The sequence below is a fragment of the Medicago sativa genome, chromosome 6, assembly GCF_051527215.1.
Source record: "Medicago sativa cultivar Bolivia chromosome 6, Bolivia_mono, whole genome shotgun sequence".
NCBI lineage: Eukaryota > Viridiplantae > Streptophyta > Magnoliopsida > Fabales > Fabaceae > Medicago > Medicago sativa.
Window position 1 is genome coordinate 35029011 of NC_140754.1, and position 54436 is coordinate 35083446.

Here is a 54436-nt window from a genome sequence, read left to right on the forward strand (position 1 = left end):
ATTGTTATACCATACATACATGTTGTATTTCCTATCTCAACTTTCAATTCAATTCAATGTCTATGTCTCTTTCAATCTCAATTTTCAATTCAATGCCTATGCCTCTTTCAATCTCAATTTTCAATTCAATGTCTCTGATAATGCCTCTGTCCCTGTGAAAACTCCTGTGAAATTTCTGTGAGCCAACGTTACTTGGCCATGTTTCTACCTGCAAATTTGATGTCTATGTTAAAGTCTCTGTGAAAGTTTCTTCTGGGGCCAACGATAATGGTCATGTCTATCTTCAAGTCAAGTCAATGTCGATCTACTCTCAATTTGTATCTTGCTAAATCAAGCTTCCCATGTATCTTGCTATATGTTTTGTTATTGGTCAAGTGGCTAGTTCGATCCAAAGAACAGCTTGTACCTGCTTATATGTCTGTGTTTCCGGTCAAACGACAAGTTCGATCCAAAGAACAGTTTGTACCCGGCTTATGTTTTGTTATCGGTCAAACAGCAAGTTCGATCCAAAGAACAGTTTGTACTTGCCTGCATGTTGCGATATTGATCAAGTGACAAGTTCGATCCAAAGAACAGCTTGTATCTGCCTATATGTCTATGTTTCCGGTCAAGTGACAAGTTCGATCCAAAGAACAGCTTGTACCTGCCTTGTGCTTCTATCCCCAGTCAAGTAGCAAGTTCGATCCAAAGAACAGCTTGTACTCACCTTTTGTTTTTATTACTTGGTCAAGCGGCTAGTTCGATCCAAAGAACAGCTTGAACCTACCCGTTGTCCCCTGGTTTGTCTACCCTGTTAATGTCTACGTAGATCCCCAGTGATATGACATGCTCTGTAGACTCCAGTTGTTTGTCTTGCATTCATAATCAAAATGTTGCATGGCATTCATGTTTTTGCAAATGTGAGAGCGTATTTTTATGTCCAAAAACAGTGCAAATGTTAATATTTAAGTATCTTCGTCCCATCAAATCAAAGACTTTGTCTCTTGACCCTCCGGACGAAGAAACTTAAATAGGGGCAGCTGTTATACCCTAATTTTGGACCTAAAAATACTTGCTCAAAATGTTTTTTCATCTCTGATATGTGCCTTTGACTCTTGAGAGATTGCCAATTTGATATTGTTTTACCCAGATTTTTTACCATGCTTTATCTGCATATTTTCCTATCTTTGTTTTATTTTCAATTGTGACTTTGTCTATGTTTTCTTGCATTTCAAGCCATCCAAAAGGGTTTTCTTGCATTCCAACACATTTGAATTTGTCTCTGATCAATTGCATATTTCTCTGCATTTTATTTCAATGTTATTTGCAAAAATTCATGAAAAAGGGTATTTTAGTCATTTCCTGCATTCAAACTCATTTTAATCCCTGAAAATTGTCTCTGAGTCATTTCAATTTGTTTGTATAAATCCTTGTTTCAATTCCATGTTAAAATCCACTTCAAAAATTGCATTTGAGTCATTTTGAGTCAGTTTAGTCCCCAGGGGCATTTTGGTCATTTCACATGAAATTTTAACAGAGAGAGGTTACTTTAAAGTACCTCATTTTGTAGTTGGTTCATTTTAGTCCTTTTTGTGTTTTTTAATTGTTTCACTTTACGTTTTTTCCATTTTACCAATTTTATTCCAATTTTTATTATTATTTTCATCTTAGTCCTTCAAAATTTTAAAAAATTGCATTTTAGTCCTTCAAAATTTTAAAGTTGCATTTTAAAAGTTGCAGTCCAGTCCCTTGTTGTTTTAAAATTTGTTTTTGAATTCTTTTACTAAATTGCAGATTAGTCCTTTTAGTTGTTATTTTTGCAGAAAGGTCCTTAAGCCAAAATTAGTCCAAGGCAAGTCCAGAATACGTGGCAAGCACCCATTGGGTCTCAAGTACACATGTCAGCTATATAAAGGCCCAGTCATCACATTCCCCAGTCAAATTTCAACAACTCAGCAAATTGCAGAAACAGAAAGAGATTTTCTCTCTCTTGGCAGTTAGATCAAAATCTCAGAATTCACCAAGAACACAAAAGAACAATCACAAACCCTAACTTTTCCAGAACCACAAATTGAACCAAATTGAAGCGAATTTCGTGAAGTTCTCAGAGATTCAAATCTGAATCTTCATCATCGAACCAAAATCACTGCAATTCCAGCACAAATTCGTCACCGAAGTGACAAATTCATACGATCACAGTGTTCGAATTTGAGAAGAAGAGGAATCGAAGAAGAAGAATCAAACCGGTGAAGAGGAAGAAGAAGAACACCGATTTATTTTCGGTTCAACTATTTACCAGAAAGCTTTCTTGTGAATCTTTTGTTCGAATCTCTGAAGCTCGAAGAGGTAAACCTTCGAAATCACCGCTTATTTTCCAGCTTTCAATTGCATGAGTAGTGTTCTTCACTAATCGGTGTAGATCGAACAAATACGAAGGATCTCGCTTCAGAAAAATTATTGAAAGCTTCTGAAAAAAAACTTTGAAACCGAAGGATCTGAATGTAGATCTACACCGATCCAGTGAATATTAGGAAAAACGAGTTAGGTTTTAAAACTCAGGAAGAAAAGACGAACACACCGGTTAAAAGAGTTTTCAAAAACAATCAAGAATAGGATTCTGGCGCGGTGGTTCCGTCACCGGAAACCTAACCGTCGCCGGAATCTTCATCGGTGTTCTTCGTTTCTTCCAGAAAGCCTGAGGTTGAAGATGAAGATCATGAGGTGAGAAGAGAGAGCTTCTCTCTCTAAGGTTTAACCTAGAGAGAGAAACGAGTGAGGGAAGTGAAGAAAAAACCGGTGTGGTGTTTATATAGGCTGTGAACCGGACCCGTTCACATGAACCAGTCTGGTTCACTTGGTTCAGGTCCTTCCTTGCAATCTGGACCATTCATCTTGCCTGATGATGATGTGTAGGGCCTTGATTGTGTGTTACGGTGTGCTTAATCTGCCTTATGGTGTTCTGCTTGCTATAAACCGTTAGATCTAGGGTTTTGTGGGAGTTGGATCAATCCAACGCCTCTGAAGCGTTTGGATGATCCAGGTCCATCAATGTGCTCGGGCCTGGGCCTTTATTTCGCTGCAACTTCATTGTTTCCTGTTTTTTGCTATTCTAACACTGTGTTTTGATTTCTACACCACTGCCTTGCCTAAAAATTCTGGTAAAAATTCCTAAAAATATTTCTATGTGTTCTTGACAATTTTCTTGATATTTTTGTGATATTGTTACATGTTAAAACCTGATGGAGAATGTGTGTGGTATTTCTTGTTAATTGGTTACTTTTTTGTTAAAATTTGTGAAATTCTTGCATGTTCTTGATCCTAAAATCTTACTATGATACATTGATCCTTGATACGTGAATTTACAATGTGTATGCCTCTGATTTGGTGCTATTCTCTACTGTTTTGAGATTTGATTTGTTAGTTTCTTGTTTTACAAGTTATGTGAATATTCCTATGTGAAAATAAAGTGTGAAATATGCTTAAAATGTGTCATGATTTTTTGGATTGATATTGCTTTATAATTTTCTTGTCTTAGCTGAAATAAAACTCTTTGAAAATTGTCATGGCATGGAAATTATAGGCCTTATGTTTGTGTGAATTTTATGGCAAAGTTTAGCCACATTTCACCACTTTTTGTGCTAAGTTTTTGTCAAGTTTCATCACTTTACTATGCTATTTTACTTGCTTCTATTTCAATTCCTATTATTCCTTATGCCACTAACCATTTTATTTCATGTTTCATACATTCCATAAGCATCTCATCCTCCATCTTATGTTCTTTGGTTTTATTTCTTGCACTTTAATTTTCATGCCAAGACTTAGCATGTAAAAACTTAGGGATTTTTGTACTTTACTTTATGCTTTTAATTCCTTGCAAGACCATAGAATGTAAATTAGGGCCAATGTAAAAGGACAGTGGACTCTAATGATGTACACCGACACAAGCACCGACACATGCACACACATCACATGGATACTTTAGATGAATGTTTAGGGAATGTATGCTTTAGATGTATGCTTAGGAATCACGATACTTAGAAAAATTCTCTTTTCCAAAAAACATGAACAACTTCACTCAAATAATTTTCCAAAGAAACCTTGGGATCAAAATCCCATTGAATTTTCCCTTTATTTTCTTAAACAAAAAACCTTAATGAACTTTAATCATACTTAGACTTTTTTTTGCAAAGTAACTAATCACACCTCACATTTTCCAAATCTTATGCCCTTGAGGCCTCTCTCTTATTCTTTAAAATTCCATTTTCAAAATTAAAATCAACCAACAAAAACAAAAACATTTTTTGGAAGAGAACTACATGGAGTTTGATCCCTTAAAAGGGTATGTAGGCAAGAAGTCAAAACTTCTCCAAGTCCAATAAAACAAGAATTCAAACACATTCTTTTCCCTCCAATTCTTAACCTAGCAAACCCTTAGGTGTAGATAACATTTTCAAATAGCATTTAAAAATAAAGCGCGCGCGTAGAAAGTAAAGACGGTTCCTATAGGATACTATAGTCGTTATGGGTGCCTAACACCTTCCCGTAACGAAAACAACTCCTGGACCTCGATTCTCAAGGGTTTTTCTTATTTTTCCCTTCCCAAGAAAAAATGAGATATCAAAGGTTAAAAATGTTCAAACTTAATCAATGTTTGACACCCGAAAAACCAAGATAAAACAGCTGGCGACTTCACTGGGGAGATTCGAGAGTTACGCCTAGTCTTTATTTTCACGCTTGCGCTTTTGTTTTTACCTGTTTCCTTTACTTGTCTTCTTATGTGAATAAGTGTTTAAATTCTTGCAAAACGTGTGGGGGAGAGAATATTAAAGCCCTACACCCGGGCTGAGTGAACTTAGGATTTAGGGGGGATATAATCGACAATTCATTCCGAGGGTTGCCTCGCGTATTGGATTATGCGATCAATCCCACATAGCTAAGGCATTTTGGGGGTGATGTTGTCGGAGCGTGTTTTCGCGTTTAGGCACTTTGCTTCCAATTGTTCTGTGACGCTATGGACCGTAGATAACCGAACCCATCGATGGCCATTTTCTAGGATGTAGTGCGGAGGCTAAACCGAGTGTTGTCTCGAGTTTTAGTCGTCACGCGATACTACACTCGAGTTAGACCTTCTTACGGATAATCATGGAGCGAGTGTTTGTCTCGTGGCACCATGATATACGTCGGAGAGGTTGCGACTTGGGAACCTTTTGTAGAACCCGGTTACTATTATCCAAAACCCTAGTTTCACCGGACACCGTGTCCACCCATGACTCCTTGACTTTGAATCTCAACCCTCCATGTTTTCTCCGTACTTGAATGTGATCATGCATACATGCATACATGCATAAATCTTTTCCATACATTTATCGAAGGGCTTAGACAAATTGAATTTGTAAACATTGTAGGAATGGGGAAGACTAAGTCCTCCAAGTTCAAGGAAGTGGATTTGGCTAGTTTGAGAGATTTGGCACTCAAGATCAAGGATCCGACCGGTTTCTGACGTCGTTACGGGGATTTATTTACTCTTCTCCGAACTAATGTGGATGAGAAGCTGGTACACACTCTAGTGCAGTTTTATGATCGGGACTATCACCAGAAGCTGAAGATCAACTGGATTTGCAAAAGATTCAAGGATTGAAGAATCATCACTGCAAAAGCTGTCTATTGGATTCGAAAACACAACAAAAGATTAGTGGAATTTTGCAACGGTCATTTCAGAGGTGTTTGAATGCATGTTCTTGCAATTTTGGACGAAAGCGTTGACATTGTACTTTGTACGAACTGTACAACCACCTTATCCACTACTCTGTTTTGTGTCCACGCTACAAGACAAGAAAACAGCTCCAGAATAACAGCTTGCCTGCATAGATGTTCCTTTGGATAAGGAATGGATTTCAAATTGGTTCTTCATAGGACAACAACCAAATCAGGCAATAGATCATTGGTGAAAGATCAAGCTTCAACAACGACTCTTTGATGTGCTGGCAATTTCAGAACGTCTCTTTCACACCTCTATATAAAGGAGTGAAGAGTTAGAGTTTTGGTAATGCTGAACGAAAGACTCACAAAATTATTACAAGTGCCAAACCTCTGCTGAAATTGTTCTGCATTCACTTAGAATTTTTGTGTCTCAAAGTTTCTTTTTAGAAATTCTTAAGTCATTAAGTCTGTATCTGATTTGTATTGTGAGCACCTCTGATTGTATATCAAGTGTTCAACCTTAAACAATTTTCTGTGTAATTTTGTTTAGTTAGAAGTCTCTTGCAGTTGTGCTTGAGCAGGGAAGTCTCTTGATTGTGTTCTTGAGCATAGGAAGACTCTTGCAAAGTGTGCTTGAGCAAAGGAAGTCTCTTGCAGGTGTGCTTGAGCAATTGTAATCAGATATTACTCTTAATGAAATCTCCTTGGAAGTGCAAGGGGGACTGGACTACTTCCGGATTGTGGAAGGAACCAGTATAATTTCTTTGTTTCGTTCTTCTTCTCTCTCTCTGTTTTATTCCGCTGCGTGTAGATTCTGATTATCACTTCAGAAGCTGTTTCACTTAGCTTCTGATCAGTTTGTTCAGTTTTAGGAGAAACGAAGAATTTTTCCAAAAACACAATTCAACCCCCCCTTCTTGTGTTTTTCTCACCTTCAATTGGTATCTAGAGCCTTGGTCTGTTGTGTAACACTTAACCGTGCAACAGTCAAAGATCTGAGAAAAACATGTCTGGTCCTATTCCAACTCCTATTCCTGATGGAACTAGCTATAATAATGTCTCACATGATTATAGTGATGGTAAAAAATCCAGTGTTGGAAAGATTCCAAAATTCAATGGAGATGCTGAAGAATTTTCTTGGTGGAAAACCAACTTCTATAGTTATATCATGAGCTTAGATGAAGAACTATGGGATATTCTAGAAGATGGTGTTGGTGACCTAGTCCTTGATGAAGAAGGAGCTGCTGTGGATAGAAAGAAACATACTCCTGAGCTGAAGAAACTCTACAAGAAGCATCATATTATCAGAGGAGCCCTTGTCACTGCCATACCCAAAGCAGAGTACATGAAGATGAGTGACAAATCCACTGCTAAAGCTATGTTTTCTTCTCTCTGTTCAAACTACGAAGGCAGCAAGAAGGTCAAAGAAGCTAAAGCTCTCATGCTTGTACATCAGTACGAGTTATTCAAGATGAAGGATGATGAAACTATTGAGGAGATGTACTCAAGGTTTCAAACCTTAGTCTATGGGCTACAAATTCTAAAGAAGAGCTATGTTGCTTCTGACCATGTGAGCAAGATACTCAGAAGCTTGCCTGCAAGATGGAGACCAAAGGTGACTGCCATTGAGGAAGCTAAAGATTTAAACACTTTAAGTGTCGAAGATCTTGTTAGTTCTCTCAAAGTTCATGAGTTAAGTCTTAATGAACATGAGTCTACTAAGAAGAGTAAATCAATAGCTCTTCCATCCAAAGGCAAGTCATCAAGAGCTCTCAAAGTGGTTGAATCTGAAGAGGAAGAACAATCAAGTTCAGATTCTGAACCAGATGCTGCGGAAATGGCCATGCTCTCAAACAGACTTCAATATCTGGCCAAGAAGAACAGAAAGTTTCTAACCAAGAGGAGTAACTCCAGAAGCTCAAGGAAAGAAGATCAGAAGGGATGCTTCAACTGTAAGAAGCCTGGACACTTTATTGTTGAATGTCCTGATCTTCAGAAGGAGAAGTCAAAGGACAAGTCAAATAAGTCAACGTTCAAACCAAGCAAATTCAAGAAGCAGATCAAGCAGAGTTTAATGGCAACCTGGGATGATTTGGGAAGTGAATCTGGATCTGATAAAGAGGAAGCTGATGAAGATGCAAAGGTAGCAGTTGGGTTAGTTGCCACAGCAACTTCAGAAGCTGGATCAAAATCAGATTCTGAAGATGAAAATGAGGTATATTCTAAGATTCCCAGAGATGAACTTGTTGAGGCACTTAAGAACTTCTTACACATTTTGAAGTAAGAACCAATGAGTTGAAGGATTTAAAAGAAAAATATGTTGATTTGGTAAAAAAGCAAAAATCAACTCTATTGGATCTGAAAGCTTCTGAACAAGGACTTAGGGGCTTTGACTTCATGTGTAAAACTTATGAAGATCAGCTCAGGTTCTTATGTCAGAAGCTACAAGAAAAGTGTAATGAAAGACCTTTAAGCAACCATGAAATTGCTCTTAAAGATTTTATCATATCTGGCATTGACAGCAGCAGAGTGACTTCTATGATTTATAGCATTTACAAGAACAATGGCAGAGGAATTGGTTTTCCAGAAGTGAAACTTGAGAAAACCAATCTTAAATCTTGTTGTGAATGCATCAAGGAAGGTCTGAAAACCTTCTTTGTACCTGAAGGTGCTGAGTTGGAAACTGTTGTTCAATCAGAACCTGAAGCTTCTAGCTCTAAGGCTAAGATTACTTCAAAGCCAAAGAACTCTAAGCCAAAGGCTATGATCAAATCTGAATCCAAGACTTCAAAGATCAGGATCTTGAAAAGATCAGAACTTGTTCCTCAGAGTCTGGTCAAGCCAAAATCTGAGGTTCTGAAGTCTAAGTTTCAGAAGAAGACAGTTACTGCTTTTGAAGTACCAAAACCTAAGGTGATGGTTAATCAGAAGCAATCCAACTCACATCACAAGGTACAGGAAGTGAAGAGTAAAACCTCAAGTACTAACCTTTCAGGACCCATAGGACAATGCACTACCAGAAATCAGTCTTTTAGAGACTGAATATTCGGTCACTATATCATCAAAATCGGTCGCTAACAGACTTAGTGACCGAAAAAGTGACCAAAAAAAAGAGTTGCTAATATGCTGGTCGCTGATCCTTCGGGACCAAAATAGCGACTGGATTTCAGCGACTGAGTTTGCAACCGAACTTAGAGACCGAATTAGAGACGAAATCAGCGCTTCCCAAATCAGACACCGATTTTGTGGCTGACTTTAGTGACCTAATTAATGACCAAAATTTGTGACTGACTTTGTCACTGATGTAATGACTGACTTTGTGACTGACATTTACAACCAGAAGATCTATCAGTCACCAAATCGGTCTCTAATTCATTTTGTGCCAAAAAAAAAATATAAATTACCTCTTTATATATTAATATCATACATAACAAAATATATACATTACATTTGTACATTAAACTCAACCCAATAGTACGCACAATAAAATAAGCCTTAGCGTATATTACATTAACTAAGAAATTAACTTTATCGTATAAGATGACATGGTAAAATAGTGGCTTCCTGAATTATAAAAGAAAATAGAACCGAAGAATTTGTCTTGTATATGAATCTTTCAGCTTGTAAAAAATCAGTTTTGATCCCCACAAGTAGTGTGTCAAGATGAACAACTGTCAAACCTTCATGAATTAGGTTTCTACATGTTTTGCACAGGTACCAACCTAAATAATATAACAATTTATATATAAAACACCATACTTAGAGAAAGAAATCTATTCATTACAAAAGCAGGTTAATAGTGTAAAGAAGGATCAGAACTAATTCTTAGATTGAAATAAGCCAATTGTACAAGTATCTGTTGACATATGCAGAACTAATTCTTAGATTGAAATAAACCAATTCTACAAGTATCCATTGACATATGATATATATAATCAATGTTTCCAGTAGACATTCGATAACAGGTATGGAAAATAAGTTCACAAGAAAACATAAATTATCACACTTCTAAAATAATTGGGTCCTCTTAAAAAAAAAGAATCTAACCAGGTTTAAGAATCATACCCGTAGTTTAGACAAGTTATATTGTCCAGTTCTGAAATGAATTATGACCATAAGAGACTAGCAGAGGTCTGATTGAGAAGACATTTTGTGACATGGAACACCAGTCAATATCTGTCCATTTATATAGCAAATTAACACTTAGCACAATTGTTGCATTTCCAGGCATATTCTAATGGTAAAAAGAAACTCTTACTAACTTGTGAATGAATGTATTGAAAGAAGAACCTTGCCTGAGTATAGTCAGCAACATGTATATTTGATACCACTGATGGAAATCTCTTTTAAGTCCTTTTTGTTGTGAACTATTGTCCAAATAGTTTTACATCAAGCATCAATTAATATTACAAAGAAAACACCAAACAAAGAAACTGATACTAACAAGTTCTTGAAACATTCAAAGGCAGTGATTATAGAAACATGAGAAGATATGAAATCCAAGGAGCATACATGTAATTAACTCCAATATAAGCAACCAATGGCTAGAATTTATGCACATAAGAGATATGAAACTATCACACTCATGAGAAAACTTGAGGACCTTACCTTCAATTATTTTTTGGTGTTTTCCCTTTGCACACTGCAATCTCCGGAATATCTACATATAAAAAGAATTTGAATTGGTACTCTTTTTAACAAAAGAAATTGCACTAAACCCCAATCGGAGCACAAGTATACCCGAAATTGGAACTTAAATTACAGATCATGTATATTCAGGAGTGAAAATAGAAGCTACATTAAACAAGTATACTTAGATACCACCCCTTACTAAACCATACAACATCAAGTAAAGAGCCAGGGGACCAAAACAGCCCCCAACAACTTCAGAACCAATCATACCCCAAAACTCAAAGAAAAACTCAACAAAAATCCAAGAAACCAAAACGACCACCACCCTGATCAACACTGTCTGAACTAGTGCGAAATTAAGGACACTGAGCCACTCAAAGAAACTTAAATCAAGGCACATATCAGGGCAGAATTCTATTACAGAAGTGGGGGAACACATGCAGCAGAAAACCTGAAATCTACTCTAGAAAACAGCAGACAAAAACCAGTCCAACAAACGCAAAACTATATCAGTTACAAAAATATCCAACACAAGAAATATGTAATTAAATGAAGCCAAAATCAACAATTATTTCGCTTTTAATTTTCTCGTTCATTTAAGAAAATTGTTTTCTTGAATGAGTTTCATTAGTTAAAGTCAAATGTGAAAGTCTATTATTCGCACTTATATAGTTTTTAATTCTTTAGCTACTTCTAATTCCATTTATTCATCTTTTATTGGCATGCATTCAATGAAGATCAAATAAGTTCAACATTCTCCACATAGTGAGTCATTTAGTTATATTGGATTGCTTGTATAGAAGAAATTGATTATACAAATTAGAACTTCAAGAAGAACCACAAAATAAGTTCCTTACTGTCTGGCTTGCGATAGACGACGAAGAACAAAAGTCTCGCAGATGTTTGTACTTCACCCCTGAAATTGCCATTAATAAATTATCAAATGAATTTCTGGTCATTTTAAATCCTAGATGTAGTCTGATGTAGCCTTGCAAATTTGATAAATTCAATAAACGAATTTGGAAGAGGTGTGAATGAATGAAAGTGATGAACAGAACAGGCAAACACACACAATACATGAATCAATTGATAATTGAATATTGAATTACTAGGGTAGAGAGGGTGAAGTGTTTTTACCTGAGTTGGCGATATTATTTAACTTTGGGTTATGTCTGCTCAGTTGTAAAATAGAGCGGAGTGAGAGGGTGGTCGACGTGGTTCGAAATGAAACTCTGAAACGGTGGTCGCTAGGGTGATTTCAAGCAAGAAACGTATCAAACAATCATCAAATCTAAATTTTTATGGACCAAATCGACTAACACATGACACATTCGAGTACTAATCAAACTAACATGCCACGTTTGAGGACCAACATGACTAACAAAAGACATGTTTAGGCATGTTTTAGTAATTTTGATACTTCAAAACTAATGTGACATCCCCTTATATATTTAAGTGCCAAAACAATTATTTACACAATAAATTAACTTCAAAATCTCAAGTTTTACAGCCATAAACAACAATATACTTATTTTTTTTGACAAAAAAACAGCAATATACTTATATAAGGGACTTTGGGAACCAATTACATCTTTCAATTGAAAATCTCAAATGTGTTATTTAGAAACTAATCTTTACAGGCTCAGGTATAAACTACAACATACAACCCCCTTTCTTTTTCTTACACAATCAACTAACATTTTCCCCACAAAAATTAGGTAACCCACACACACGAATAAGTGTCAATTTAAAGAACCCTTTTTCATCATCAACCAAAGAACTCCAAAATTCAACAAAATCAAAGAATCAAACAGAAATTAACAACAAACCCATATTAAAATTCACCAAAAATAATTACAATCAGTAATAAAGTTAACAACTTTACAAAAAAACGAAAATACCATGGTCCAAACCAAAAGAGCCACTGCGTGTTCTCATGGATCTTGCGGTTCAACAACAAAGAAGCATCAGCATCGTTATTATCAAATAGAGAGTATAGGGTTGAAGTTGTGGAGGAGAAGAAAATATAAGAAGACAAGTAAGGTTTGAAAATTGAAAAGTACTAAGCTCTTTGGGAAGAAAGGCATAGCTCAGGTGAAGAGAGAATCGATGGTGGGTTTGGGTGAAGCGGAGAGGGAATTGAAAGTTTTAGGGTTTGGGGCGGAAGAGTGAAAGGGAAAGAAGGAATTTTTTATTTTAGGGAAAATAGTTAAAATAAGTGAGGGATATGTAGGCGTTAAAAAAATACTCATATATGTCTGGGGTATTTGGGGTACACAGTTCAAATCTCACCTGAAGCGCCTTTTTAATTTTTTTACATTTTGCTTTTTCCAAAAACCATCAGCTATTGATATTGCAGTCTCCAAATCAGAGGCTAAAGTTATCAGCGACTGCTTTAGACACATATTATATTTTGGTTATGATGGTCAACATTTCGGTCTCTAATTCAGTCACTGTGGTGACCGAAATATTTAGGTCTCTAAATCGGTCACTAAAAGCGAGTTTTCTTGTAGTGATGGGTACCTAAATCTGAAAATGTCAATGATGCAGGTATGTCTAAGAGCAGCACCAAAGTAAAAATCATGGTACCTAGACAGCGGTTGCTCAAGACACATGACAGGAGAAAAGTCCAGCTTCCTCAGCCTAACAATGAAGGAAGGAGGAAGTGTGAAATTTGGAGGCAACCAAACTAGCAAGATCATAGGTACAGGAACTATTGGTAATTCCTCTACCTCAATTAATAATGTATGGTTGATAGATGGTCTTGAACATAACCTTTTGAGCATTAGTCAATTTTGTGATAATGGTTATGATGTGCTTTTTGAGAAAACCAATTGTACTGTAATCAACAAGGAAGACAAATCCATTGTGTTCAAGGGAAAGAGAGTTGATAATGTCTACAAAATCAATTTTTCTGAACTGGTTGATCAGAAGGTGATTTGCCAAAAGGGGGAGTATATATGATAGTATTTAAAGGCTCTGAGCCCCATTAATGATATTTGAATTTTTTTGAAAAACTTATATCTTTTTGTCTTACCTAAAGAGAGGTGTATCAAAAAGGGGGAGTATCAAATTTTCAAATAAAATTAATTGAACCACTCTTCTCATCTATAACTCATTTCATTTTAAGCTCTGAGATTATTATTGCGTGCTAAATGAATTTAATTAACCTGGATAGAACTTAGGGGGAGCTTACAAACCTCACCTTAAAGAGTATCAGACTCAGGGGGAGTTTGAGCTTACAAACCTCAGATTCTGAGCTTACAAACCTCAGAACCCCAAAGTCAACTTGTTAATTAGATTAACAACAATTGATCAATTTTAAATACTATTGTTTGTCATCATCAAAAAGGGGGAGATTGTTGGAACACAATGTGTTTAACAATGAACCTTAAAGAGTTTTGATGATAACAAGGTATTAAAAATTGTAAATTGGACTAGCTAATATTTGTTCAAGTGTACAGGACTATAATTAAAAAGTTACATCATTTATTGGTTCTGAATGAGCAAATAAAGAGCAAAAGGAATCAACAAAATTGAAGCTTAGTGCTCCTGAAGGCAACTCGCTCCTGAAGAGAAAAAGCGCTCCTGAAGTAAAGCCGCTCCTGAAGTTAGTAAAGTGCTTCTGAAGAATAGTGCTCCTGAAGACAAGAGGTCCAGAAGCCACACTATCAGAAGCTGCGTTATCAGAAGCTGCATTATCAGAAGTTGTATCATCAGAAGCTGCGTCATCAGAAGCTGCCTCATCAGAAGTCATTTCACCAGAAGCTGAAGATCAACTGGATTTGCAAAAGATTCAAGGATTGAAGAATCATCACTGCAAAAGTTGTCTATTGGATTCGAAAACACAACAAAAGATTAGTGTAATTTTGCAACGGTCATTTCAAAGGTGTTTGAAGGCATGTACTTGCAATTTTGGACGAAAGCGTTGACATTGTACTTTGTACGAACTGTACAACCACCTTCTCCACTACTCTGTTTTGTGTCCACGCTACAAGACAAGAAAACAGCTCCAGAATAACAGCTTGCCTGCATAGATGTTCCTTTGGATAAGGAATGGATTTCAAATTGGTTCTTCATAGGACAACAACCAAATCAGGCAATAGATCATTGGTGAAAGATCAAGCTTCAACAACGACTCTTTGATGTGCTGACAATTTCACAAAGTCTCTTTCACACCTCTATATAAAGGAGTGAAGACTTAGAGTTTTGGTAATGCTGAACGAAAGACTCACAACATTATTACAAGTGCCAAACCTCTGCTGAAATTGTTCTGCATTCACTTAGAATTTCTGTGTCTCAAAGTTTCTTTTTAGAAATTCTTAAGTCATTGAGTCTATATCTGATTTGTATTGTGAGCACCTCCGATTGTATATCAAGTGTTCAACCTTAAATAATTTTCTGTGTAATTTTGTTTAGTTAGAAGTCTCTTGCAGTTATGCTTGAGCAGGGAAGTCTCTTGATTGTGTTCTTGAGCATAGGAAGACTCTTGCAAAGTGTTCTTGAGCAAAGGAAGTCTCTTGCAGGTGTGCTTGAGCAATTGTAATCAGATATTACTCTTAGTGAAATCTCCTTGGAAGTGCAAGGGGGACTGGACTACTTCCGGATTGTGGAAGGAACCAGTATAATTGCTTTGTGTCGTTATTCTTCTCTCTCTCTGTTTTATTCCGCTGCGTGTAGATTCTGATTATCACTTCAGAAGCTGTTTCACTTAGCTTCTGATCAGTGTGTTCAGTTTTAGGAGAAACGAAGAATTTTTCCAAAAACACAATTCAACCCCCCCTTCTTGTGTTTTTCTCACCTTCATAGTGGAGTAGTGGTTGTACAATTGTACTATTGTCCTTTTCCTTCGCTCTTCAGTGGATAAGTATCTAATGCCTTCAAATTCCTCTGAAATAACCGTTTCTCCAGGCTTCCATTCCTTCTGCAATCATATGCATAAGAATAACAATATTTAACTAATCTAAAGCTTCCAGTCTTCAGCTTCTGATGATCTTCAGTTTCTGATGACGTCAGCTTCTGGTGACAGCTTCTGATGAACTGCTTCTGATGAGTATCTTCTGATGTCTTCAGACGCTCATTTCTTCAGATGCTCTTTCATTCAGATGCAATATAAGCTCCCTTTTTGTAAATTCCATTGCTCTTATTTGTTCTTCCATCTATGCTTGATATAAAGACATTCAAATTTTTGTCTATGGTCATAGACAATTGAACAAATATTAGCATATCCAATTGACATTTTTAATACCTTGTTATCATCAAAACTCAAAGGGTAATGTTAAACACATTTTGTTCCAACAAAGAATAGCTCGTCAACACAAGCTAAATGAGGGAGAAGAAAGAAAACTTCTTTGACAACTCAAGAGAACATTTGTTGTGAGAAGAAGTGAGAAATGAGAGCTCTATTTATAGGTGAGGAGTCATAGATAAATTACAAATCAAATGGTTAGGATTAGTTGACCACCACAAAATTAATGAGATGATCTTGCCTCACAAATGAGCACTCAATGAAACAGTTGACAAGAGATTTTTTTTAATTCACATATTAACACTTATAGCGTTCCAACATAGGTTGACCTCTAAAAATACTATACTCTGATGCAAAAATATAATAAAATATTTATTTGTTGACAATATTTATTATTTGATTTTTTTTTTGTAGTGAGTATTTATTATTTTATTGATTATACTATTTAGTCTAAAAATGTAAATTATATGGTTTTATTTGATTGATTTTATAAATGATACTTATATTTGTACCAAAAAAGAAAAAATATTACTTATCACAAATTTTTTTGCTTAAACCAATTATCCTCCGCACACAATAATCTCACGAGTCTTGTATGCCTAAGGCTAGATTCAAACCTAGAACCTTTGTTAAGCTAGAAAAGATATGTGTTATCTCGTTTAAACGCTCTTGTATAATACTTATCCTTTTTTTTTTATAAGAAAAAACTTATTGCATTTCATTTATAATAATAGGAAAGATACAAGATGTAATCTAAATATGAATGCGGAAACTAGCATGACACAAAGTCACTCGAGCGAAACTATGAGCAACTTCGTTGGTTTCTCTCCTTATAAACCTAACATCAGAGGTTACTAAATCAAAAGCTAAGTGGCGTCCACAATCATTGATCACTGCACTGTAATTAGAAACGTCAAATCTTACCACCATAGATACTATCCACCATAGTTTTGGAATCAATCTCAAAATCCACAATATCCAATTGCAAATCACACACCCATTGAAGCGCTGATAATAAACCTAAAGCCTCCCCCAAGTCAACATCAAGTGTAGTATCTGTTCTTATCAGTTAAATATCTGATTAGTGGCCCTATGGGTCACAACAGTATTAAATTACTTTTTTGAGGAGGAGAGACCATTTCAATAGCTTGCTATTGGGTTTCTCAAGTGTCGGTTATGCGTTGCACTATTGCATGGGCTGACGCACCCCACCCAAAAGAAAAACATCTAGGAGAGGAGTCAACCAATTAGTTTTAGCAAGCACAAAACGACCCTCATCATCTTGAATATACATACCCAAGCCAACTCCATTCAAAGACTGGGAAAAGGAAGCCTCAACATTACATTTATACCTGTCGAGACTTGGTTTATGCCTTTGAGAATCTCTGCGAGAAGTGGGATTCCTAGTAGTATGATGTCGAATATGTTGAGCATTCATCTAGCTAGTAAGAAAAGACCTTGCGCGTTCACGTATAGTTTGAGCTGATTTAGTGATGTTGTTCTAAACTTTGTTATTTCTATGCTTCCAGATACTTCATAAGGTCACACTAAAGACTTGTTTTTGGTGATGATCCAGATGTTGCAAAATAGCAAACACATTTGTTGAGAAATTTGTAGCAGGATCAAAGACAGCCAACAAGAGACTCTATAAGCCGGTGTGCTGTGAACAAAGCACACTTTACTACACATGAAGAACAAATGAGAACTATCTTCAACACTCTCTTCACACACCGCGCACTGATTAGGGCAATGGCCACCTTTTGATAGCAATCACACTCTTGTAGGCAAATAATTGTGACATGCTCTCCACAAGAAATTCTTGACCTTAGGTGGAAACTTAAGCGTCCAAATATAATTCCAGTTCCCCATCACATTATGTTGTAAAGTTGCCAAATCTTGATTCATATTGTGCTTGTATGAACTCCTAACTGTATAAACACCATCCTTCTTTAATTTCCAAATAGGCACATCATTAATCACCGAAGCCAACAATGAAGTACTAAAAATACTTCTTGTTGTATTATTATTAAAAAAAACCAGATAGCTCCATGTTCCATTGCTTCTAAGGTGTAACAATCAAGTCAGAAACAATAATATATCGCCACTTCAAATATTGCGGAGTGGTCGGAAACATATGTACAACGTTACAAAGCGAAGAATGATCCCATATTGGTATTTGTTCTTCCGTACCTATACTCCAATGCAAACCTCGCTGAATTACATCTTTCACCCTCCAAATGCTACACAAGTCATATCTAGGACTATGGCCTATACAAGCTCCAAAGTAATCACCTCAAGGAAAATATTTAGCTTTGAGTAGGAACCATCCACCAAATATCTTAGGAGTGGAAAGTATTTCCGAAGATATTCCTTGCAAGCCTCGAGAGTTTGTTGAATTATGAACACATCAGTAGGAATTTAACATTATGTCAATTTCATTAATGTGTAATCATAAGAGAAGAAAAACACTCATCACAGATGAAGGAATATAATGCAATACTGATTTAATGAGGATTTCAGTTCCATCTCGTGAGAGACACCGACTACTCCAAGAATTTATTTTACTCCATATGTGGGCCTTAACTTAGAAGTTGCATGTTTACTTCTTCCAATCTTAGACGGAAACCCAAGGTATTTACTAGTACCTAGAACTTGACGAACACCAAGAGTGGTGGCAATGAGGTTCTTGAGGTTTTCTGAAGTATTGCAACTACAAAATAATTCTGATTTTTGAAGATTAATGGCTTGCTCCGAACCTGCTTCATAACTGGCAAAAATATCTTACTTACTAAAGCTTGTCAGGTCAAGCTAACCCTAACCCTAACCCTAAAGCTATCATTTTCCCGCTCATTCTAAAGCATTTATATCGAAGCTTGACTTCCTCACCTTTAATACACGCTGTAAAAGTCATTTCATTACAGGTTGTAGGAACTACCATTTATAACACGATTACATATTATTTTAATTTTTGAAATAGAATAACACACGATTGCTGTATTAATTGTCATCCCAAATTAGACCCGTGAATTACGTACAAAATTTATAATGAAAATAAAATAAGACACAATCAATTATATATTGATTATCATTTAAACCACAAGGTTGAATTTTTTTTTAAAACAAAAGAGGTCACACGGTTGCATATTAAAAAAAGCAGCACCTTTTGCATATTAAAAGAAAACCACACGGTTTGCATAATGAAAATAAAATACGGTTGCATATTAAAAAAAGCAGCACCTTTTGCATATTAAAAGAAAACCAAATGGTTTGCATAATGAAAATAAAATAACACCCAATCAATTGTACATTAACTAGCATTAAAGCCACACGGTTGAAAAATTCTTTAAAAAAAAAAAAGGCCACACGGTTACATATTATAAAAAAACAGCACCGTTTGCAAGTTAAAAAAAAAACACGGTTTACTTATTGAAATCAGTCTCCTTTCTCCTTCCATTATTCTATCGTTGATTCAAATGGCATACGGTTGCATTGTATAATGGAAATAAAATAAGTCACAATCAATTGTATATTGATTAACATTTAAACCACAAGGTTGAAATTTTTTTTAAAAAACAAAAGAGGCCGCCACACGGTTGCGTTGTATAATGGAAATAAAATAAGACACAATCAATTGTATGTTGATTAGCATTTAAACCACAAGGTTACAGTTGCATATTAAAAAAAGCAGCAACTTTTGCATATTAAACGAAGACTACACGGTTTGCATAATGGAAATAAAATAACACCCAATCAATTGTACATTAACTAGCATTAAAACTACATGGTTGAAAATTTCTTAAAAAAATGGGCAACATGGTTGCATATTATAAAAAAAACAGCACCGTTTGCAAGTTAAAAAAAAATACACGGTTTGCATATTAAAATTAGTCTATAAAATCAGTCTCCTTTCTCCTTCCATTATTCTATCGTTGATTCAAATGGAGGGCCGTGGTATTGAAACTCTGTTGTCCTATCACTGCTTGACAGGTAATACAGTTATTTTTTCTCACAATTACAGCGTGTTTTAATATCGTTTCCTAATTTTTAAATCTTTATGATGTTGCAGGTCCTTTGCTCAAAAATCCAGCTTCATCCTTTGAAAGTTCTATCAACGAGTATTGTGTGAAGTTCAGGACATACATAGTCGAGTATGATGTTGAAGAGGTGAAGATGATTTTGTCTGACATGTTTCAATTTTTTTTTTTGTTATCTGTAATGGTTCTCATCGTGTTTGTTGTTGCATCAGGGGGCTGTTATGCTACCGAACATGTTCATGAATGACTTTGGCGACCAAGTTCAACAATTTGCGACTTTGATTGATGCAAAAAACAATCAGTTCAAGGTGTTGGTTGAAGGAATTGATGGGTCTGTGTTTTTCTCCAATAGATGGAAATCCTTGCGTGATTTTTATCATGACTTATTATACTATGGTATAATATTGACTTAGGTAACATTGTGAGTTTCTACATGAAAATAAGACCCGTGCGTCAGCACGGGTCATTGTTCTAGTTTTTCATAATAGCTGCCTCTCTTTCACAAGCTTTAAAGAAAAGAAAGTAATCATCGGCAACGAGAAGATGAGAAATAATTGGTCCACCAGAGCATATCATGGTACCCCAGATCTTATTACGGCGTTCAACTTCACGAATTAGGGAGGAAAGACCTTCAACACAAATAATGAAAAGATATGGTGAAAAGGGATCACCGTAGCGAAGACCGTGTCCAAGCACAATAGTGCTTACAGATGATCCATTAATCAACACGGAATAATCGACTGTCTCAACGTAAAGCATGATCCAACTAAACCAACAAGAGGAAAAACACATTTGAACCAAAATATCACGTAAATATTCCCATTCCAGTCGATCATAAACTTTGCTAATATCCAACTTAAGTGCAACATCTCCACTTTTCCTTTAGCTTTTTCCTTCATGTAGTGAACGATCTAAATGGCCACCATTGCATTATTAAGGATAGATCTACCTGGGACTAAATCTGATTGATTAATAGAAATACACCGATCAAGCACCTATTTGAGTCTATTAACAAGCACCTTTGCAACAATTTTATAGACAACATTACAAAGTGCAATAGGCTACCAATCCTTCATGGATACCTGAGTATCACCTTTGGGGATAAGAGTAATATTAATAGAATTGACATGAGCGGGAAAACACTATTTGCTAACCATTCACACCATGCTTGATATACTTCATGACCACAAGTATCCCAAAAATGTTGATAAAAACATTTGAATAAATCCATCCGGCCCTGGACATTTATCTGTTTGCATAGAAAAAGCTGCCTGTTTGAACTCTTCTACAATAAAGGAAGCGGTTATGATAGGCCAAACCGCAAGTGCACTGTCTATCGAAGTAATAGTAGCAAAAGAGTATCGTTCTGCTAGAGAGTTGTTCAATATAATTAACTTTTAGAAAATGATTAGAGGAGAAAAAGAGATTAAAAGAGGAGGTTCAGTTGGTTGAAATTAAATAACAATAATAAAAAGAGTCTTGGGATTATTGGTTTATCGTAATGACGAATCCTTTACTAGCCAAAACCTTAACTTCTGATTCCATGTTTTATACCTAATTTCTAAAGACCAGTTTCCCTTTAGCCCCTCACCTTTCTAATCAAGTCCGGTGAGAGTTTACCCCTAGCAACCAAGCCTATTTCGCTGACTTGATTACTAGAAGATGCTTATAAGGATTGAAACTACACATGTCTCAAGAATTGCAAAGACTATTTCACTGCCTTTGCAATTCTTGTCTAAATTCACTTGTTCCAACATCAAAGCTCCGCTTTCGCTTTATGAATTGATGTTTGAGATGATGGATTAACAATTATCAAACCCTCCACTTTCGCTTCTACAGTTTGATAATGGTTAATCCATGTTAAAACGGTGAAATTAGATTAGAAATTAGAGTTACATGAAATTAGGGTTAAAGCTTGGTTCGATTAGGATTACGTCATTAGACTTTTCCAATAATCCCAAGACAAAGAAGTCTACTCACTCATGTTCATTGTAGACATGGGGAAGAAGAGAGAAAGCATAAATAAATTGCAAGAAAGAAAGTAATGAAATAAAAGAACTTTATTAAAATAATTGTCACTAATAAATTTTAAGAATTAAAGGTGAATTATTTGTGATGGAGAGATACTCTATTTATAGCTTTACAATTGACTTAAAATCTAAGCTATTACAAGGGCATTCCGGTAAAACTTAAAACAGAGTAGCTTGGGCTCGAAGAAAAGCAGCAAAAGGGCTTCTGGAGGGTGGCACGGCCGTGCCATATGTTGGCACGGGCCTTGCCAAGCTTCTGACTTGTGGGAGACATATTTTTGTCTCCGTGTCTTTGTATTTTTGTTCCGAATTTGCTCCAGACTCCTTTCTTTTGCTCCAAGACACCTTCCATCCAATATTTGTTCCTAAAATATAAAATATGCAATTGAAGTAAAAAGATTCAAAAAGGAAATAAAATTGCAATAAAATAAAATCAAATCTAAATAAAACTAAACTAAATAATGCATAAAAATAGACTAAATATAGACTCATCAGGTTAACATATCGTTATCTTCCCTGGTGATAGAGGCAGGATCCAAATTAATATTATTGGCACGAGATCCTTTGACTTTTGAAATAATTGTATGAAATAGTCACGTACAATATGCTTCATACCATCTGCTGACCGACATTCAAAGCCATTTCCATCCTCTAAATGCTCAATTATATTCAACTTTCTCCTTGTAGTGGTTGCCTCATGAAAAAATTTCGTATTAGGTCCCCATCTATATACCAAAACATTTTTGCTCCCTGTTTCCAAAAGACATCATCTTTAATCAACAATTTATCAAGTCTATGTCCTAGCATGTTAAAATATCTCACATTTGAAGCATCCACATTTGTCGAATAGCTTCATGCTTGCGTGGAGACTCCACTTATAGAGATACAAAGCACATTGATTAAGTTTATGAGAGGTCGTTCACCATAACCCTGCCATCTTTGAGAAAAAAGGGGCCAAACTTAGGTTCAGCTAACTAAGCATTTTCGAAGCGAAAACGACGTTGGCTACCAATAGAAGAAGGTTGCGGCACACGACCAAGTAAGAGTGGGTAGTGGTAAGATAAAGTGGTAGCAAGGCATTCAAGCTTTGCATTATGGAATATATCAAACCAACTATCATTAGCCATAGCTCTATCCAATTTTTCCTCCACAACATGATTGGTGCCTAAACTTTGAAACTAGGTAAATGCAGAGCCATCCATATGAATATAAACATGTCTAGTATCCAAGACAACTTGCCTGAAACCTTGAATAAGCCATGATTGACGATCAGACCTTCCTTTCTTTTCATCTGCCGCTAATACATCATTAAATTCACCAATAATACACCAAGGAAGCTGAGAATGATTGGATAAATGTCGGAGAAAGATTGGATAAATGCCGCTAATAAAGCGCGTTGGTCGTTCGAGAGTGCTTCAAGAATTGTAAAGGCAATGTCCTTAGTGGTTGTGTGCCTCTGTCTATGAGATTGGATAACATTCTAAAATTCAAAACTCTTCCAAATAATTTCTGCATTATCACACCACAAGAAGAGATAATCACCATCCTCTACATTGCCCTAGCTAACACATTTATAATAATAAAATGGCCAAATACCTCACATGGTTCTTTTATGTTATGTCTATAACAAATTTTTGCTCAAAAAAAAATGTCTATAACAAATTTAGGTCTTTATGTTTTTTTTAATAAATTGGTACATTAAGTTTTTTTTTTTAATAAATTGGTACATTAAGTTTTTTTTTATTACAAATTGGTCATTTAAGTCATAAAATATTTACATTTGAACCCATTTTTTCAGTTTACTTTGCTAAAAGTGTTTATGAACTATTTAACATTGAGATTATAGGTCTATATAAACATTTTTTAACTAAGTTTAAGGAAAATATGATCATGATGCAAATATTTTCTAACTTAAAAGGAACAATTTGTAAAAAAAAAATTTAAAACACTAGCTTATTATAAATATTTATCTTAAAAATCACATATGATATTTGGCTTAATAAAATTTTGTATTGAGAGAAACTCCAACTTCTCTCTAAACTTTATTTCTCCTTCGTTCATCGAGGAGGGTTGGTTTTAGGTCATTTTTTGACCTAGAATCACCCCTCTACATCTTTTTCCCCTTTTCTTTCAATTTAAATAAGTGGTTTTCACATATATCAAGTTTTTTCTTTTGTGTTTTTTTGTGATTTCGTCGTCTAAGTGCAGCGTTGTGTTGTTTGTCGTCTTGGGCGGCGTTTGATTTCGCGTCGTCGCGGTGTTCGTTTATTTCCTATTGAAAGTTCGGCATCAGTCAATTACAAATTCAACCAATGATTTGGGCATCAACGTTGAAGATCTAGAAACATGTGAATTTCATTGACTTAGGTTTTATCATATTATTTGTTGGCATTTTGCCGTTTTATTCTAGTAACTTGGGTGTTGCGAGTTTGTTTGCAGATTCACCTTTTACGTTTTTAGCGATGTTTGTATCTGATGTAATCTATCAATTTGAATGAATGAATATCGTTTTGTTTTTGTCAAAAAAAAATTGTCACTTACAATTGTCGATTTATTTATTGTTTTGACAAAACAAGCACTGGTGAGCATAGCCTCAAAATATACGTTTTAATAATAAAATATCCAATTTTGAATTATTTAAAAATCATAATAAATAATTCGATTTACAATCATCATTTTTAGATATAAAAGGGTAACTACTTGATCCGGAAAATATTTCACAATTATGACTCATAAGTATCTTTTTGACAAAGACTCATAAGTATCTTATTAAATGTTAATTATATAAATTAGGAAAACCAAATATTTTCAACTGAATATTTATAAGCAATATTTTAATCAAAAGTCAATAGCTTGGGGTTAGGGGCCTAGGGTTGGGTAGCTCAACTTTTTCTTAGAGAAGGTAGCTCAATCTTTTTGAGTTAATGATTAAGGAGTTTGAGATCCAAAGTTTAAGTTTTGATAAAAAAAAGAAAAAAATTAATATTAATATAACAATTAACTTACTAACATTTTCTCTCAAAAAAAAAAAAAAAAAAACTTACTAACATTTGTCATTCTTCCTTAGAAAAAAACATTTGTCATTTAAAAAAAAAACTCGTTAGGTTGCTTAATGACTCCTTAACAAAATATAGCTCAATTGATTTAAATTAGAGAATAAAATGTTGGACGTTATGAGTTGGATAAATGAGAAAAAAATTAATCTAACAACAAACCAATAACATTTTTATTATAAAATACAAACCACTAACATTTATCATTAAATTTTTAATTTTTTTTAATACATTTGACAATTAAATATGGAATTATTCTCAACAACTAGTTACCCGTCAAAAAACTAAGAATAATTCCTCTGATTGAGATATTTGTAATCATTTTGCCAATCAAATATCACTCATTATTACAAAATTTCCTTTCTCATCATTCTCTCCAAATCACTTGGAAATTTGCCCATAAATACACACACCACTATGCACAAACTCAACTCTCAACAATTGTATAAACCTTTTTACTAGAAACTTTCCTTTTACATTCACACACAAATCCTCAACAATTTGAAATTTGTTTTCTCTCTAGTCCATGATGTTTCGTTTGTTCTTGGTTCCATTTATCTTTCTCTTGGTTGGGTTAGGAGTACAAGAAGCCAATGCTCAATATTACCGGAAAGTTGGAAATAAAATATTTCCATTCTCCACAATAGTGGTTGATCAATCAGGAAATGGACACTTTTCTTCCATTCAATCTGCTATTGATTCAATCCCATTTTACAACAAGAATTGGGTTTCCATTAGGGTTAAGGCTGGTATCTATAGGTAAAATTCAAATTTTACTCAAATTTTCGATAATTAGTTTTTTTTATTTCTAATAGGGCAAGTCCAAGGGCATGCAAATAAACCCTTGAAATCATTCAGTTCTACTTATGCAAATAAACCCTTGAAATCCTCAAAAGTTATTCAAAAGTTTTTTTATGCATATATGATAGATGTGTACATATCCACTTATACTCATGATTTATAGTGATTTCTTTAAAATAATATTGTGTGGTTATTTCAGAGAAAAAGTTGTCATCCCACAGAACAAATCTTACATTATATTGAAGGGAGCTGGAAAAAAACGAACCATTGTTGAATGGTATGATCCAAATGGACCTGAAAAAAGTCCAACCTTCTCAATATTGGCAGACAACATTCATGTCAGATGTATGAGTTTTCGGGTGAGAAATTTTCTACGAGTTGCATATGTTAAAAAGTTTAAAATAGAAATTTTGTATTGAAACTTGTACGTTTAATGTTTTAGTTTTTTTTTACCATTTGTTTCATTTAAATCATGGTTTAATGTTTTATTTTGGTATATGACTTAATGTTTTTTATTGACTCCTTTGATTTTTATTTCTCCTATTCAATATTGCATTCAATTTTTGTTTATAGTTGCTATATGTAGCTTTTTTTACGAAAGTTTCTATATATAGCCTTATATTCTTTTCTAATGTCAATAAATAATAATGAGAAATTAAAACTAACCGAATCATCTATTAAATATTGTGATTTTTTTGTTCATTTTAATAACCTGTTCCAAATATGCATTAATCATACATGACATCCTCTAATTTTAATGCTTGGTATATCCCACAGAATAAAATCTCCACTTTTTATCGTGGGAAGAATGCGCATTATTTTCAATTAATTGAAGAAAATATGACTAAAACCAAAGCTTATTTGACCAATTTATTACATTTAATATATGCGATTTTTTTTTATCTGATCATGATTTTTATTTTATTTTTTGATAAATGAATTTGATCTTGAATGTTAGGACTTGGATTAACACTATATTTTTCGGTTTAAGAACATTTTGAACTAAATTAATTTGTCTTGTGATATAAAACAAAACTTTTGTGTCTACATAAGCATAACTCGGTATATAGGGGTCGGGGATTGAACCGTTGTACACTTTAAAATGTGAATTTTAACTTAAAAAAGCAAAACTTTTTGTCTTTATTGTGAAAATAAAGAAAAATCATTCATTTGCCTAATGATAGATAAAAAAAGAACAATTATTTGGTTTAACCTCAAAAACAAGTATTTGGTTTAAGAATCTTTGGCAGAACTTATGTATAAGTTTTCATTGACATTTAACACTTTGTCTATTTAAAAAAAAAAAAATAGTTTACATAATATTTGTCACAGTAATTAACGTTGTGAGACAATAGAGTAATAACTTGTTGGATCATTCTAACAAGTGTCTCTACACTTGTTATTAGAAACTTAAAAGTTTAAACTTTACATTGAAATACATTTTATAGTTTTACTATTTCATAGTTTTAAAGTGTAGATTACATATTTTATTGTTTTGACAAATGTACTATTTAGCATTTTCTAATTTGTTTGTAATGTGCAGAACTCATACAACAATCCTATAAATGGGAATCGAAAGTTACGTGCTGTGGCTGCATCTGTTAGTGGTGACAAGGTCCATTTTTTCAGAGTTGCTTTTTATGGCTATCAAGACACATTGTATGATGCCAATGGAAGACACTACTACAAGCTTTGTACTATACAAGGTGCTGTAGATTTTATCTTTGGTGCAGGCCAATCTTTGTTTGAGGTAAATAATTTCTCTGATAAGTACAAAGAGGTACTAGAGCTTCAAAGAGAATAGTACTAGTACACAATATAGAAGGGCATGCATGTCTTGAATTGAATTGGTATTGGGTCCTTGAATTTGTGAATAATTTTTAGTTTGATCCCAAAATGAAAAGAAAGAATTAATCCTATTTGTGATTTAGGAATCAATTACAAATTATTTAATGTAAAGAGTAGGAGATATTAATCTCTCATTTTCTCGCCCGATAAAATTGGAAATGGCACTCCATCCAACTTTGGATGTTCCACACTTGTAGTCGATACTCGATACTTGGATCCGAAAGTGGTCCATTGTTGCCGCTCTAAAGAGAATAGGTTCTTGGATCCACTTACCTTCCACCTTTAAGGTCCTCATAGAATTCCTCATTGTTCTAACTTTAAAACAACTATGAAAAAACCTAATTTGCGTCATCTTTCTTAAGCCTTCTCGCCCTTGATCTTTGGACTAGACTTGATTCTTTGCTCTACCAAAGAAAGTTCCTCACACTCCATATCTTCACACACATTGCTGAATCATTATATTTTGTGTGTATATACACATTTTAGAATAATTATTTTTAAAGAATAATAATATTTTAATGTGTAATAATTTGTTTATTGAAATTTGTAGAGGTGTTCCATATCAGTTATTGGGGGTGGTTTTATAACAGCACAAGGTAGAATGAGCCCAAACGATACAAATGGATTTGTATTTAAAGATTGTCATATATTTGGAAATGCAAATACTTACTTAGGGAGACCATGGAGACCTTATGCAAGAGTGCTTTTTTACAAGACCAACATGTCCAAAATTGTAGAACCGAGTGGTTGGGATTCATGGAGTCCTGATAGTCGTGAGTAAGTTCTCTTTTTCTATACCTTAGTATGAAATCACATTTATCCATTCTAAAAATGGTGCAGTGATTGTTTTTCTTTTTTCTTACGAATTTAGTGATATATAATTTTTTTTTTTTAAGAAACTAAGTGAAATATATTAAAGAAAGAAGCAGTCCCTCAAGCACAAGGCGTGCCTAAGAGAACTGATAAATATTAGTTACAATACAGAAAGGCTAAAACAGTCTGTAAACAAACTATAGTGATATATAAATTAGCAACAAGCTTTACTAGGGATACTTGAGTTGCAAAAGGATGCAAAATACATTCAATTTATTATAATTTTTTTTTTTATTTTCGAAACAGAAATATACTTTTTGCAGTTAAAAGGATGCAAAAACCATATTGTTTTTGGTTTGGGTACAGTATACTTTTTCAGGCCTTAATATAATTTTTGCAGTTAAAAAAAATATACTAGGGAATATATATCATTATGATTTACCATTTGTTTTTCCTAATGTTTTTGATAAATTTATTGATAAACACTTTTATAAAAATAAATATTTGGATTATTTCCTTCATAATAATAATAATAATAATAATAATAATAATAATAATAATAATAATAATAATAATAATAATAATAATAATAATAATAATAATAATAATAATTTGAGATACGTTTGTCATTGTGATAACTTTTTATACAAAAGAATCATGATTATGATCATGTCTCTTTCAAACAATAATTTGTCACAAAATTGACATCATTCTCTTGCCCTAAATTTTTTTAGAAACTTCCCTTGTTTTTTTTTTTTTGAAGATAAACTTCTCTTGTTTAATATCTCTACAACTTCATATCTATAAAGTCATAGGATAAAGTTTATGTTCAATCAAATAAATAGGTTATTTTTCTTCCATATTTTCCCATTAAGATATCTTTGTGTTTATCTACTTGGATTTCATGTCTTGAAATGAAATTTTGCAGGGATCTAACTACATATGCTGAGTATGGAAATTTTGGACCTGGTGCTGATACATCCAAGAGAGTAAGTTGGGTTAAGAAATTGGATTTAGCAACTATTGAAAACATGGCTAGTATGAACTTTATCAACACACCAGAAGAATGGATTAATTATCAACCATTCTAAAGCTTACATGGTGTGTCCCACGATGATGTTTTGCAACATTTTTTTTTTTTTTTTTAATTTTGGTCTTTGTAGATGGAAAATATTAAAGAGGGTGAGTTCTATTATTCAGATCCAATTCAAGTCTTGGATCAAATTAAAATTCTCTTTTGGGGTGGTTCATAAATTTAGTAGATAGAACTATGGGTTATTTCATTCAGTTTGGTTTGACTATCTTGTTTCTTGATTAAATTTCTCTTTTAAGTTGTAATCTCATTCGAATGAGTTCGTTATCGGTTTTTTAAAATCACACTTTTAGCCTTTTTTCCATTTTCATATCATCTTTCCCTTCTACTCTCTTCACATTACAAAGGCAACAAACTCCACTGAAAAACCCTCATTTTGATTTTTTTTTTAATTATGCTTTGGAGTTTGATTATTTCCCTACGATTTTGATTATTTCCCTACGATTTGAGACCCATTTTATACTCCAAAATGTACAAATGGTCTTCTCACAGCAACTCAAATCACCGGTGATATTAGCAATTAATACAATTAATTCAAAATTGAATAATTTTATTTATTTTATAGTCAAATAATTTAGTGACTAAAAATTTACCTTTTAAAATAAATAAAATGTAATCTGCATAACAACTGAGTTATGCTCACAGAGAAAATCAAATCTATCTATATCTATCCATATCTAAAATAAACTTGAGTTTATGTTAAGCTAGAGTTAGGAATATGCGACACTTTTTTTAGATTAAAGTAAACTTGAATTAAGCTTTGTGATGATGTGGTGAATCTAAAGAAATTTTTCACTATCGTACAGACTTTTTATTGTGCTAGAATTTTGCTTATGCGAAGCACTTTCACCCTCTCTCAAAATTGAGCGTTTCACACACAAGTTGGGGTGGTGGTGCAGTTGGCTAGCGCGTAGGTCTCATAGCTATTGAGTGATCCTGAGGTCGAGAGTTCGAGCCTCTCTCACCTCAATATAACACTTTTTGTTTCGAAGTAACCAAAAATAAAAAAAAACGAGCATTTCACTTATTTTAATTGATGTAAAATTCTATATTAAATGATGTCTCTTCGTGTCTTTTTCCAAGAGAGGAACATTGTTCATGAAAATAAGGCATACTCTTAACGAGTTTTCTAGTACTATAATGGAAACTCTAAAAAGATCATATGATGAAAATCAACAGCCATAGCATCAAGAAATGATATTGGTTTAAATTTTATTTCTTATAATTGTGAGAAACTAAGTCATATCTAGGTATAAGAACATGTCAAGTGCTGCCCCACAACCTAACTTGACTGGAGAGAAATTCGCTGTTTTGATTAGTCAAATCATCCTACTTGGTGGATTAAACTAAGGGTGGATAAACATTAGCATTTCGCGTCATGTCTTTTGTGATTGGGCTATGTTCAAAATATATGCTACTATTGAAAATAAGATAGTGTTGTTAGAATATTCTTACACCACTAAAGTTGTTGGCATTGAAGATATGAAGTTATAATTAATGCCCGAAAAGAAAATTAGTCTCTATGAGGCGATGCGTGCTCAAAAATAAGAAAAAAAATCTGCATTTCAAATTTCAACGCCCTCCATCTTAAATTATAAATCGTTTTACAATACCAATGAATCATTAACGTTACTTTTCCATTTATATGATTAACTATTTATTACTTTTTCTTCTTTCAATTCATTAATTTATGTTTGTCATACTAGTTAGACTTAATTGATCATCCTGTCCCTCAACTAAATTCTTTTTTTTCAGAATGGTCCCTTAACTAAGAAACGTCTCAAACGGGTCCCTTATGTATTATTCTGTTACCTATTTCATTCCTCTCTGTTAGTATTTTACTGATTCATATTTTTTATATGATTTCAACCTTTTGATTGAAGGTCCATTGTATACAAGTATACAAAACTGGACCATCAACACCTAATCTTTTTTGTTTTTCTTCAACTTCTTCTCTCATCTTCATCAACATTCATAAAAAAATAATCCAAATAAAAAACCCATAAATTAAACTTTTTCAAACTCATAATTCTAAAATTTAACTTTTCTATGCTCCCCCTCCTGAAATACCCTGATCCTCGTCTACTTCCCATGCGTCTAGGAACCAACAACCTTCAAAAGCCAAACTGAATTCAACTTTAAGATACTTGAGTGACAAACAAAATCAAGTACTGGTGATTTTATTTCATTGGTTCTCATGAAGGAAACAAGTGACAGTGGTGCCAAGAACAAGACCACAAAAACAGATCAAGGAAAGTTAAATCCAACAAATAGAGCGAGAAATATGAAGGTGAGAAAAACACAAGAAGGGGGGTTGAATTGTGTTTTTAAAAAATTCTTCGTTTCTCCTAAAACTGAACACACTGATCAGAAGCTAAGTGAAACAGCTTCTGAAGTGGTAATCAGAATCTAAATGCAGCGGAATAAAACACATAGAGAGAGAAGAAGAATGACACAAAGCAATTATACTGGTTCCTTCCACAATCCGGAAGTAGTCCAGTCCCCCTTGCACTTCCAAGGAGATTTCACTAAGAGTAATATCTGATTACAATTGCTCAAGCACACCTGCAAGAGACTTCATTTGCTCAAGCACACTTTGCAAGAGTCTTCCTATGCTCAAGAACACAATCAAGAGACTTCCCTGCTCAAGCACAACTGCAAGAGACTTCTAACTAAACAAAATTACACAGAAAATTGTTTAAGGTTGAACACTTGATATACAATCAGAGGTGCTACCAATACAAATCAGATACAGACTCAATAACTTAAGAATTTCTAAGATGAAACTTTGAGACACAGAAATTCTAAGTGAATGCAGAACAATTTCAGCAGAGGTTTGACACTTGTAAAAATGTTGTGAGTCTTTCGTTCAGCATTACCAAATCTCTAAGTCTTCACTCCTTTATATAGAGGTGTGAAAGAGACGTTGTGAAATTGCCAGCACATCAAAGAGTCGTTGTTGAAGCTTGATCTTTCACCAATGATCTTTTGCCTGATTTGGTTGTTGTCCTATGAAGAACCAATTTGAAATCCATTCCTTATCCAAAGGAACATCTATGCAGGCGAAGCCGTATTCTGGAGCTGTTTTCTTGTCTTGTAGCGTGGACACAAAACAGAGTAGTGGAAAAGGTGGTTGTACAGTTCGTACAATGTCAACACTTTTGTCCAAAATTGCAACCACATGTCTTCAAACACCTTTGAAATGACCGTTGCAAAATTCCACTGATCTTTTGTTGTCCTTTGATGAATTTCGATCCATGACACAGCTCTTGAATCCTTGAATTTCTCAAATTCAGTTGATCTTCAGCTTCTGGTGAAATGACTTCTGATGAGGCAGCTTCTGATAACGCAGCTTCTGATAATGCAGCTTCTGATGATGCAACTTCTGGACCTCTTGTCTTCAGGAGCACTATTCTTCAGGAGCACTTTACTAACTTCAGGAGCGGCTTTACTTCAGGAGCGCTTATTCTCTTCAGAAGCAAGTTGCCTTCAGGAGCGTCTAAGCTTCAATTTTGTTGATTCCTTTTTGCTCTTTATTTGCTCATTCAGAACCAATAAATGATGTAACTTTTAATTATGGTCCTGTACACTTGAACAAATATTAGCTAGTCCAATTTACAATTTTTAATACCTTCTTATCATCAAAACTCTTTAAGGTTCATTGTTAAACGCATTTTGTTCCAACAAAATAACACTACCTCGTTCTTGGTGAGATAAAATCCAAATCCCTAATGTAAGTTATAAAGATAACAAACATATTAAATTAACCTTTATTAACTCAGATATAAATTGTTATTTAACTTGTGCTCTTGAGTGTTTCTTTAATTGTGTTTTTTAACTTGTGCTCTTGTTATTCAACTTGATCTCAATCATTGGTCTCAAAAGTGTTAATTTAATTAAAAACAGCATTACATGCACAAGACCATGGAAGCATCAAGAATGTCACATTTAAGGAAGCAAAAAATATTTGAAGAATAAGAGATGTCATGACAAGGAATTTTAATCATAAAAGCTTACTACAAATATGCATATGCACAAAAAGAACATATTTAATATAATGTGCAAAAAGTTTAGCCAACAAAGCATGAGAAGGACCAATATAACCATGACACATCAAGGAAGTATGACAAATGAAATACCATGTAAATCTATGATCATTTGGATATTCTCTTTATAGCCACCTCACAACATGACAAGGAAAGCTACTACTTAAGACTAAAGTCCCTTTCTTTGGGTGCAAGATTGAACTTACAACAAAGAATGTTAAGACATTGAGTTGTACAAAGCTCATGCTTCAAAGATCTATCTTAACTGGCAGAAATCAGTTTCATCTCAAAGCCTCACATAAATCTTGCGTTCCATGTTTTAAAGGAAGACATGAAGAGTTCCTCTCCTATAAAAAAAATACTACAACAAAAGGAAAAGATAACTTTTTTGAGGACATAACAAAAGAAAATCTTCATTCAAAACCCCTTTCATATTAAGTTCAAATCATTGAAGAATACTATGTTAGTATGAGCAAGCTGCTCTTTTTCATATTAAATCTTTCAAGAAGATTAATACTATTTCAAAACAACTCTTTATTGTAAAGAAATTGATATCGTGTAGAAGGCACAAGGTTTGTAAAAAGCCTGCTCGTAAAATCAAGTGTCTAGACCAATAACGGTTGAAAGAAGTTGGTGTAAAGATCACGAAGATCTAAAAGAAAGGAGTTGAGATTAAGTCGTAACTCAACTACCTAGTGGAAAATCTCACAAGTATATGGGGGACTGGACTAGCCCACGTTGGGTGAACCATGATAAATTGTGTGTGATCTTTCTTTCTTATCTCCTTTATATTTATCATTCACACACATTCACAATCATCGGAATAAATCTTGATGCGCTCTTTATTAAATTTTGTGTGTGATCTTTCTTCCTTATCTCCTTATGTCCTTATCTCCTGCTCCATCGTTCGTCTCTCTGTTCAAATTTTCGGCCTATCTTTCTCTCTCTCAGACTTGCCCCTACAACCAAATGGTCGTATCCCTCTTTGATTTTTGTTTCGGTTGGGGTTCATAGATTTATGGGTGTTGAAAATGATGAAAATTTGGATAGATGAGATGTAGAAGATGAAGATTATGAAGATGAGAGAATTTAAGTTGTGTTTGAATTTAATTGTGTTGTTATGAAGAAGTTGAAAAATTTAATTGTATTGTTTTGAAAATGATAAACAAATTTTTTTATTTTTTATTATTTCTGGGTTTTATTGTTTGAAGATTGGTGAAGGTGTATGAAGATGTTGAAGATGATAAAGAAAGGGAAGGAAGAAGATGAAGAAAGGGAAAAGAAATCAATTGTTGGTGGTTCACTATAAAATACAATAGACATGCATGATCAAACTGTTCTCATCTATAGAAAAAAAATCAAACGGCCAAAATAAAGACTAATAAGGTATATGGTAGGCCACCCTCAATGTTGGTTTATCTTACATGTTAGGGGTTAGAATTAATGGAATTGGACTAGATTGACTTACAGAAACAAATACAAAGGACCAAATTGAGATGTTTTTTTAGTTGAGACCACTTTAAAATAAATAATTAAGTTAAAGGACTAACCGATCAATTAAACCTACTATTTATTAAAGACAATTTTGTAAAACAAATCGTAATATCTTTTTTCAATAAAAAAGTAATTACAAGGACCAAATTGAGACGTTTTTTTAGTTGAGACCACTTTAAAATAAATAATTAAGTTAAAGGACTAACCGATCAATTAAACCTACTATTTATTAAAGACAATTTTGTAAAACAAATCGTAATATCTTTTTTCAATACAAAAGTAATTACAAGGACCAAATTGAGACGTTTTTTTAGTTGAGACCACTTTAAAATAAATAATTAAGTTAAAGGACTAACCGATCAATTAAACCTACTATTTATTAAAGACAATTTTGTAAAACAAATCATAATATCTTTATTCAATACAAAAGTAATTACAAGGACCAAATTGAGACGTTTTTTTAGTTGAGACCACTTTAAAATAAATAATTAAGTTAAAGGACTAACCGATCAATTAAACCTACTATTTATTAAAGACAATTTTCTAAAACAAATCGTAATATCTTTTTTCAATACAAAAGTAATTACAAGGACCAAATTGAGACGTTTTTTTAGTTGAGACCACTTTAAAATAAATAATTAAGTTAAAGGACTAACCGATCAATTAAACCTACTATTTATTAAAGACAATTTTGTAAAACAAATCGTAATATCTTTTTTCAATACAAAAGTAATTACAAGGACCAAATTGAGACGTTTTTTTAGTTGAGACCACTTTAAAATAAATAATTAAGTTAAAGGACTAACCGATCAATTAAACCTACTATTTATTAAAGACAATTTTGTAAAACAAATCGTAATATCTTTTTTCAATACAAAAGTAATTACAAGGACCAAATTGAGACGTTTTTTTAGTTGAGACCACTTTAAAATAAATAATTAAGTTAAAGGACTAACCGATCAATTAAACCTACTATTTATTAAAGACAATTTTGTAAAACAAATCTTAATATCTTTATTCAATACAAAAGTAATTACAAGGACCAAATTGAGACGTTTTTTTAGTTGAGACCCTTTAAAATAAATAATTAAGTTAAAGGACTAACCGATCAATTAAACCTACTATTTATTAAAGACAATTTTGTAAAACAAATCGTAATATCTTTTTTCAATACAAAAGTAATTACAAGGACCAAATTAATTGAGACGTTTTTTTAGTTGAGACCACTTTAAAATAAATAATTAAGTTAAAGGACTAACCGATCAATTAAACCTACTATTTATTAAAGACAATTTTGTAAAACAAATCATAATATCTTTTTTCAATACAAAAGTAATTACATTTAAAAAGCAAAAAACGTCTTATAATCTGAAGGAGTATCTGTTTGAGCATTTCAGCATCTGGTTGGTTACCTCTTCAATCTTGGTAGGTTCTCATGAAATGTTCTCTTCATTCCGTCTATTATTAGTATATCCATAATTCAATTACAATCATCACACTGGTTAAATTGTGTTAGATCTCTCATTCCTTGTTACTTCTTTTGTTATTTATTTCAACTTCAAATCTTTTAGTTGATGCTGAACTTATGGCATGTTGAGAATGGACCAATAATTTATAGTGTCCACCGATACATCTCGATAATTATGAATATATTTTGTTCTTGCATCTCATTTCCATAGCAAGGAGGAAAAATTGTTGGATTTTCAGCCTGTAACTACTAGTGGAATGACAGTCGGAATTTATTTCCAACCTTTTTTTTAAGCCAAAAGAAAAAATATATTAAATAAATTAGAGATACAGAGACAGACTGGGGGACATTAAACCTGACCTAAGTAGAACAACCTGACCTAAGTAGAACACAAATGAAAATATAGTGTGATAAATCAAAACCGGCCTGGTGGACCAGCCCTAATCAAATCCTAACAAACATACACTCTGCAAAAGCGCAACACAACGAATCCACTTGGAACCCGAAACTAGATTGTAAAAAATAGTGAAGAATGGGCATCTACAAGCACCAAGTAGGGTTCAAAGCTGACGAATAGATTGACCGCCAACACTCAATCTGGAAACTTCCTGAAAACAACAGCAAGCCTAAAAGCTCTAGCCTGTTCATGTCACTCAGAAGCTATTTTACATTTAATTCGGCAGTCCGTTTACGATAATCTATTTTTCCTCTCAATTCACATTACATACAGAGAGAAGAATTACATGGACTACAAACTCATAAAGTAATTCTTCTATTTCCAAGGGAAACTAGAGCTTTCAATTCTTTCAAAGGGAAACTATTATAGTAAAACACATTGTCTTAACACCATAATACTACCACATGTTCACATGTCAAATTAGAAAAACACAGATAACCATAACTCGAAAAATCAGTATCGCCCATAGAAGACTTAATGTAAAGATTGAGGCAATTCATTTAAACGGATAAAACTTTCTTCCAAAATACAGTCAATATGATAGAAAGATCTTTTTTCCTAACTCGAAAGATCCAAAACCCAAAACTAAACTTGACAACAATTCTTCGATAAGTCTCTAATCTCTTCTACATATCTACTCAGAGAATGTATATTCCTTGCTGCCCTGCAGAGTTCTCCAGCTCACTTCTCTGCTATTTAACATCTTAAACTGCATCAAAAATGACAAACTCATGTTTATACAGTTAATTTAGTATCAAACAAGCAAATCCAAGTTAAGATACATTTATGCATGTAGATGACCAAAGAACATACAAATTAAATGACATATTATGGTACTTTATAGTTGTCTGCATGGATAATTACACATCGGAAAGAAACAAAATCAAGACAATAATTTTACTAACATGAATATTTGGAAGCAAAAAAAAAAAAAAAAAAAAGAATGCTACATATTCATCAGAAAAAACATTAATAAAACAAAATATAATAAAACTGCCAATTTACAAAAAGTACTACTACTTCAGGATTTCAGAGGTATACACTAATATGTTTCAAGGATTTCAGTGGAAGATTGCAACAACCAGTTTTCACACTGTCATTACTTCCAAGGTATAAAATACTATGACGCACATACACCGGACAGGATATAGATACCGACACGTCGACCCAGATAATAATTTGAAAAAATGACATAATTCAGTGTAATCGTAGGTATCGTGTTAGTGTCGAACACTGACACGTATCCGACACCGGGACACCCCTAATCCGAGGAGTGTTTGTGTTTCACAGATAGAATACCCAAAAACATGTAAGTATTTCAGGTACCATTAATAATATAGAATAATAAATATTATAGTAGTCTAACCAATTGGTTTTCTTTGGTAGTTACTGATAGTATTGTATTGTATTGTGGATAGTTTGTTTGGTTGGCTCATTCTCTTCCAAATAAAGGGATGGTCACAATCCAGAGGACTTATTTGAATATTGTAAAAATACTTGAGTTATCATACTTCAACATACATAAGCAATCATACTGCTAACACATATCATTAATCAATTCATAATCTATATGCCTTATTTACTACACATTAGTCTATATGCCTTATTTACTACACATTAGCTTTCCAGTTGAATCAAAATTTAAATTAAGTTTGACCACTGAGTTGCGACTTTTGGCGCCGCCATATTGGGCATTGGAAATTCTTCACAAATTGACTACAATGGTCGTTAGAAATCCGGCATTCTTCCATGGCATAGACATTAAACAACACTGCAGTCCACTATTTGTATTACATTGTACGTTATGTAAATATGTTACACTATTACTTAGGGAATTATAACGCACATTTGTTATATGTCTTTTTAAAAAGGCAAATTCTGTAAATCTTAAAACAAAAACAAAACAAAAACAACTTACAGTGTTCAAACTTCAGCATAGCAATTTCATAATACTAGCAAAGATGGCATCCACGACTCGAGAATAGTTCCCTATTTTCGTCACTTACAAGGATATCCCCCAAATTAATCTCTCTCAATTGTGTGCAGTTTTCTACCACATGTTTCACACCCTTCTCTGTGACATTGTTGCATTTTTCAAGTAATAATTGCAAAAGCCCACAACAATTCTTGGAGATCATATAAAGTGCTTCATTATCAACCTTTGTATTTGATAAGTTCAACACCTCTAACTTGGGAACTGCAAAGTTAATTCCATGTAGTTTCACTCCTAAGCAAAAGTCTAAGTTCAAATGTTTAAGCTTACAACATTTCCTTAAAACTTGACAAATACCTTCAGATATAGGGGAACGTTGTAAATCAAGTAGCTCTAAATTGGGGAAAATGGAAGCATACAAAATGATTATTTCATCACTTAACCAGTGTCTGTAACCCAAATAGAGAGACTTTAATTGAGGGTATACACCATACTCAACTAAAGAATTGGAATTCTCTACATTCTCTGTCCCAATAGCCGTGCATTCCATTTTGATTTCAACAAGCGAATAACAGTTTCTAACGAGTGAAAACAAGGTTGTTTCTGTGAGATTATGACAAAAACTAAGGTTTATAGACACCAAATTACCAAGACACAAACAGAAATCAACAACATGTTGATCATTTAGAAAATAAGTGCTTCGAAGTTCCAAATGTTGTATACATGGAGACTTGGATAACAGACGGTGAAGCGCACCAACGAAGTTAGTCTCGTTGTTATTGGTGACACTAGGGCGACAGATGTTGAGTTCTTTGAGCAAAGGAAAACAATCAACAATAAGTAACAGATCGTTGTTATCAAAAGGAATGTCGGAGCAAATGAGAGAGGTCAAAGTTGTAATGTTTTGTGAGAAAATCCGCAACCCATTTGCGGGTAAGGTGAGTCTCTTTGGGAGTTTGAGCGATGTGAGTTTCAATGGGAAGAAAATTGAGATTTGGCGGAGAAGGATTCCAATGCTGCAGCGGCAACACGAGAAGTCAAGGGAGGTGAGGTTGGTGAACCTTCTGAAGAGAGAAGAGAGGAAAGGGCGTGTTTCCTCTTTGACATTAAGTGAAAATCGAAGACGATTGGTGATGGACAGGAACTGCTTGGAGACGAGGGAGAGAAATTTCAAGCTGTTTTCGTCATTGTTGTTGATAATGAATTTGAAGATAGATTCCCAACAATCATTGGGTAAATATAAAATCATTTGCTGTGAAGAAGATTGGAGAGAAGAAGTTATCCTCTTCCTTTTCATTGGTAGTGAACTAGGGCTGCGGTTTCGGTGATGGCTTGAGCGTTTTATGTTTCTAGGGAGAGAAGAAGTTATCCTCTTCCTTTTCATTGGTAGTGAACTAGGGCTGCGGTTTCGGTGATGGCTTGAGCGTTTTATGTTTCTAGGGTTTCCGATTAGAAGAACAAAGGGTACAATAAAAATACTGTTAGTTCCTTTTATATAAGAAAATATTTATTTTATTTTTGTGTTAATGGGCTTTGTTTGTGGACTTAATTTCCTAAGTATAGCACTTTTGCAAATTGCAACTCATCAATACAAGTAAAATAATCCCTTCAAAAAAATACAAGTAAAATAACAGAATGTTTAAAAAAAACTACACTGTAATTTTGGTATATATATTATCTTAATTTGAGATTTTATTTTGGTTCTCTTAAGTTTTTCTTTTCTATTTTCCTTCAAAAAAAGTTTTTCTTTTCAATATGATTTCTTAGGTTAAAAATATTAAACAATTTTCCTTAAAAAAAAAAAATTAAACAATTTGATCCTAAGGTTTTTTTTTTCCCTGTTTGAGATTACAATTATTTATTAGTTTTGATCTCTTAATGTTAAACATAGACATCTTGGTAATTTTTGTTGTTTCTGGCTAAAGACTATTAATGTTTAACATTTTGGATGTTCATAATTAATTTTTTTTTTTTTTACTGAAATTGAAAATTGAAAAATCTTCAATTTGTTTAGGCTCGATGATTTGAATGGAATTCATCTAAAAATCGAAAGGAAATATGAAAACATGATTTCAAGAGCTATAAAAAGGCATTTAAATGGAGGAGACATTTCTCTTTTTAAATGACAGTATATTAATGGGGTATTTTTCATTTAGCAATTTGTGGCGATTTAAGATTCCACCTCAAATGAGATAATTGTGAAGAATTCTCTTGTTAGGATAAAAAAAATGGAGATTTTTTTTTTAAATTACATTATTTTAGATTGAGAATTTTTCATTTACCAATTTGAGGGAATTTAAGATTGCACCTAGAGTGAGAAATTTTCAATTACCAATTTGAGGAAATTTAATATTGCTGCTCAATTGAGCTAATTGTGAAATTCACTCTAACCCTCCTTTGTGCTCACTTTGCTTGCACCTTGTGATGCTTTCACTCGCTTCTCATTTACATGCTTCTCATGATTCTACTATGCAAGATAAAGTGTTGATGAAGTCAACGAAGATTTGTTCAAATTTCACTATGCAAAAGCGCTATAGCAATTAATTTGTTGGATCGCGTGATGGTCTGGGGATCAATGACTATCTGTTCAAATTCCACTATGTGAAAGCGCTATAGCCACTAATTTGTTGGTCATGAGGGGATCTTGGGATGACACATGTGTAATGGAAAACCACATTTTAGCGACAATGAATATTAGAATCTATTCTATTAGGTCACCCACCATTTATATTCACACACTAATCAACATCAGAAAATCGTCTGGTCAACTTGAATTTGATGACCACATTTTTGTCGTTTCATTACACTCCTAACACTCATTTGACAACATACGAAGGCAGACACCTAGCAGATAAAGCATAGGTAACCCCAGCAATCGGAATAAACATTAACAATGTGGTCAATAAAATATTCCACTCAACAGATCATCTTCCTTGGACAACATAAAGATATTTATTAGGTACTCAATTGAGCTTCGGAACCTTTCAAGTTCTTCTTTAACTCCGAACTTTGCTTAAATTTCTCTGAACTGCAACCATCTTCCTTGGATCTCCAGTAACCTGTTGCATACACAAAATGTATGTTTTATGGATTACAGATTCATTTAGCTTGTTGCTAGAAATATCCTAATTACATAAAGTATCTAAATTACATGGAATTTGGGATCTGTTATAAGTGTTGATATTTTATGGTGCACTATAGTGTATGTAGATAACTGATAGTGTAGGATATTACTGAAATAACAACAGAACTAATGGTTCCAACTTCCTAGGTAGTCAACAACACAATCGAACAATATTATAGATTTTGTGCTAACACAGTTCATACACACTCAGGTTGTCTCAAAGAAAAAACAAAGAAACATAAGTTCAAAACTAATCATCAACAATACGCGGCAGAAAAGCAGTTAACCAATTATTCGTCTCGTGCAGTAATATTTGAGAGAATCAAATGCAATTGATCGGTGAATTTTTTTTTATGTGAAGCTATGTTATTGTTGTGGTATATTTTCATCCAAATGAAGTAGATAGCAGTATCAAACATTTATCAAGAGAAATGCTCTTCTTAATCTGAAACATTTTTGACACATTTGTGACACAGGTGAGATAATATTACTACAGCGATGCAATCAAACTTAAGCAATCAAAATAAATCAAATTTGAAAGTGTGTTCTTAAGGGTATATAAGTTTGAGTGAAAAGAGTTATTTTAGCCACCGAATAACAAACATGAATCGAATCACAAGAAGTTTGAATCGATTCAAATATTGTAAAAAGTGGAATCCTGAAAGCTTTGAAGATTGATACTAATGTTAATAACTGTGAATCTAATCAAGCATTTCATCTGAAGATTGAATCCATTCAAATATGCACAGGCAGAAATTTGAATCGAATCATTTTGTGCATATGAAGATTGATACGATTCAAAGAACATTGGTGCGAATCAATACACAATGATCAGATACTAGAGAGGCTAATTGAATCGATTCAAAAACTCCAATGCGAAGTTTGAATCGAATTACACATTAAAAAAAATAGACACCCGAGACAAAGAATGAATCATTCAATTTTTTTTGTACATATCCTTAAATATACCTTTTTTAACAAATAAAAACACAATCTTCCCATAAAATCTTATGGAAAGAAGAAACACATTATTGTGTGACTATGATACATCATGAGCGTCTATCTATATTTTCTTGTTTGATGGTAGGGGAAAATCCCCCACCAAGAAAACTAGATTATACTCTCCAAGGATGGAATAAAAAAAGCATCACTTACAATAAAGCTAACATGAAAATTAGGAGCTAAATAAAACATAGATACATTGTTACAATTAAAACACTCAAGAGGAAGCAAATATATGTTGCACTGTTAGCTTCCTTACAAATGAGGGAAATGTTGGCCATTATGAGGTTTAGAGCTTAAGCATCCTTGCTTGATCAAATTGACCACTATATATATGAGAATAAGACACGATTTACGCACCACCACTTAGTAACTATGATATAACAAAGTCTAGTTTCTTGAAAAATTCAACGAACTATTAGTAACACCATGCCTGATAAAAAATAGTCCACAAGATATCATCATTCTCATAACTTTGATGATTTTAAATTTGTAACGGTAGACTTTGAGTAATGACATCTAATCATGATTACTTGATCTAGCAAGCAACTAGTAAACTCCACTAGAATAAAAAACGTCGCAAGATTTAACGTGGTATCCAGCAATGTGCTGACTAATCCATGGGCAGAGCCACTGAAAAGAATTCTCTATAATCGATAATTACAGATCTTGAATAGTAGAGAGAATGTCAGCTATAGCAAACCCCACTAACTATTGGTGCAAGAAATACTAACAACAAGACTTTTATTTATATGGCCAAGTCTTTGCATATTTCTTCATAGGGAATTGTTAAGTATCGCAAGAGATTATCTCACGATGATTTCCCGACCTTGTATCTTTGTAATATCATTCTTAAATTTCATTCATAGTTTCCTTGTTTTCTGGACTCAATGAAATTTAATTGGCTAAACTGCTTGTCGGGATCAGTTCGGGATAAATGCCGTCTAGATGAATAGCATTACTCTTCTTCATATTATCCGATGTGCGACATTTTCCTAACACTAATTCAAGGCATATTTCATCGGTAAGTATGACAAAGTAGCAGCATTAAAATCAAGAACGCAAGAGATAATTGGAAAAGTTCATTCCAACTTTAATGCATAGTATCAAAACACTTAAAAGAAACGAAGCGATAATTGGAATAGTTCAATTCATCACTCCAATATATTGGTGGATTAAAATGATGGTGTAATAAAAAAAAATGAAAAAAATCAACTTCCTTGATACTTAACAATTGTCAAATATCAAATTCATTATTGATTCACCTAAAAAAATGCAAAAGAGGTAAATAAAAGACCATTCTTGTTGAAAAAAAAATTAGTCCAATAATTCAATAACATGGAAATTGTTATTTAACATTTATGATTCATCATACAAAAAAATTGAAATTAACCAACAAACAACCACAACAGAAAGTGAACGAGTCCACTAATTCCCAAACTACAGTAAAAACTCTTTAAATTAATACTCGGTAAATTAATAAACTCTCTAAAATAATAAATTTGTCTGGTCCCGACTTGGGCCAGTGTAAAAAATTGAAAAACTCGATAAAATAATAAGATAATAATTTTTCGGGAGATCCCTTTATAATTTTCGGTCCCAAGAAAATCATAAATTAATAATTCATAGAAACTGAAAAAAAATATATTACACTTTATTGAACACATTTGTTCCTCTTGTTTACATTTACTGTTCTTCAAAAGTCATTATTGATTTCCAATGCATATGAACACAGTAGTTACTAATTTACGTTGAGTCTCAAGGTTCGCTACAACGTAATTCTAAGAGGCATAGACTAATTTGCCTTTTTGTTTGGTATGTACAGTATAATTACTTAAAAACTCTTTAAATTAATAATTATTAATTTATCGATAAATTAATAACTCTCTAAATTAATAAATTTTTCCGGTCCTAACATTATTAATTTATAGAGTTTCTACTGTATATTACAAATAACGCCCGCATAATACCAATCGAACACAAAAATAAAATAAAACAAACAATACATTCACTGACAAAGCATCTTCAAATACCCACATTCCCTTTATCACAAGTTGGGTTTGTAAATAAGTCACTAGGAAGGAACTCAACATGTGCTCTTTGTGATGCTCGTTCCATCCGTAACAAGTCTTATGAAATTCTATGTGCATCTAAACTCTTAGAACCAGGAAAAACTTTAAAAGTAAGAGTCCTTAACTATGTAGAATTTGCAACTATGAACCGTATCAAACTCATTGTATGCTGAGAAATTCTATATGCTCTAATATGGATATTCACCATCTGCAGATTACTAAGGCAATCACTACTGGATTCTAACTCTCTGAATGATCCGACATTTGTACGTTAAAGACATCAATGTAACTCTGAAGTGTTAAAAAAAGTAAAGAGTCAAAATACAACAAATAAGAAATAAGCTAAGAAGCTTAGGTAATTAATCATGTTTACCTGTATAACAAGCTCAACCAAGCCAAGACCACATTGGAGTGCACTAAGAATATAAAAAAGTTATCCTCTATCATTGAAATTCACACCACCCAATTTCGGATACTTTATGGAGCTGAACGAGCCATTTAGCAGTGTGTGAGGAATGATATTTGCATACTGAATATATGCATATTAAAAAAAACTATGAGATATGCACAAACAAACTACACTTACAAGTGAAAAATAATAACTTTCAGCATCAATATTGGATTGGACTATCAATCAAAATTCAACATTGCTTCTCTTTTAACTATACAAACCGCAAGTCCATATATGTCATCAGAATATTATGCTTTGTTTAATACGAAACTAACATGTGAGATAGAATCTTACCCAACTGAAAAATAATAAACATACAATTTATAATGACGTTGTTTTCTTTTCTAACCTTGTAAAAACCGATTCGTGGACCAATAGAAAGCCTTCGAATATTATTTGGCAAACTTTTGATCAAACCAAATACGCAGCCCTCAGTAGCTATGAGTGTAAGATCAATCAGATTTTGTGCTTTCTTGAGACAAATTTGTTGAACAATCAAACTCTAAGCACAAGTATATCTCTCAAATGTTGAGAATGATTCTTATTCAATATGAAAGTTAACAAAGGCTAAATAGCTACAAGGAAAGAAATAAACTGCAACCCACGTTTTACAATCCTAGAACGTGGAAGTGGCTAAATAAAAGCAACAACTGTAACTGATGCAAATCAACATCTGTCACTCCTAATAATTAGGATTATTGACTCAGTAAAATAAAGACCAACAAACTCGACTAAAACTACTCCAATAACCAGCAATTAGACCCCACTTACTCAACATTTCCTCCCCTAAACTGAAACTTCTAATACCAATCAGTTTACATCTGTTGCTGGTCGAACTCCAAGTAACCTGCGAAGCCTTTCAAATACTTCTTATTTCAGTGGCTTTGTCATGATATCAGCTATCTGCTCATCAGTTTTGCAGTGCTTCAGTTCCAGCTCACCATCTTTAATTAGATCACGCAAGAAGTGGAACCTCACATCGATGTGTTTGCTTCTTCCGTGCATAACAGGATTTTTGGACAACTTAATTGTGGAACTGTTATCACAAAATATTGTAATGCACTTACAGTGAGAATGACCAATCTGGTTTAGTATTCTTTTCATCCATATGCCTTGACATGCACAGGCAGCAGCTGCAATAAACTCTGACTCGGTTGTGGACAATGATACAACAGGCTGCTTCCTTGAACTCCAACACACAGCTCCATTAGAAAATAAAAATGCATACCCTGATGTGCTCCTTCTGTCATCTATATCACCTGCGTAATCACTGTCAGTATAGGCCAGCAGCTCATTCTTGACTCCTCTCTTATAGAACACCCCCATCTCTATGGTTCCTTTTAAATAACGAAGCACCCTTTTTGCCGCTAGCATGTGTGCTTCCTTAGGCTTAGCCATATACCTACTTATGAGACATACAACATACATCATATCTGGCCGGGTAGCTGTCAAATACATGAGGCTTCCAACCATTTGTTTAAACAATGTTGCATCCACGTCTGCACCTCCACATTCTTTTGTTAGCTTAGTACCTGGAACAATAGGATTCTTCACCGAATTGCAATTTTTCATTCCAAACCTATCAAGGACTTCTTGAGCATACTTCCTTTGGCACATATGAATCCCTTCAGAACTTTGTTGTATTTCAACACCTAGAAAATATTTCATCTTTCCTAGGTCTGTCATGTCAAACTCTAATTTCATAGAGCTTTTGAACTTCTCACAAATGTCAATATCATTCCCTGTAAATATCAAGTCATCAACATAGAGACTAATAATAAGAATTTTAGCTCCTTCAATCTTGACAAATAGAGTAGGCTCATAGTTGCATCTTTCAAACCCTTCTTTAATAAAGTGTCCTTCAATCCTGCTATACCAGGCCCTAGGTGCCTGTTTTAATCCATATAAAGCCTTCTTAAGTTTGTAAACTTTGTCTTCCTTCCCTTCTTGCACATACCCCATCGGTTGTTCAATAAATACAGCTTCGTTTAGTTTACCGTGCAAGAATGCACTCTTTACATCCAACTGAAACACTGTCCATCCCTTTTGTGCAGCCAAAGCCAAGACAACACGAATGGTATCCCATCGTGCCACCGGAGCAAATACTTCATTATAGTCTACACCGTATTTTTTGGCATATCCTTTCACCACCAAGCGTGCTTTGTATTTATCAATCTCCCCGCTTTCATTCAGTTTGGTCTTATATACCCATTTGACACCAAGTTTTTTTGCTCCATGCGGTAAGCTCACCAACTCCCATGTGTCATTTTTCTCTATGGCTTCAATCTCTAAATTCATCGCATTCTTCCACTTATCACTCTTTGCAGCCTCTTCATAATAAATTGGATCTTGTGACATAAAGAAAGCTAAATCTTGCACATTCTCCTCCTCGGACAATTCTTCTCCAGTAACATAATCTTGCATCCATATTGGTGCACTTCTAATTCTTTCTCTGTTGGAGTGCAGATTATTTACTTCAAGTGAGGTTGATTCATTTCCTTCATTTGAGTCACTTGAGGCTGATGCTTCATCTTCTTGTTCTTCCTCAACATGTTCAGTTTCACCAATGTCACTAAATTCATTATTTATATCTCCCGAATCAAACTTTACCTCTTCATTATTCCTCCCCCAATTCCAGCTCTCATTTTCTTCAAATACCACATCTCTGCTTGTCACCACAACCTTAGCAATGGGATCAAAAAGTCTATAAGCCTTAGACTCATTACTTACACCTAGAAGCACACATTTGTAACTTTTGTCGTCCAACTTCAATCTTTTTCTATCTGGTATATGCACATGGCCAATGCACCCAAAAACCCTGAAGTGCTCTACATTAGGCTTGATTCCACTCCAACATTCTTCAGGTGTTTTACCTTTCACAGCTGAAGTAGGGCTCCTATTTAACACATGCACAGTCCATTGAGCAGCTTCTGCCCAAAAAGTCTTCGGCATGTGTTTCTCTGTAAGCAAACATCGGACCATATTCATGATGGTTCGATTCTTCCGCTCTGCAACTCCGTTCTGTTGTGGCGTGTACGCTACTGTAAGTTGCCTTTTGATACCATGAGCCCTGCAGAAATCATTAAACTCATGTGAATTGAATTCACCACCCTGATCAGTTCTTAAGCAACATATACTACTTCCTGTCTCTTTTTCAACAAGGCTCTTAAAATTCTTGAACATTGAAAATGTTTCACCTTTTTCAGCTAGGAAATAAATCCAAATTTTCCTGCTAAAATCATCAATAAAGCTTAAAATGTACCTCTTGTTGCTATTCGACATTGGTGTTATAGGACCACAAATATCAAAGTGTATCAGTTGAAGTCTTTGAGACGCTATCCATTGGTTGATCTTTGGTATTGCTTCTCGGTGTTGCTTTCCCACATTGCAAATAGTGCACACCATATTTGCAGCTTTGAGTTGAGGAAAGCCTTTAACAAGTTGTTTAGACTGCAACATTCTAAGACTTTGATTGTTCAGATGCCCATATCGCCTGTGCCAAAGATCAGTGATGTCTTCGGAAGTTGCTTGAAAACAGGTTAGAGACTGTGGTAAAAAAGCAAGTAATGCAAACATTTGGTTTGCTGATATTTGGGTGTGCATTATCAGTCCCCTTCTCGAATGATAAATTTTGCAAGCTCCGTCTTGAATCAAAATAGCCAATCCCTTTTCTTGTAATTGGCCAATACTTAGTAAATTATTCTTGAGTTCAGGAATATAAAATACATCTGTTACTACCTGAGTTACTCCTTCAACCTCGAGCTTGATATTTCCTTTTCCCATCACCGGCATTTTCGAATCATTTCCCAGCTTCACCGAGTGTCTGAATTCCTCGTCCAAATTCACAAACCATTGCTTGTCACCTGTCATGTGATTAGAGCAGCCCGAGTCAAGAAACCACACTCCTTCCCTCTTTGCTTTGTTCAGTTCAACATAAGACATCAAAAGAAGCTCCTCTTCTTCATCTAGCTCTGCATAATTTGCAGCATTTCCACCACTAGGGCATTCATACTGATAGTGCCCTAACTTATGACATCTATAACATTCAACAACAGCTTTGTTGAATCCTTGTCTGCCTCTTCCTCGGCCCCTTCCTCTGAAAGCTCCTCGTCCCCTACCTCTGCCGCCTGAGTTGTCTTCATAGGAGACTTTGAGTGCTTGTTCTTCAGCTGCATGACCTCTCATTCTCTGTTCGTGTACCAACAGACTGCTTTGTAACTCATCGATTGTCAAGGTCTCCAAATCATTAGATTCTTCCACTGAACAAACAACATAAGCAAATTTAGCCGTCATAGAACGCAGGATCTTCTCAACAACAGTGATTTGGTCCATCTTTTCACCGTGCATCTTCATTTTGTTAGCAATTGTTAGAGTACGAGCAAAGTACTCATCCACTCATTCTCCTTCCTTCATCTGCAAAATCTCAAACTCCTTTCTTAGTGCTTGTAGTTGAGCTCTTCTCACTTTGGTTGTTCCCTGATACTTTTGTTTCATAGAATCCCAAATATGTTTTGCAGTATCCTTCACAAGAATTGTCTCCAATATTGTTCGGTCTATAGCCTGAAACAAATAATTCTTCACCTTCAAATCTTTTAACTTTTGATCCTCAATCTGCTTGTGTTGGGCCTCTGTCGGTACTGAACCACTTGGAAGTGAAGTAATGCCAGTCTCCACTAAACCCCAATACTCCTTCGAACGCATAAAGTTTTCCATCAACAAGGACCAATGGTCGTAGTAACCATCAAATTTTGGAATTGCAGGTTGAACAAAACTACCTTCTGTAGTCATCTCTCACTTTTCTTCTCTCCTTTTTGTTTTTCTCACACAATCAGGGCCCCAATAAGGAGCTCTGATACCAGATGTTGAACAATCAAACTCTAAGCACAAGTATATCTCTCAAATGTTGAGAATGATTCTTATTCAATATGAAAGTTAACAAAGGCTAAATAGCTACAAGGAAAGAAATAAACTGCAACCCACGTTTTACAATCCTAGAATGTGGAAGTGGCTAAATAAAAGCAACAACTGTAACTGATGCAAATCAACATCTGTCACTCCTAATAATTAGGATTATTGACTCAGTAAAATAAAGACCAACAAACTCGACTAAAACTACTCCAATAACCAACAATTAGACCCCACTTACTCAACAAAATTGACTTCATACTTGGTCTAAATTCTATCAATAAGACTTCAAGAGTAGGAGGAGCAAAATCAAAATATTCAAAATCTTTGCATAATACAATATGAAGATTTTTAAGTAATGGACAGTGATGTAGTTTTTCTACATGTCATATAACTATGTACACATGAGTATATATAGGATCGTTTCCACAGGGAGTTACGTTAATCATAAGCATTTTCACAATAGTTCACATTAAGGGTTTGGATATAATTTGTTTGTTTGTAACACTATATCCATAGATGACAATAAAGTAAAAACGAGAGGGGATCGAACTATTTCGCTTGCGGTATAAGATAACGAGCAAGCATAACAGCAGCAATCTCTCGATCGATTAATAGACTCTAGCTTTATAACCAATATTATTACAATCATTTCTACAACATCCTTCGTGTCCAAAGCGACATCGTTATTTCCAAGTTAACGTTTAAACATTCGTGTCCAAATTCCTTAAACGATAACAAAGTCGATCGGATAATTTAATCGACCGTGTCCAGCCTGATTAAGTATCCGAAAGCATTAAAATCTTGATTAAAAGTAATTATCAAAGGTTTACAAACTTGTCAAGAGTGATATAACATAAGATAGATTGTTATTCTAGTTCTAGATTCAAGAGTTCGTATCCAAATCATCTTGAATCTCTTTGAAAGCATTAAAAGCAAGAATAACAACAATATTGAATCATTAAGCTAGAACCTTATATATTAAAAGATCAAAAGATTACATAATAGCTTGATTGTTACCTCAATACTACAAAGAAGGTGATAGCTACACATAGACATGTAAACTAATGCAAAGAATGAAGGAAAGATGAAGATTCCATGCCAAGATCCTTGATGTCTCAATGAATCTAGGGTTGAATCTACTCCTTAATCACTTGCTTTGTGTTTCTCTCTTTGAAATAGCTCTAACCTCTCTCTAGAAATGTATAAAATGTTTTTAATGGAATAGTGAATAGTCCTAGAGAGAGGGAAAACTTCTATTTAAATGGGGCTGAACTCGTGTTGGACGCTTAAGCGTCCTTCACAAAATATCTCCCAGTGACCAATAGCGAACTGCCACGTAATCAGCATAAATATCTTCTGGCAAAAGTGAATGAGTACGCTTTCGCGTACTAAAAGCGTGCAGAAAGCGTCCTAAGATGGTTTGTTCTGGAGCTTGCACGCTTTCGCGTGCTGAGGACGCGAAAGCGTCCTACTTGAATTATGAAAAGCATCCCAAAAGCGTCCTGAAAGCGTGCCCTTAGCTGCATTCGACATTGTGGACGCTTAAGCGACCAGAGGACGCGAAAGCGTCCTACCTTTGGTTCAAAAGCTTCTTTCTTGAATCTTGCTTGTTATTTCCTGCATAAATTGGGTAGAATTAGGCATTTAAAGCATAAAGGGTATAAATACAACAATTGGTAGCTTTTCCTTAGATAACTTGCATAACAAGTTACTAATATGCCTCTTTTAACACATGAAAACTATTAAGTTTGAGAACTTATCAAACTCTCCCCAACTTAGCTTCTTGTTTGTCCTCAAACAAAAGAATAAAAAGGAAACTCACAAGGCTTTGGACAAGCTTTCTAGCATAGTGCCGAACAATTCAAAATATTCAAAATTTGCAAGTGATGATTCAAATGTGACTGCACAGGCAAGCGTGAAGTCCTCCGCTACTCTAGATGCAAACTAAGAATGTGAAACTAGTCCTAAACACAAAATATACATCATAAACTTCAAAACATAAACATAACTATCTATGAACCACACCTAACACACTTCTTTAAAAGTAAATGCAATACTATGATAACAATCAATGAGGTAATGAAAACACATCCAACAATCATGCTAACATCCTGATTAAGTTAGGTGTCCATCCAAATATCGTCTCAAAAAGCACAAAAGCATGGATCAAAAGGTCTTTCAAGGGTTATAACTTGGCCGGGCTACAAAAGAAATGTCATATGTGGGGCAATTGATCAGAAAGCCTATCAAAGAGGAACATTTTTTTGTATCACAACTTGAAATCCATATACTTTCCTACCAAGAATTACAACCTTGGGTGATTAACAATCAAACCAATAACCTTGACAACTTATTCTATTTTTTTTTCTTTCTTTTTCTTCTTTTCTTTTCTTTATCAAATGTACAACTTTTTCTTTGATTCAATGTTGTCAGGTTATTTCAACAATTTCACCACAAACTTGACATATCATGCCTCCTTTTTCTCCCCAACTTGAATACAACAAAACTCTAATTGAATGTTCCCCTATCCTAAGGCAAGGGACAAAGTACAAAAAGGTTATGGGTTCAACAAAGTAAAAATATCAAAGTCCTATAAGATTCAACCATGAAATGGATTTTTGAAAAATTTCAGACAAATTCAACAAGCATTGTGCTTATGAATATTGACAGTTCATGTTTGAGGACTTGATTCATTTGGCTCAGATTGGGGTATCAGATACTCGCTCTTCTCACAGGTAGGCTTTATGTGGTCAAGTAGGTTACTCTCAATTCAAAAAAAAAAATGCCTTGATCCTTTCCATGCTTTCAAACAGTTCAAAATAATTATCAGATTTAACATAACTAAAACAAGTTAGACGGTGATTATCGGTCTCCAGCATATATACAACAGATTGAAACTACCTCACATTTAGGTTAAGTACTAAGTGGTTCAAAAATATTTATGTTTATGACAAGAATTAAATAAGATACATTTTGTGCAAAGTACACGTTTCAACTTCTTAGTAACACCTAGAACAACGGGAAACCAATACCTTGGCTTTAGCGCTTTCTCACAATTCATATCATTATCACTCACCTGCTTTTGCTCAATAATTGGCTCCTTGGAGCACCTTAAACTTTGATGTTCATGAGCAATCTTTCTTTTGACGAAACACAAGCAAGTTTAAACAAAAATTTTCATCTAAAGCAATAAGTTAAAAACCAAACAACAAGCTAAGTTATTTAACCCAAAATGAAATTTACTAAACCAAAATGTTGAACACTCGAAACCGTGCTCAAAAAGTATAAGTACAAAAGCATTTAAATTGTTCCAACATCAACATAAAAACATAAACATAAATAGTCAAAGCAGAAATATCAAAGCATCACTAAAAATACAAGCTGATGCGGTCAGTTTGCCGCATCATCATCATCCATGTCATGATCATCACCCTGAGTACCACCAAAATCTGCACCACTGCCCCCTCCTGGATAAATTGGCCTATCCCCAGGCCATCTGCAATACTCCAAATACTCTGCAGGAGTGAGAGTGAAACCTGCTGGATCCAAGAGATGCTGATATATACCCTGATTGCTGCGAAAGACAGCAGCTGTTTGGTCCATCATATGAATGTCCCGTTGCTCCTGCCTTTGAGCTCTCTCTACTGCTCGCTTCTCGTACTGAACCATATAAGACTGAAAAGCTGCAAAATCAAAAGAAGCAGACTGATGTGGTAAATCCTGCTGATGCTCCTCCTCCTGAGGTATCTCATGCTCTTCTTCTTGGCCTGGTGCATGCTCTGGCTCTGTCTCATGTGGTAAAAGTCCAGCTAGTCTTTGGGAATGGATGAAAATGTATCGATCATCAACCATTCCCTTAATCTTTTCAAGTCGGGGTTCAGGAATATCTACACCCTGGTCTTTCAGTAGACCCATAAGGAATCCGGGGAAAGATAGCTTAGAGATCTTGCCTATGTAACCACACAAGGCTATATGCTATATGCTTCAACTGGTCAGAAATAATTCGGGCAACATCTACTTGCCGTCCTTTAAGAATGTGCCAAACCAAAGGTAGGGCAGCCATAGGTGTGGTTGTGACATGACTCCTGGGCACGACATTATGCACCAAGAATTGGAATATAATACCCGCTTCAAGTTTCATGTCCCTAAAATTGGCGGTTGTATACTCCTGGCTCTTTTTTCCCTTGTTATAAGTTTTCCCTGGTAAGAGTATGTCTCTAGCTATTTGCCTAAAGCTGTAATCTTTGTCT

The 54436-nt window shown here is 34.2% G+C and overlaps 2 protein-coding genes, 1 long non-coding RNA gene and 1 other non-coding gene across 7 annotated transcripts; 3 read left to right on the forward strand and 1 right to left on the reverse strand.

The window, feature by feature from the left end:
* Nucleotides 1-9073: 9073 nt before the first annotated feature.
* LOC146914769 (uncharacterized) lies at nucleotides 9074-12511 on the reverse strand. 4 transcript variants are annotated; one of them, XR_015014388.1, is made up of 7 exons: nucleotides 12213-12511; nucleotides 11449-11543; nucleotides 11169-11227; nucleotides 10288-10339; nucleotides 9975-10046; nucleotides 9745-9855; nucleotides 9074-9401 (listed from the first exon to the last, which is right to left on the reverse strand). It is a non-coding gene; the product is annotated as an uncharacterized LOC146914769 (long non-coding RNA). The 4 variants fall into 4 exon arrangements; XR_015014387.1 differs by having other exon boundaries at nucleotides 11449-11558; XR_015014386.1 differs by having other exon boundaries at nucleotides 11449-12511.
* A 4070-nt stretch (nucleotides 12512-16581) lies between these two features.
* LOC146914770 (U2 spliceosomal RNA) lies at nucleotides 16582-16771 on the forward strand. Its single transcript, XR_015016996.1, has one exon. It is a non-coding gene; the product is annotated as a U2 spliceosomal RNA (small nuclear RNA).
* Nucleotides 16772-19497: 2726 nt separating this feature from the next.
* On the forward strand, nucleotides 19498-20006 carry LOC146914771 (uncharacterized). Its single transcript, XM_085721133.1, has 3 exons — nucleotides 19498-19546; nucleotides 19626-19723; nucleotides 19806-20006. The coding sequence occupies exons 1-3, from the start codon at nucleotides 19498-19500 to the stop codon at nucleotides 20004-20006; spliced, it is 348 nt and encodes a 115-aa protein (XP_085577259.1).
* A 5199-nt stretch (nucleotides 20007-25205) lies between these two features.
* LOC146914772 (putative pectinesterase 55) lies at nucleotides 25206-29257 on the forward strand. The gene is made up of 5 exons (XM_085717506.1): nucleotides 25206-25435; nucleotides 25677-25836; nucleotides 27021-27227; nucleotides 27876-28102; nucleotides 29067-29257. Exons 1-5 carry the CDS (start codon nucleotides 25206-25208, stop codon nucleotides 29227-29229), a joined length of 987 nt encoding a protein of 328 aa, XP_085573632.1. The 3' UTR covers nucleotides 29230-29257.
* Nucleotides 29258-54436: the final 25179 nt, after the last annotated feature.

Excerpts from the sequence above, each read along its gene's own strand:
- LOC146914771 (XM_085721133.1), top strand. The coding sequence starts at position 19,498 with ATGGAGGGCCGTGGTATTGAAACTCTGTTGTCCTATCACTGCTTGACA. Across the intron at positions 19,547-19,625 it reads GTCCTATCACTGCTTGACAG|GTCCTTTGCTCAAAAATCCA; the intron begins GTAATACAGTTA and ends ATGATGTTGCAG. Across the intron at positions 19,724-19,805 it reads TCGAGTATGATGTTGAAGAG|GGGGCTGTTATGCTACCGAA; the intron begins GTGAAGATGATT and ends TTGTTGCATCAG.
- LOC146914772 (XM_085717506.1), top strand. The coding sequence starts at position 25,206 with ATGTTTCGTTTGTTCTTGGTTCCATTTATCTTTCTCTTGGTTGGGTTA. Across the intron at positions 27,228-27,875 it reads CAGGCCAATCTTTGTTTGAG|AGGTGTTCCATATCAGTTAT; the intron begins GTAAATAATTTC and ends TGAAATTTGTAG. Across the intron at positions 28,103-29,066 it reads TGGAGTCCTGATAGTCGTGA|GGATCTAACTACATATGCTG; the intron begins GTAAGTTCTCTT and ends GAAATTTTGCAG.